The 72,089-nt window shown below is 38.4% G+C and overlaps 3 protein-coding genes across 3 annotated transcripts in view; 2 read left to right on the forward strand and 1 right to left on the reverse strand.

Moving 5' to 3' along the window:
- The first annotated feature begins 3,602 nt into the window (after window positions 1-3,602).
- On the forward strand, window positions 3,603-53,864 carry LOC106882314 (uncharacterized). The gene is made up of 5 exons (XM_014932947.3): window positions 3,603-4,854; window positions 30,676-32,655; window positions 35,939-36,107; window positions 52,439-52,549; window positions 53,397-53,864. Exons 1-5 carry the CDS (start codon window positions 4,806-4,808, stop codon window positions 53,719-53,721), a joined length of 2,634 nt encoding a protein of 877 aa, XP_014788433.1. The 5' UTR covers window positions 3,603-4,805; the 3' UTR covers window positions 53,722-53,864.
- Window positions 53,865-62,431: 8,567 nt separating this feature from the next.
- LOC106870245 (uncharacterized) overlaps window positions 62,432-72,089 on the forward strand; it is a 71,019-nt gene continuing 61,361 nt past the window's right edge. Inside the window, exon 1 of the mRNA XM_052966518.2 lies at window positions 62,432-62,599. The gene's annotated coding sequence lies outside the window, so the exon portion shown is untranslated. The remainder of the gene's footprint in view (window positions 62,600-72,089) is intronic.
- LOC149136518 (uncharacterized) lies at window positions 69,945-70,787 on the reverse strand. The gene has a single exon (XM_089348355.1). It carries the CDS (start codon window positions 70,785-70,787, stop codon window positions 69,945-69,947), a length of 843 nt encoding a protein of 280 aa, XP_089204481.1.

The raw sequence follows: 72,089 nt of genomic DNA on the forward strand, positions 1-72,089 counted from the left end.
GAGAGTGGTGGGTTGTTGTCATTAAATGACACAATTTTGTTCTGTGTTTTGGGGTCGGATTGGGAAATGGGTTTTAACAAGGTGATGGTGTGGGGAGTTTTTTCTTGTGTGTCTGTATTTGTTTTTGTTGTTTTCTTTATTTGGGGTGGAGAGTCTGGGACTGTGGCTTTTTCCTTTTTGGGGATTTTACAGTGGTAAATTCCATCTCTTCGCCTTCTGTGTTTTGTATTATTTCTTGTTTTACTTGTCTTGTTTGTTCGGTTTCTTCCGCAACTTTTGTTGGCTTTGCCGTTTGCTTTTCTTTCTCCTCTGCGTTTGCTGGCTTTTCTCCGCTGGCTAGAGATGGTAGTCACTAGCTCTTGCTCACAGTATATACTTTTACAGCGACACACAGTGGCTGATCTCGTTGAGAGAAAAACTACTAGTTTTAAATCTCTGAGCGAGAAATATGTAGTAACAGTACTGTACAGTCAAGTCTATTTGCCAACGCAACGTAGCAGTCCTACATAGGATGATGTTACTACTTTTTAATCCAAGGAAAACATCTTTTCCAGCTGTCTACCGACACACAATCTCTGTCCGTATACTGTGAGCAAGGGAGTTTACCGCTTCCTTTCTAGCCGTGGTGATACCTGTAGACCAATGGTTTCTGGATAATTTCCCTTTGTCAGTACAGGACAACCGCCGGTTAGAGATAGCAGTCATTCGCCCTTGTTCACAGTATGTACTTTTAAAACGACACAACCGCTGGTCTCGTAAGTACTAGTTTTAAATCTCTGAGTGAGAAAGCCGTAGCGGTTAGAAAGGGAGCAGTGGACTCCCTTGCTCACAGTGTACGGACGCGGATCATGTATCGGTAGCCAGCTGGAAAAGATGTTTACCTGGGGCTAAAAAGTAGTAACATCGTCCTATGTAGGACTGTCACGTTGCGTTGGCAAATAGACTTTACAGTACGGTACTGTTACTACATATTTCTCGCTCAGAAATTTAAAACTAGTAGTTTCTCTCTCTCTCTCTCTCTCTCTCTCTCTCAGTCTCTCTCTCTCTCTCTCTCTCAATATATATACATATATATATGTGTGTGTGTTTGTGTGTATATGTATACATACATACATACACACACACACACACACACACATATATATATATATATACACATACATGCATATATATATATATATATATATATATATATATATATATATATATATATATACACATACACATATATATGTACAGACATAGAAGAAACACGCGCGCACACTCACACACACAGACACACACACATACAGACATACACACACACACACACACACACACACACACACACACACACACACACACGAAGATCGGCTGAAAAGTTCATAGGCTGTCCAAGATACTCTCACGGAATGTGACCAAATGAGGCTTATTTTTCAATATAGTTCCCCTTGCGGTTCACACACTTCTTTCATCGGTGTTGCAGTGCTTGGATTTCATTGATGAAGAAGCTTTCACCCTGTTGGTCATAAAAGTCAATAGAAGATATGTTGTCTTCATTACTGCAATTCTGGTTCCCAGCAAAGTGTTTTTTTTTCATGTTGGGCAACAAGTGATAGATGGAGCCACATCAGGAAATAGGGACGATGATCAACCAGTTCAAAGCCACTGGTACACACAACAGCCACTGGAACAAAGAACTTATATGCTGGAGCATTGTCCTGATAAAGCAAGAGCCCTTTCGTCATTTTTCCTGGGTGTATAGTCTTGATAGCCCTTCATAACTGCGTTAGCAAGTTGGCCCTTTTCACGATAGTCATTAAACACAAGGCCCTTTGCATCCCAAAAAGCCTAAAGTCATCACCTTCACTACAGATGAAACTACCTTGACCTTCTTTGGAGCAAGTGAGGAGGGGTGTTTCCACTACATCAATTGTCTCATTTTCTCTGGCTCAAAGTAATGAAGCCTAACACTCATCCTGGCTTAAGAAACGTTCAAGGAAACCAGCTGGATCTGTCTGAAACAGTGTTAGATTTCCCCATGATATGGTCAGCCTGGTGCGCTTTTGATCAGGTATCAGAAAATGTGGCGCCCACCAAGCAGAAACCTTTGTCATACCAGTTCACTGTGCAGAATATTCTCAACTCTCTCTCGGGATATGCTAATTGCAGTGGCTGTTTGATTTATGCTCAATATTTTCCTCGAAAGTGGCAATTTCAGGATGTCCATACCTTGAGTCATCTTCAAGACACTCCGATCTCCTCTTCAAATTCAGCTGTCCATTTTTGCACTGATGATAAAGCTGGAGCATCAACCCCTAATGCAGCAACGATGTCAGTATGAATGTCCTTGCTGGGTAAAGCTTTTTACTGCAGGTGCTGGACAGTATGATGCCAAATTTTGTCCATTTTCAAGAGAAGTTGCTACTAGTAACTTTTGAAGTCTTCTTTGAAAATCAGATGTTAGTTTGCCTGAAAAGAAACAATGCAGTTGTTAATAAGAGGATCTGAAATTAATGTATGCAAGATTTCACTGCTCTAGCTTCACTCCTTCATAGTCATCCTACAAACTTTTCAGCTCATCCTCGTATGTGTGTGTGTGTGTGTGTGTGTGTGTGTGTGTGTGTGCGTCTATAAATAGAAGTAATCTTACACGGCTTGTGCCAAATTTTAACTTAATCTCTTTATGAGACATCGACAGCATCGAATGGAAGATTCTAATGCAGCACAAGAAAGTAATAGACATGCCGTATTCATGGTTCCAGCCGCCGAGATCCTTTGTATTTACGGTCGGAAAAGAGCTAGAGACCTTTGGTGAGTACACCATCCGTAGTCAAAAAGAAGGAACATTCTTAGCAACAGTAGGCCACAGGACGTCATCAACAACAATTTCAACAGGTCGATGTGGACCATCGCCGAGTAGCTCAAAGTGGTCAACTAACAGATTTTTATGCTCCAGTAAAACTGCGACGTGTTGATGACAGTCTATATCCGGCAAGACCCAAGAGAACCGTGTGATTCAGTCAATGCGCTTGCTGAACAAGCTCAGCCATTTCGTCATGCTCTGATTCAACTGTGAGACCTTCCACTTGGAACAGGAAGGGCAGCAAGTGGCTTGTCGAAGACTCCACATTGATAACCACGAATATATACACAAAATTTCTCACATTTCTCATGATCCTGGTGGTCGTGAGCAACGAGGGCTGCTGTCGTGAGCGTGACCCACCTGATTGTGGTATGCAGTTGCTTCTGTGACTGCATCGGAGACCATCCCCGAAGCCAGCTTCCCCTGACTGGCCTGTTTCTTCACGTGCATCTAGCTGAACGTCTGTACGCGTGTGCCATTTTTCTAGGACTAAGTTTTTTCCTCTTTGATGTTTTTGTTTTCATTTGTGTTTTGTTTTGTTGTCGATCCTCATACATACATGCATACATACATACATACATACATACATACATACATACATACATACATACATACATGCGTACGTACGTACGTATGTATGTGTATATATATGTGTATGAAAGCATATATGTAAGAATGTGTGTGTGTGTGTGTGTGTGTGTGTGTGTGTGTGTGTGTGTGTGTGTGTGTGTGTGTGTGAATGATCGAAATAAATTTTAAGAACTAAGGGTGCGCCAATCTCGGTGAGTTGCTGGAAATGTATTTCAAGAAAGAGTTCCTGTTGTTAAATTAAGTCGTGAATAACAAAATTGCAATGTCAAATATAGTAGATTTGATTCACTATTTCCTCTTGCATTTTCTTTATTCCTTTCCATTTTTGTTTTAAAGTTTAAATTAAATGTATGAGAAAAATATCAAAGCTGGAATGAAATGAAGGAGCAACAAGAGAAGGGAAGATAAGAAAAGGAAAGCTGGAGAAAAAACGGTACCGCCACTATAATCAGCAGCAGCAGTATGAGCAGATGCAGAGGAATTGGATGGCAATGGCAGAAGTTGGGGTGGAAGCAGAGTACTAGCAATAGACGTGGAACTACTATAGCCCCCACCAAGTTTCATTAGTTCATTCTTGCCATACCATTTCTCGTTTATATAATTAAATTACTTTATTTCAAGAATTGAATGCCACAACGATAGGGCACAGGAAAAGGAATGCAAGTAACCATTCAAGCAAAAGACCGAGGTACCCATTCTGTCCTGCACATCGTTAAAACACACACACACACACACACACACACAGAGTCAATACTTACCATAAACATACACAGGCAAACATACATGTAAAGAGGGTTCACAAACACATAGAAATAGATGCCTGCATCACATATGCTCACATATACATTTAATCGTGGTCCCAAGTCATGTAAATACACATTTATATAAACATAAAAATACATATGTTGACATCTAAATACATACACACCATCAGTTCACATCTCACTCTATTCCCATACAGTTGTCAATGACACAGATAGAAACCCAGAGCTCTACAATCTAACACATAACATACAAATACAACACTCTTTACATTGATACATCCAGATATACATAGACTGAGGCCTTCATCTTTCAGTCCATTGATGCAGATTTTATACACCTATGCATTATCCACACCCATAAACATGTACAGGCATACAGTCATTAGTATACATACATAAACATAAATATCACTTCCATTAACTTACAAACTATATAAAGAAACATATTTGCACAGACTCGTACCTCAACCAAATCTGGATATATTTACTAAGTGTCTGTTAGTGCACTGTGATTCAGATTAAGAGTGCATTATCGTAGATGCCGCATGCAATAGTTATAAGAAATTTATCCATCTGACCAAAAAGCCTCAATACAGAAGTAGAGCATGAACTGGTCAGCGCTTCTTTCCTTGATAGTGACCATCTCTTTTCACTGTAAGTATAAAATTGCTCTTTCAACTCCCACTCTACCATTATTATTATTATTGAATCGTTAGAGTGTCGGGCAAAATGCATAACAGTATTTTTTCCGGTTCTTTACGTTCAGATTTCAAATTCTACCGAAATCATCTTTGTCTTTCATCCCTCTGAGGTCGATAAAATTAATTTCAGTTGAACACTGGGGGTCGATACCATCGACTCACACCTCCCCCAAAATTGCTGCCCTTGTAGCAAAATCTGAAACTATTGTTATAAACTATTGCTTAACGGCATTTCGTCCGTTTTTACGTTCTGAGTTCAAATTCCGGCGAGGTCGACTTTGCCTTTCATCCTTTCGAGGTCGATGAAATAAGTACTAGTTATACAATGGAACAGTTGTAATTAACTAGTCCTCCCGCCCAAATTTCAAGTCTTGTGCCTATAGTAAAAAGGATTATTATTATTATTATTTTATGTTTGACTTTTGTTTTGCATTTGTACAAGTTGGATCCAAGTCTCACCCAGAGACCTCAAGAGACAACAAGCTAGAAGTTCATGTAGGTGTTATGCCTAGGGTACCATATATTTGGATTTGTACATAGTGTTGTTCTAGAGAATGTTTAAGAAACCATAAGAAAATTGTGTGTTTGTTTTAAAATTTGAGATCACATAGACAGTATTTTACGTAGGATATGGGCAGTTCCCATGAGCACTATCTTTTGAACTTCAGCCATTTTGGGATTTCCTGTATTATTATTATTATTATTATTATTATTATTATTATTATTATTATTATTATTATTCCACAAAGGTCGACTTTACCTTTCATCTTTTCGAGGTAGCTAAATAAGTACCAATTGAGTACTGGGTCAATGTAATCGACATTCCCCCTCCCCCAAATTTCAGGCCTTGTGCCTATAGTAGAAAGGATTGTTGTTGTTGTTGTTGTTGTTGTTGTTGTTGTTGTCGTCGTCGTCGTCGTCGTTGTTGTTATTATTAAGAAGGCCAGCTGACAGAATCGTTAGTACGCCAAGCAAAATGCTTAATGGCATTTCGTCCGTCCTTACGTTCTGAGTTCAAATTCCGCCGAGGTAGACTTTGTCTTTAATCCTTTCAGGATCGCTTAAATAAGTACCAGTTACGTATTGAGGTCGATATAATCGATTTACCCCTCCCCACCAAATTTCGGGCCTTGCGCCTATAGTAGAAAGGATTGTTATTTTTGTTGTTGTTATTGCTGTTATAGTTATTCTAGCAGAATCGTTAGCACGTCAGGCAAAATGCTTAGCGGCATTTCGTTCGCCTGCACGTTCCAAGTTCAAATTCCGCTGAGGTCGACTTTATCTTTCATCCTTTGGGGGTCGATAAAATAAGTACTAGTTGAATGTTAGGGTCGATGTTCAACTCACTCCCTTCCCCGAACTTACTGGCCTTGCGCCCAAATTTTTATTATTATTATTATTATTATTATCATTATTATTATTATTATTATTATTCAAACAGCGAGCTGACAGAATCGTTAGCATGCCGGGCAAAATGCTTAGTGGCATTACGTTCTGAGTTCAAATTACACCGAGGCCGACTTTGCTTTTCATCCTTTTGTGGTTCATGAAATAAGTACCAGTTGAGCACTGGGTCGATATAATCGATCACCCCACCTCAAAAAAAAAAAAATTAATAAATAAATAAACCCTTCAAGCCTTGTGCCTATCGCCGAAAGCATTGTTATTATTATTTTAGACGGCAAGCTGACAGAACTGTTAGCACGCCAGGCAAAATGTTTAACAGCATTTCGCCCGTCTTTACGTTCTGAGTTCAAATTTCACCGACGTCGATTTTGCCTTTTATTTTTTCTGCGTCGATAAAATAGTACCAGCTGAGTACTGGAGTGGATGTAATCTACTTACCTCTCCCCCGAAATCACTGGCTTTGAAATTATTATTAAGGCAATGTGCTGGCAGAATCGTTCGTACGCTGGAGAAAATGCTTAGCGGCATTTCGTCCGTCTCAACATTCTAAGTTCAATTTCCGCCGAGGTCGATTTCGCTTTTCAGTTTTCGGGGTCGATAAAATAAGTACACGTTAAGTACTGGGGTCTCTATAATCAACTTCTTCCGTCTCTCAAAAACTGTTGGCCTTGTGCCAAAATTTTAAACCATATAATTATTATTATTTCGTTATTACCATTACTGCTGATTTTGCTGATAATGATTCTAGTTTTCCTCTTTCTTAATCTCTGGGCAACCATAAAAAAAAACAATTGTGTTGCTATTGATGGTGCTATTTACCCCAAGGTCAGTCTTGTTTGCATATCAAGGACTATAACGTCTCATGTGGTCTTCATTTAAAACAATAACATGTGATTTGAAGGAAATTTGACTGCTATTTCTTGTAGCACAAGGAACCTAGTAGAAGTTCCTTCGTTAGCTCATCTCGAACTGCTGACTATTATTGTTAAAAATAGTAATAATGAGAATGATGTTAATGACTTTATATAAGTGATTCCACAATTTTCTTCTACATTATTGTTGATGTAATATTATTTTAAATTTTACCGTCAATAGCGAAAATTGGAACGATATATAGGATGCTGGCGTTATTCTTACAGTTTAATTTTAATTCAATTCTTATTGTGAGGATAAAAAATGTTAGCGAGGACATGGCCATAAATTGCTGATTTAGTTGATAAATAGGAGACATCTGCATATGTTTCATTGACTGACATAAAGTGCAGCGTGAAAATTTCTTTAAGGCGAGGAATAAATATATCAGCTGAGATCATGAGAACTAATAATGCTACACACATCTTTGCCATTTGCGTCGCTGTTTATAAAAATATGTCAGCAAGCTTCTGCACATATTGCCAGGAGAAAATCATTGCAGCATATTCACAGAAGAATTTAAAATTACCTTTATTTTGGGCAATAACGATATACTCATTGACAATTATTATTATGAAAGAGAAATTGTATCGCCCCTCTTCGAATTTGAAAAACATAAATTGTTATTGAATATTACATTTTCCATTTTGATTTGATCTTGTAATGATTTTAAAAATTACAATAAGGTATTTTGTTTTTCTATGCTCTATCTTGCTAATATGTATACATGCCTCAAACATGATTGAATACAAACATATTTATATACATAAAAACGTGCATTCATACATACATGCACGCATACATAGTTAGTTAAAGTCCCACAACCACTACTGAGCGCTATTGAATACCTGAACAACACTTGGTACACCACTTTTCTCTTTAGGAGTGGTAAAGAGTAAATCGAGTCGGTTAGTATTCATTACTAAAGAGGCGTCTTCAAGGTGATAGCTTGTCGATGTTACTCTTCGTGGTCTCATTAAACTCACTATCATACCTGCTCACAAAATATTGTGGCCAAAGAAATGGATCCAGAAGTATCTCTCATCTTTTCTTCGTCGTCGACCTGAAACTGTATGGGTTAAATATCAACCATGTAAAAAAAGCAGTCGGACCTCATTTCCCAACTTTTTACAGACATTGGAAATGAAATTTGGTGAGTCCAAATATGCATTTTTTTAATCATAAAACGTGGAAAAGTTGCGCACTCCCCTGATAACCTGAAAACGAACGGCTTGACAATACAAACCTTATAGTCAAGTAACGATTATAGGTATCTTAGACAAGATGAGAATGTCAGATACGATGGACCCATAAATAAGGAGAGGGCCGGGAATAAATAATCCAGGAGTGTAAAGAGAATATGGTTTCGACTTACAATAAGCATTTTGCTCGCAACACCTTTGCAGTGCCTGTCCTCGCGCCTACGTTTGGCCTTCTGACTTGGTCACTACAAGGACTCAATGAGATAGATGTTCGAACTCTCAAGCTTCTCGGTTTGACTTCCATGAAGATGTAGACAGGCTATACTTACCACGCAAGGATGGTGGCCGTGTCTCAAATCTGTATTGATGTCATATGAAGCACATATTGTAACACTGGAGCAGTATCTGAAGCAGAGGAGAGAGACCAGTCGCTATATTGCCCATGTTTGTGATCATGAAATCATTAACATAATTAGGATGACTAATGAACTCGAGAAGAGATATAAAATAAGAGCTCATACAGAACTCTCCCCAAGGAGCATTGGTGAAATCTATCAAGAGAACAAAATAATTTAAAATGAACCAGTTCACTGAGAAGTGTAATCATGTACATTGTTTTGTCTTAGTATAAAAAGATGGGCTACAGCAAATATTCTGCTTAATACCACAGATTTGCTTGTCAGTTGTTTGACCTTAACCAGTTGAGCATGTCCCTTGGTGGCCGACGATATGTGCATCTCTGATCATGAGCAGAAGTAGTGGGGGAGAATCATAGCCATGTGTTGAGAGGAATTCTTTGGGGTTTGAATAATTCACATTTGGAAACATGGGTGTTTTGCTCAACATCCTTAAACAAACCATGGGTATTTGACATAAAAACAAAACAAAAAAAAAACACAGAAGGAAGTGATCATATCAAAAACTTGGCATGGGGTACCGATAAGTTTATGACATCCCACTTAGAAGGCCATCTCCATGCAATTCAAGCACAAGAAATCTTCACCAAGTACCTACAGCATAAAAGACAGAAAACGTTGAGAGATAACAAATATAGGCTGTGCAAAACCGCGACTGAAGACATCATCTGGTTGGATCCAATGGGAGTATCCTTGATCAATTCTGTGAAGTGGATTGAATTCTACACGTACGATGTTGACTTACCTGCTAATGGACTGATTATATCCACAAGGAAGCGGCTCAGTGGATGACATGCTGAACCTCTGCAGCTCACTATAGGTCTTAATGGAATACCATCCTTGTGAATCTTAGGCAGACAGTACATGTGTAGTAGTTTATTATAGTGTTGAGTCAGCTGCCTGTACTTCATTGGTATAAAGTGGTCCTTGTTCTTAATCATGATCTGTGACAACTTCCTCTCTGTTTTCAGAGTTGGGTCTGAAAGGTGCTCGAAAATAAGAGGTGTTACCTTAGTTCACTGGTAGTGAACAGCTGACACTGTAGTACATCTCCAGCGTTAGAAGCTGTGCAAAGGCAACAACAACAACAACAACAATAATAATAATGATAATAATAATAATAATAATAATATAATAATAATAATAAATAATAATAATAATAATAAATGATGTCCGATGCTGTACCAGGCAGTGGCTCTCATGGTTTCTGATCTTAACTGATTGGAAGTGTAATCATGTACATTGTTTTGTCTTAGTATAAAAAGATGGGCTACAGCAAATATTCTGCTTAATACCACAGATTTGCTTGTCAGTTGTTTGACCTTAACCAGTTGAGCATGTCCCTTGGTGGCCGACGATATGTGCATCTCTGATCATGAGCAGAAGTAGTGGGGGAGAATCATAGCCATGTGTTGAGAGGAATTCTTTGGGGTTTGAATAATTCACATTTGGAAACATGGGTGTTTTGCTCAACATCCTTAAACAAACCTTATTCAGGGACCTTTTGAGCAGGATGGGCTACTCGACCTGAAGAAAATTCTAACTGGGCCCAACCTACAAGGTCATGCGCTGTTTATCTTGATATGAGATCACCATGTCGCGTACATATGGTTGTGATGCATGTACCTGATGTACCCTTATCAGACGGGTAGTCATGATGGGTATAATGGGTTTCGTATATTTTACCCGTGTCACTTTGATGGCATGCACTGCTCTCTCACTCAATAATAATAATAATAATAATAATAACAACAATAACAATAACAACAACATCGAAAAATACCTTAGGAATGAGAACCCAGATTCGAAATTTCCCCAAGACACCTGATGAAGGCTGGAGAGTATATCAACCGAAACGTTGTATTAACAACAAGAAGAGGACAAATATCCGTCAAATGTACATAAGGTACATAATTCCTCATCTCTCAAATATAGAACTGTATTATCTAAAATGGTGACCCGACGCAGCACACTACAATTCCTTCTAAAACGGTGAACCTCGGACGAATTCTGACCAGTGAATACGTATTCCTTTTTTCGCCTCCGCGACCAGACCGCCATTCATCATATAGGAGCATACCACCGATGTCTCTCGTCGCCATATTGTCTTCTTCATCAGAAAATTTTGGCACCATTTTCAAGCAGGAAACTGCAAATCATTTTTCCTTGTATTGTAACTGGATTTACAACTTGGTCCTTTGAAGACACAGTGTCCTAGGGGAGTATTCCTCTTGCTTGTGAAAATAAAAGAAAAACAATTATCTAGAATATTCTCTAGAATTCACAAGGACAACAAATGTTTCCTATGTGTCATGTATGAGTTTCTTTCTATCAACCACCCGGATTATCCATGTGTTAGCCATGTTTTGTTCTTAATCCGTTAGCAAGGACTTCTACTTTCATCTTCTGCCACTGAAAAAAAAATTCCTAGTTCGCTGCTCGTCGTGTCCTCTTCCTACTAGAGTATTTGACTGCTATTTTTAACGGCGTTTCTTTCAACTAGCTTGTTCTTCGTGACGTTCCGTTCTTATTATCCTCTAAACATGAGTCCCTTTCCTTTGCCTCGATGCACTTCTTCGTCTTCCTTTCAAGCTTGTATTTCTTCTGAACCGGACGATATGCAATCCACCGCAATCTTGCGGGCCATTGAAGAACTGACCCGTTATGTCGCACGCATGTGCAGGAACCATTCGTTTTCATGGAATCATACTGAAGGGAGAACCGGACGTCGCTGCTTCTCGCTCGGACGTGCGCCTCTTGCTTCAATTTGCTGGTATTACAGGAAGACGCATCACCATCAGCTATTGCCGTAGTTTTAGAGTTATCTGTCAACAGCCGAAGACAGCCATTAGCCTTCTCTCACCAGCTGAAAAATGCCGAATTGAGATACAGTATGTTTGGTAAAGAACGCTTAGCAATTTACCTGGCAGTGAAGCATTTCTCTTATCTTCTCGAAGGTAGAGATTTCACGATTTTCACCGACCACAAACCGCTAACGTTCGCTCTCTTTGCCAAAACGGACCGGTACTCGCCCAGCGAAACAAGGCATTTGGACTACATATCACAGTTCACTAGTGACATTCGTCACATCGCTGGCATTGACAACATCCCCGCCGACGCCTTATCTCGCCTGCCTGTCGGTGCATTGTCGTCTCCTGTTACGATTGATTTGGTTGCTACGGCTACTGACCAACCCTCCTTAGACTCTCTGGACGTCTCTTCGCCACAGTTTTCCTGCTGCAAGTTTGAATACCTGCCTCTGCCTTTTTTTCTGAAGGAACCATTCTCTGCGATGTTTCTACTGAGTCATTACGACCCCTTGTTCTTGAAAATCACCGTCGTGCTGTTTGGAAGCACTGCATTCACTGTCACACCCCGGCATTGCGACCACAGTAAAACTCATCTCGGCCCGCTTTTTCTGGCCGAATATGCGCCGGTCTATTACTGTTTGGTCACGTGCCTGTCTACAATGTCAGCGTTCCAAGATGCATCGTCACGTAAATGACACCTTTAGACATATTGGCCACTTCGAACTTAATTGAACTCTGCTTTAAAGACTGGAACTTTTCTTTGCCTGCGCATTGTATTGCATTTCAGTTGATTGTTTTTTGGGTTTTTTTTCACTTTTCTTTGCATATCACTTCCTTATTCATGACTTTACCTATGTATGTACATATTTTTGAATATTGTGTATATTATATGTTAACTTGTTTCAATGTTCATATACGCATGCACCATTTTCTAGGATCTTGCTTTCTCATTGCTCCTGCATGCTAGCACCTCCTGCCTCTGCAAGCGACCCACCGTTCTTGCTAGCTTGCAACACTAGCCTCTGCAAGTGACCTACTGCTTTTGCAGACTAACAACACTTTTCTTCTACTACAAGCGACTCACTGCCCTTGCAGGCAAAGTTCTGGCACTACTCATGTCCCAGCAACCAACATTGCATCTCAAGCAGTTTGACTTTTGCATCTCAAGCAGTTTGACTTTTGCATCCTGTGATTTCCAGTTTCCTGGACAGTTGTTATCACGTTTGCATGTCAGATGTTCTGTGTCTCAGACTATTTACATTTCTTAACTTTGCCTCGCCAGTGACTGTTCTGGAGAACAGACTTATGTTGTTACAGACACCGCATTCACATTTTCTCTCTTTCTTTATCATTGTACATATATACTTTTCTCTATTTGACTGGACACCTTTCTTTGCTGAACCTTTTCCTTGTACATACTTGCATCGTATTTTTTCCGATTTCAATTGTTCATACAACTGTTTTGCCATGGTTAGTTCTTCTGCGCCCTCCTAGTGCACACCTATTCCGCCTACACTACTCTTAATCGACCGCTACCGGTATAAGGAGGGCTCTGTAGTCGCAGTTACCTCCTTTGATAGCAGGTTGAAACAAGCTGGACAATAGAGGGTATTACGTGACATTAAGGTTCAGAGACTCATCTCTTCCTCTTTCTGCCTTGGGACGCGAGACTGTGATGACGTAATCTCTCACACGACACGCCAGCTAGCAGATAGGAGGTAACGCACAGGAAAAGACCATGGCCTCTACGCATCAAACCATTTTCATTTATCATTCAGCTTGTATATATACGTGTGGTCAGATTAAAGGTATTTAAAGTCATAGCCTTGTTTTATATATTCTTTATATCGGGTTTCCTGTCAAATGAGATTACAGCCTTCTGAGTAGAGTCACTCTATCGATTCTTTCAGCCGGAAAAAAATCCCGCCAATAGGTTTTTCTAGGGAGCCATCTAGTTTTTCAATGGCCCTGTTTTTTGTTTCGGTCTTAGGGACGATTCCGAATTTTGAGGAATTTGCGTGAGTAAAGCAGAGTGTTTCATTTCATTTTCCTGTTATACGTCAGGTTCTGGCCAGGTTCCTGTGATAGGTATTTCACAACGCACCAGATTGGCTAATCGTATTGCTTTCTCTCTTCGTCTTCCCCGGTGTCTGTAGGTATACGCAACTTGTACTATAGATGTCATTATTTTGAACTGAACACTGTCGATACAAATATAATTTTTCTTTAAATACTAGTCCAATAAAAGTTGTATAGAAGAAATCTGAAGTGACGTAGAGTTCTTTAAATGCATACAAAGTTTTATATTTGTTTTCACTTAAAGATTAAAGAAATTTATTTGAAAAAAAGAAAAAGAAAACCTAATCGCTTTATAAATACATGCGGATATAACGCATGGTTAGAGACAGAACAATTTCGACCTTGTTCTAAATTAAATATTTACACGAGAAATGGTTGCAGAAATTTTTACCAGAGACAGTTGGTATGTGGGTAAGGATGGAGGCAATTTTTGCAATAGAGAATATATTTTCTACATTGAGAGGGACCGAAAGGCTCGAATGAAATTTCCGCCACAATACATACAAAATTAATATTTGATATATATATATATATATATATATATATATATATATATATATATATATATATATATATATATATATATATATATATATATATATATATATATATATATATGTATGTATGTATGTATTATTAAAGCTACAAAATAATCACAGAACTGTTACTCTGAGTTTCACGTAAGAATTGGTCAACAAAATTGTCAACGACAGCACCATAAAGGAAGTGTACAGTAAAGAAGAAAATAAATTCTCGGATACGGGATAAAACCAACGACGACGTCGAATATATATATATATATGTAGTGGCTTCATGCAGGATTCGTGGATTAGATCCTCGATAGCCAAATGTCACCTAACAGTTCAACAGTACTTTTCTCATGGTAAAGCAATAGTTTTTTTGTGTGACAGCAGTTACCTTTACCATGTGCCTTCACTAAGCAGAATAATGCCTTGCCACTTGACCCTTCTAACCTCTTCTAGGCCACCAAAAGTTAGAATTGAGATAACAGGTACCACCAACGAAATCTATTGTTCTCAATAATATGTCTATCTTTCTAACTAGTTTTGGATAGATATAAATACCAGAATTTGGCAAGGAAAAATTAGTTAGTGAACGGACATCTAGAGTCATGGTCACAAGCAAGCAGCCACTAAAGACAAAGGACCAGAGGGAAAAAGAAGGTTACAACCAGACAACTATGAGACACAACCTTCCTCGACTCTATAACTTTCACTAGCTCACTTTCTTTTCTCTGTAATATTAGCATATCTCTGTCTATATACTGCTACAAGATCGTGTACACACATATACAAGCCGAAATTAACTTTCTTTACCTTGCATGTTTTACACTAACCTATCCATCGTGGTATGGCATTTATTAAAGTAACGATAAATAAATATTTCTTTACAACTTCGATCACTGTTCTTCGTTCATCTTACAACCATTACACTGGCAACCCACACCTTAACAAAAGCCGTTACATTGGTGACCCGACTAAGAACACTCATTCCTTCTCGTAAAACCACGGTGTCTACCATTGGTAACCCCGACTAGAAAGAACTACTTCCTACTGATGCAACAACGAATGCTATTATTGTTACATTGGTCACCCGTCTAGAAAGAATTACTTCCTTTTGATGCTACATGCCGCTGAATTTTGTTGACTTCGAACTAAAGAACTACAGTGTTCATATCAACAATCGCTAAACCTAAGGAAAAGAACGACAATCTTCGTCACTACCAAGATGCGCCCTCGTTCCACTTGTTACAGTACGCGCAACAAAAAGCATTATACCGCGATGCAAACTGTGATTAACTTCACTACAATGCAATCCTGCTGACGCAGAAAGAATTCGCTGACCATGGAACCCAATTTAACTGGAAGAAAATACGAAAGCCCGGACATGCAACCTTTTTGGCACACATGCTTTTCGTCTGCATTATCTACGAACTTTTTCATATATATAAGACTCTCATATCGACTTTCAACAGCTCTTTTTCGTTGCATGCACATCTTTTTTTCACTTTCAGCAATAGACTGTTAACAAGGGCACTATTTCCAGCTAAGTTTTCCACCTTTTGTTTACTAATTTCTGTACAATTCATTTCTTTTGCTGCACCACACAACGTTCATACATGCACCTGCATGCTTATACTGTCACATTCTTGCACCACACCATGCTTCTCTTGCTTGTTTTCCATGCACCCTGCGCCTTCTTAGACACAACACGTCTCTGTAAGACCCTAGGTCTCTGTCTATATACTGCTACAAGATCGTATACACACATATACAGGCCGAAATTAACTTTTTTTTTTACCTTGCATGCTTTACGAACTGTGTTATACTATTACACTAACCTACCCTTCGAGGTATGGCTTATATTAAAGTAACGGTAAATAAATATTTCTTTACTACTTCGATCACCGTTCTTCGTTCATCTTGCACATCTGCAGCAACAACCGTTACACTGGTGACCACTGATTCCACTTCAACCATTACCGTTACATTGGTGACCCTCGACTGCAACGAACTGCATTTCCGTTACACACATACACGCACATATATTCTTTTATTTGTTTCAATCATTTGACAGCGGCCATGCTGAAGCACCACCTTTAGTCGAACAAATCTACCCAGGGACTTAATCTTTGTAAGCCTAGTACTTATTTTATCGGTCTCTTTTGCGGAACCGCTAAGTTACGAGGACCTAAACACACTAACATGGGTTGTCAGGTGATTGTGGGGGAACAGGCACAGACACACAAACAAATACGCAGACACACGCACATGCACACACATACATACACACGCGATCACGCACACACACACACATATATACGACGGGCTTCTTTCAGTTTGCGTCTACCAAATCCACTCACAAGGCTTTGGTCGGCCCCAAGGTTACACTTGCCCGAGGTGCCACGCAGTGAGACTGAATCCGGAACCATGTGGTTGGTAAGCAAGCTACTTACCACACAGCCACTCCTGCACCTATAATATATATATTAGGTTGTTCCAAAAATAATGGCCGCTCTGAGTGTTATTTTGAAATGCAATTTTATCAGCATTTTAATTATATTTTAGGTGAATTTCAAAATACTTAATTGATGTATGCTCCTTAATAATTTTCTACTTGTTTCAGACAGAAAACATTCTTGAAGCATAGGCGCCTTTAATTATGAACATGACAAAAAAGAACCTTCGCTTACTTTTCTTGCGTCAATTCAAGCTTGGGCACAATGTCTTCCAAACTGCTGCTCAAACATCAAACTGATGCCGAATATCGACAGAGCATGGGGAGAGGGGTCCACAAGTGATCGCAAAGTACGAATGTGGTTTTAGAAATTCCGTAGTGTTGATGAGAGCCTTGAAGATGAAGAAGGTAGAGGACGGTCTGTGCAGTCTTGACAATAAACAATTGAAAGCAATTGTTGAACAAAACCCACGTCAAAGAAATGTCTCAGGCGCTTGGTGTTGGTATTACAACGGTCACACGCAATCTGTAGAAAATTGGTAGGGTGAAAAAGCTCGATAAATACTACATGAGCTCAATGAAAATCAAAATGTTCGGCGTTTTGAAGTATGTTCGATGCTCTTTCTGCGAAAAAACCAATGCTCGTTTTCTTGACCGAATAGTCACTTGTGACGATAAGTGTATCCTTTATGATAACCATAAACAATCAGGTCAATGGCATGATCGTGATGAGTCCCCCAAACATTTCCCAAAGCCAAAGTTGCATCAGCAAAAGACTATGGTGATTGTCTGGTGGTCTGCAATTGGTGTTGTCCATTACAGCTTTCTGGAAGCCAATCAGAGCATTTCAGCAGAGGTTTACTGCAATCAACTCGCTGAAATGCATGCTCACTTGCATAAAATGAGACCTGCATTGGTGAATCAGCGTGGCCCAATTCTGTCCCACGATAATGCAAAGCCACATGTTGCAAGAATGGTGCTTCAGAAACTCACAGACTTGGGATACGAGACTTTACCGCATCCTCCATATTCTCTTGATCTTTCACCCACTGACTACCATTTTTTAAAGCATTTAAACACGCTTGTAAGTTATAAAACTTTCAGGTCCAAAACCAGAGATGGAATCAGCTTTGAAAGATTTCTTAGCATCAAAGCTAATAAGTTTTTATCAACGAAGCATAAATAATCACGTTGATCGATAGCAGAGATGCATAGACGTTCACGGCTCATACTTTGACAAATCAAAACATTTCTATTGTTAATTTTCCAGAGTAAAATTGTTTTTCTGAAATTGACCATTATTTTAGGAACAACCTAATATACACATATGATAATATATATGTAAGGGACGACCGTGCGAACTCAAAAAGGAGAAATGGTGACGAATGGAAAAACAGAGGACTCCTTTTATTTAAACGCGTCACACGGTCGAACACAAAATAATATATCAGGTGATGATATATATAATATGTTATGCGACGATAACATAGATGACCAGTAATGAAAGACCACAACCGTATTAGATGAATAACAGAGATATTTATTGTAGCGTTAAAGATGTATGTCTGTGTGTGAGTGTGAATGCGACATATAAGAACATTATCAAAGACAGGCCGTCATACAAAGAAAAGTGTGTATGTGAGTGATACATGTGTGTATGAGTGTTTACAGCAGATAGAAAGAGAGTCAATAACACGTGAGCAATTATATACCAGTTCTTGTGTACACTATAGGAAAAGTTCTGTATGTGAAAGTGAGTTGGCTGAGTGTGGCAGTGCTGATCACTAGTTGTGATGTCGTGGCATCGATGCCGGGCCGTGTTTCTTGTTATACAGATGTTCGTCGCTGGCTGAGAATTTCTTGTCTGTTTAAGAACTCTTGTCTGTTTATTTACCGTGGTGAAGCTGAGTCACCTAACAGAATCGAAGAGAGAGATGTGCCGTGGTAGTTTGGTGTGGTGTACATAGTAAGTCGTGTTGACGCTGGTGGAGATTGATGCTCGGTAGTAGTAATCGTAGAATCGTGTTGGTCATGACGATGATGCTGGATAGTAGTCGTAGACTCTTGTTGCTGATGTGGCGACAGCGGTGGTCATCGTTGGCTGGACGAAGCTGTTGAAGTGGTCGCTGGAACTGCTGCTGCTGTCGTGTGGTACACGGAACAGTTCTCAAAGAGAAACTGGACCGAGACAAATTTGTGGGGTATGAGTTGATCTATATATAGCGTTAAGAGGGCTCCAAATGCCTTCAGAATTTTACTCTATCACGTGACCTTATTAGGGGCCGTGATTGGTCAGTTTGCGTTCTGGCGGGAAAGGTTCGAAGAAGTTGCCGATTCGAATAATAATCAGTCACGTGATGACAAGGAATGGGTTCTCTACTACGCTCGCATTTATTTATATTTAAATGAGAAGATTGTATGTAATGGCGATAGTAGTTTGTATCTAGTGACGATAGGTAGTTTCACTACATATATATAAACACATATCGTTCAAGTCGTGAGTGAGAATTTCTGACTGCCACTAGAAGTCGAGCGCTATTTCGATTCTTTGACAGCAGTTTTAATCTGTGAGAAGCCGTTCAGCATCACCGAGGATTCCCCCACCGTTTAACTTATTAGTCACTACATTATCAGTCGTTCTATTCAACTAAGATTTATGTAATTTGAATTTAGAAATACTATAGGCCTACATGGATTTCTTGGTTCTTAGCATAAAGTGGTATGTGCAACTGCCAGACAATATATTTCAAGCTTACCATCCATTGTTTTTTTGGAACAGGTTGATGAAGGCTTGTCTGTAGAACGTGAAATTCCTGGACCAGGAGTCAACTTTCCGGTCTCTCTCAGGTGAATGTTCATTCTTCAGTTTTTCAATTATTAAAATGTCTTTGCTGATACTTTAGGTTTCAGATGAGCGGTTTGCTACGTAATATCACGTTTATATGTTTGTTCACATCCACCCCACCCAATCCAGAAGGATTCCAGGTTATTCTGGAGGGGAGTGTTTGAAACTTTAATGGTATGGCTTTCATGCAACCACACTCTACTTGAGTGCACAATCCAAATTTATGGTTAACAGTTCTTTGATAATAATAAATTGTCGTGTGTGTGGTGAATAACACATGACGATTATTATCGGTCGGTAGATATCAGCATGCACCAGCAAATAATTTGTTCGCTGAAGTCATAAAAAAAGAGCAATAATGTTTTGTTAGATTCATTAGTCCGGCTGGCGAGACCGACGCCGTTAACGTTTCTTTTGAATAGTTTTAAATCAACGGCTGCAAGAAAGGAATTTCAAGGGGGCGACGTTCTGGGTATGGAGGACAGGGTGCTGTAATTAATTAGTGAGTGGACTGAAGAGTGGATACAATGTGGGTGACGAGAGAAAAGGAAATGAGTGAATTGGGAGTGTCTAAGAGGCGGTGTCACGAGATCGGCCAACTCTGAGAAGAATCATTTGTAGTCATGGTGGTAAAAGCTGAGAGAGAGAGAGAGAGAGAGAGAGAGAGAGAGAGAGAGAGAGAGAGAAAGAGAGAGAGAAAGAGAGAGAGAGAGAGAGAGAGAGAGAGAGAGAGAGAGAGCATACATCCCTAATGTAGATGAGAGGTTGGAGCGTGTTGATGAGCAGCTTCTTACTAATCAGTTCACTGGCTTTTCTGTAGATATCTGTTTGTATAGATGCAGCAATGTTCCAAATGTTCGACTGCGGGTCTAATCTGGGTTTGTAGAGGGCAGTGGCGGATCGTAGATAAAATTAATGGGAGTGCTGCTTCAGAAAAGTTTTAGCCGTTGTTTTAATATTGTGTAAAATGAAACAAACATATAAACAGAAAATTTATACATAGACTTGATCAGTTCGCGTTTTAGCCAATGCCGGATAGTGTGTTTAATTTGTTCACTGAACACCGCCGCGAATTCCCCCTTGGTTTTCAAAAATCCCCTCTTAATCACAAAATAAGGTGGGGGAAATGTGCCCTATCTTTCAAATCCTGGCAGCAACACTGAAGCTGGAAGCAGGATAATAATTTAATTTTACACTTTATCACATTCAAGAATATAAACACGTTTTTAAGCCCAACAAACGCGGAATCAAAAAGAAATACTACCTTTTACCGGAACACCGGGGTCGGCACTGTCGTTCACGCAGTACTCTCTCTCCCAAGCGTGAAGCTTCCTATCTCGGAGATGTGAGTATGCGCACAACAGCCAAACACCGCATCGCTGGAACTGTGAAGCGCACAGTTCTATACAAGGAATTTTGTATTATTTTCATAAATTAGGGGATAGCTACTGACATTAAGCTTGATGATTATATAATGTACGAGTATAAAGTAAGAATTAAAGAAAAAAAGGACTCATTATATTGAATGTAATCGATAATATCGAGGGGAAACAGGAGATGCTGCAGTTCCACGGTTCCTATACACGAGCCGCCACTGGTAGAGGGTTAGCAGTTTCTTGAAGCTGAAGTATTTCCTGGCTCTAACCAGTCTTGTATTGCTTTGTATGCTACGTTGATTATGTACTTTTGTTAGGAATGGCCGAGCATTTAAGGTGATCGTGCGCTTCTAGTTACATGTTGTTCAGTGTTGGAGAAAGTCGTTATTAATGGTTACATCCATCACTTTTGAGTTATTGAAAGGGAATATTATAAGGCGGTAGTTGGCGAGGCCAGAGAAGTTGCCTTTCTTGAGAATGGAACTCTCTATAGAGTGTTTCCAAGGGTGTGATATATCTCAGGAAAAAGAGTGGGAGAGAGAGGGAGATTAAAAAGTTTGGTGAGGATATTGGATAAATTTAGGACACAATATAAGTATTAGAAGAAATACTGAGCTAGAAAAGGACATGCGGAGTCCCGACCAGTCAGCTGAACTATAGGATTAGCGAAGTGGGGGTGTGGTAGTCGTGATAAAGCAATGGTTGTACGAGGTGATGACGAAGAGGCAGTGATGGTTTGGTAGAAGTTGGATTTGAAGATGACAAGGAGATCAGGAGTGTTTGAAGTCTCGATGGTGGATGTATGTAGACGATGCGACTGGTCAATATTAAGAGTTGGCAGCTGTGAAAGATTCGACTTCTGCTCCAGCTGCACCAGTGTATGATGTGTGTAAGAATCAAGAAGAGTTGTAAACATCGGTGTCACAGACAACGATGTCTTCGGACAGGAGTGAAGTGAGATAAATGTCTTCGATGCAGGAAAGATATGTTCGAGGAGCTGGTGGTGGTTGGAAGAATTCAGAGTCATAGAGCAGCAGATGTATTTGGAGGACTGGGGAAGGAGACTTTAAAAAGTTAGAGTAATTGAAAGTCGTTGCTGATATCTACATGTGAGAGATGGGTGGCAAAATAAGAGCGAGGTTTAAGAGCGAGGTTTAAGAGTGTAACCTACACAGTAGAAATATACTATAGTTAAAGAGTGAAAGATCTCCGAAAGGAATTGGAGAGTGGTTTGTGTGTTTGTAAAAGGCGATGTATGGGATTTAAGTTGGATTAGACATCACGAAGGAGAACTGGAATGAGAATTATTCTGCGGGTTTAGTTTTAGTTTTCGGATCTCTTTTATCACAATTTATGATCTCTTTTATTTGAGACAGTTGAACAGTTTCTCAGTTTCATGAGAGAAAACTTCATCAAGTCGGACTAAAATTGATCAAAAGGTACTTCCTTTCTTGACTGTCTTTGACAACAACTGGCCCATTCCAAAAAATGGTCGCTTTGTTTGTTCTCTGAGATCTCTTCTAGTATTTCATAATGGTTTATTCTCCACTGCATTAAAGCCTCACTTGCGTGCATATACATGTATTCTTGAGTTAATCGGAGACAATGTAATAAACTGTTTCTTCTGTAAGGTACGACCGTGCGAACTCAAAAAGGAGAAATGGTGACGAATGGAAAAACAGAGGACTCCTTTTATTTAAACGTGTCACACGGTCGAACACAAAATATATATATCAGATATGATGATATACAAGATATGTTATACGACGATAACATAGATGACCAGTAATGAAAGACCACAACCGTATAAGATGAATAACAGAGATATTTATTGTAGCGTTAAAGATGTATGTCTGTGTGTGAGTGTGAATGCGACATATAAGAACATAATCAAAGACAGGCCGTCATACAAAGAAAAGTATGTATGTGAGTGATACATGTAAGTGTATGTGAAATATTACAGCAGAGAAAGAGTCAATAACACGTGAGCAATTATACCAGTTCTTGGGTACACAATAATATGAATCTGTATGTGAAGTGAGTTGGCTGAGTGTGGCAGAGTTGATCACTAGTTGTGATGTCGTGACATCCATGCCGGACCGTGATTCTTGTTATACAGATGTTCGTCGTTTGGCAGAGCTGATCACTAGTTGTGTTTTGGCTTCGATGGGACAGACGTTTATCGCAGGCTGAGATCTCTTGTCTGTTTATTATCGTGGTGAAGCTAAGTCACCTAACAGAATCGAAGAGAGAGATGTGTGCCGCGGAGGTTTGGTTTGGTGTACATAGTAAGTTGTGTTGACGCTGGTGGTGTAGAGGCTGCTTGGTAGTAATCGTGTTGGTCATGACGATGATGCTGGATAGTAGTCGTAGACTCTTGTTGCTGATGTGGCGACGGCGGTGGTCATCGTGGCTGGACGAAGCTGCTGAAGTGGTCGCTGGCTGCTGTTGCTGTCGTGTGGTACACGGAACAGTCTCTAAAAGAAACTGGACCGAGACAAATTTGTTGGGTATGAGTTGATCTATTTAAGGCGAATTATTGGCTCCCGAATGCTTCAGTTTAATACTCTATCACGTGACCTTATTAGGGGCTGTGATTGGTCAGTTTGCGTTCTGGCGGGAACGGTTCGAAGAAGTTGCCGATTCGAATAATAATCAGTCACGTGATGACAAGGAATGGGTTCTCTACTACGCTCGCATTTATTTATATTTAAATGAGAAGATTGTATGTAATGGCGATAGTAGTATTGTATCTAATGGCGATAGGTAGTTTTGTATCTAGTGACGATAGGTAGTTTCACTACACTTCTCAACCTTCATATATTCTACAGTTACAACAACCTTAGGAAATATTTTATTAAATGCTTTTGAATTTGAACCTTGTACTACAATCAGATATCCTTTAATCTCAGAGTCCTGAGCTTCATAACTAGTGCCGTGATTTTTCTTTATCTATTTCCACCCCGTTCATTTTTTTTTTTAGCATTTCCTATACAAATGCTATTCTTGCCATCGTTTTAGAATAACAGTCTATAACCCAATTTTGAATTTAGTTTTCAGCCCTTCCACAATCTCTATTGTTTATTTTTCCCTCTCACAATAGTCTGTCATTTCAGTCAGTTTTGTATTTCGTTAACTTTCTTGAAAGCAGAATAGTTTTTTGTTTATTTATTTATTTATTTATTTATTTTAGTAGCTATTTGTATTAGTTGGTTTCAGTTTTTAACAAAATGCTTTTATATTCTTACTACAGATATTTTATAATAATTTCTAGTCGTAAAGGCTCTGCCCACTGTATTCGTTGTAAATGTAATCTTTTTATGTCAGATTTTGGGTGGTACATTCTAAATGCAGTCAGTATTAAGGATAGCGGAAGGCGGCGAGCTGGCAGAATCGTTAGCCCGCCGGACGAAATGCTTTGCGGTATTTCGTCTGCCGCTACGTTCTGAGTTCAAATTCGGCCGAGGTGGACTTTTCCTTTCATCTTTTCGGGGTTGATTAAATAAGTACCAGTTACGCGCTGGGGTCGATATAATCGACTTAATCCGTTTCTCTGTCCTTGTTTGTGCCCTCTGTGTGTGTGTGTGTGTGTAGCCCCTTGTGGGCAGTAAAGAAATAAAAATCGTTAGCACGCCGGAGAAAATTATTAGCGGAATTTCTTCCGGCTTTCCGCTCTGAATTCAAATTCCGCGTGGTTAGCCTTATCGTTTATCTTTTGGTGGACGATGAATTAAGTACCAGTTGAGCACTGGGTCGATGTAATCAACTAGCCCTTCCCCCTAAATTTTCATGCTTTGTGCCTGTAGTAAAGAGGATTTTTAAGGATGGTGGATTGTTAGAATATCACAGAAAAATATACTTTGCAGTATTTGTTTCGGAACAACATGTCCTGAGTTCAAATCCAGCCCAAGTCAACTTTACCTTTAATCCCTTGAAGTTGATAAAACAAAGTACTCGTCAATCATCGTGATGAGTGAAATACCGCTAATGATTCTTCCAGCTCACCACCTTAAAAAGAATAATAAGATAAAAAGAAAAATAACAATAGGCACATCACCAACAAACTTAGCAGCTTCCTTACTGAGATTGGTGTCACAAAAGAGTTGCTTTAATTTAGAAATCTGCTCTGTTAGGAACAGCAAGTATTGTAAGAAAGGTCCTCAATATCTAGGGAAACTGGCTGTGACCCAGTATCAAGGACACTGAATCCAAATGTAAAACATTCGTGCACACCATGAATAATAATAATAATAGTAATAATAATGATAATAATAATTACTACTGCTACTACTACTATTACTACTAAGGTGGCGAGCTGGCAGAATCGTTAGCACACTGGATTCAGCAGTATTTCGCCCATCGCTACGTTCTGAGTTCAAATTCTGTTGAGGTCAACTTTGCCTTTCATCCTTTCAGGGTTGATAAAATAAGTACCAGTTGAACTCTGGTGTCGATGTAATCGACTCATCTCCTCCCCCAAAATTGCTGCCCTTGTGGCAAAATTTGAAACCATTATTACTACTACTACTACTACTAAGGCAACGAGCTGGCAGAATCGTTAGCATGCCAGGCAAAATGCATAGTGGTATTTCATCTATCTTTACATTCTAAGCACAAATTCCACCAGGGCCAACTTTACCTTTCATCCTTTCAAGGTCAATAAATTAAGTACCAGTGAAACAATAGGATCGATGTAATCAACAAACCCTGTCCCCCAAAATTTCAGACCTTGTGCCTTTAGTTGAAAGGATTATTATTATTATTATTTTATGTTTGACTTTTGTTTTGCATTTGTACAAGTTGGATCCAAGTCTCACCCAGAGACCTCAAGAGACAACAAGTTAGAAGTTCATGTATTGTAAGAAAAGGTCCTCGATATCTAAGGAAATTGGCTGTGACCCGGTATCAAGGACACAGAGGTCATGCTTCACTACCTCATCCCATGCCTTCCTGGGTCTCTCACTTCCACAGGTTCCTTCCACTGTTAGGGAGTGACACATTTTAGTACTGGTTTCAATCATTGCGACTTTTTCAACTTAGAATTAAGCATGAAAAACAATTAAATTGTGGAAAAATGAAATGAAATGTTTTTTTTTTAAATATATTTCCATAGTTTTCAAATGCAAGGAACATTTTCCGTTTTTCTGCCTGTCTCTGTCTTTTCTTTTTACTCTTGTAAAGGCAGAAAAAAGGAAAATGTTCCTTGCATTTGAAAACTATGGAAATATATTTTTAAAAAAAACATTTCATTCAATTTTTCCACAATTTAATTGTTTTTCATGCTTTACTTTAAGTTGAAAAAGTTGCAATGAGTGAAACTGGTACTAAAATGTTCTTCATGATAAAATCATTTTAGTATTTTCTACCTTGTCTTATTTTCCTTGTATGTGTGTATGTATGTATATATATATATATATATATATATATATATATATATATATATATACATGTATGTATATATATATATATATATGTATATATTTATATATACATACACACATATATAGCAACTAAAACGACAGAAATACATCAAGGACCACAGCATAACAGACAACAGCAGCAACAACAGTAATGGAGACAACAATTATATCAAAAGAAAAATACTACAAACCTCCTAAAAACATGCCCGCTCCTTGACTCACATCACACAGACATGTCGTGTAGTAAAGGTGACGGGAGAACACTAAATGGCAAACAATAACAAATGAAAAAAAGAAAAAGAAAAATATGCCAACCAAAAAACTAAGAGATGCGAACAAATAAGGGAGGTGCCTTTAAGCAACAATATACTAATACCACACCCAATAGCAGCTACACCAGCACTATCAACACCATCATCTCCATTACCATTGTTATCTCAAACGCCATCATCACAAGCACAAGAACAACACCACCACACCAACAGCAAGAATACATCTTCCAGCACTAAGAATAAAAAGAATAAACACAAACAATAAAAATCTAAGCGACCAGCAATGCAAAAACAAGCATCACACACAATAAATGCAGCACATTAACAAATGGCATTCCAGCACACATAAAAAATCATTCTAGTATTGCAACAATATTAAAAAAATAAATACCCTAAAGAAATGAGAAACTCCAGGGGAAATATAAGCAAAAAAAGAAACAATATAAAGAGCTGCTTGTGGAAACACTCATAGCTAGATGGAAGGAAAAGGGACTAGTCTCTCTACCGAAATAAAATGATTTTTTTTTTTTTTTTTCATTTTCATTTTCTTTTGTCAAATATAGCTATTCTCAGAACAGAAAGTGTGACTGCATGTGGTCTGGGGTCACCTTGGAAGCAGAGCCACCTGCTCAACGACCTCAGGTCACTAAATATAGATGTGGTGACCATCAGCAAGATCAGAGTTTCTAATCCACAAGCCTTCAAACTCAATTTCATTGGAAATGAAATTTGCTTATCACAAATCAACCGGGATTGGGAGGCATAGCTGTTGTGTTATTTCAGAAAAGTTTGAATCTCACAATATGGATCATCTTCCTTGGACCCAGAAGGTAAGTTGGTGATCCTAGATGTCAGCAGTAGTGATTGAGGTGCCTTAAGACTAGTATTTACTTATGCTCCAACAAGGGCAGAAAAACTGGATTTCTTCAGGCATCCAAAGATTTTTCTGAGAACATCCCACTCTTTAGTGCTAGTGAGCAACTAGAACGCCATCTTGGGTGCAGGTCTGAATTGTGTGAAGCTAACTGATAAGTACAAAATTTCGTTCATAACTTGGTGTGTTAATCTGGGCTTCTTTCCTGACAAATTTGTGATCTGGCAATGGAGATTTTTTTTTTATGAATGATTCTTCTCTCTCTTCTAGAGCTCTTCTATTTTTCTTTTCCCCATGTATGCATGGTTTCAAATTCTTGTACAAAAGCCTTGCGAAACAGAACAGATGTTTCTGATTGTCTGACAGATACTGACTGAATTTCCTGAATGTGCCAGTGTGGACTTAGACGAACCACATCGGGTTCTCCAGGTTGTATCTAGATTGAGTATTCTGAAAGGGTAGAATACCTCCATCACATAATACTGCCTGACTGTCCTGTGTGCCCAGTTCACATCTGACCTGATCAGAGCACCTGTTATTCCACTTTTTGTGGAAAGGATGCATTCCACTGGCCAGTGCTCCATTATTTGCTGAGTGGATGACTGAGAAAGCTGTGACTGATAATGCATAGATATGAGCTGAGGCTATGACATCTCCAGTAATTCTTTCCTCTGCGCCAATGCAGTTTCCACCCTGTTTATACACTAGCCAAGCACAGATATATCTCAACTGCTTCAAACCAACAACAAGGCTTCTACACTCATCAAACTCTTCAATCTTTTACTCCCTACAGGAAAATATCTTGACATTTGGAAGCATGCTTCTGTGTGTCCCATTCCAAAGAAAGGCAACCACTCCAATCCAGCACCATTGCTTTCATGTCTAACATTTCCAAGATAAGGGGGTATAGATTAACAATAACATTCTTTATACATTATTTACATTTGACGGATATTCGTCCTCATCTTGTTTGCTGTTAACAGGTCACTGCCTGAAATCGAACTCGGAATCTTGGGATTAGTAGCCCATGGGCATATGGCGTAGTGGTTAAGAGCATGGGTTACTAACCTCAAGATTCCGAGTTCGATTCCAGGCAGTGACTTGAATAATAATAATAATGATAATAATAATAATAATAATAATAATAATAATGATAATAATAACAATAATAACAACAACAACAACAATAACACTGAAAAATACCTTAGGAATGAGAACCCAGGTTCGAAATTTCCCCAAGACACCTGATGAAGGCTGGAGGATATTTCAGCTGAAACATTGTGTTAACAACAAACAAGATGAGGAGAAATATCCATCAAATGTAAATAGTGTAAATAATGTAAATAATATATAATATTATAATATATATATATATATATATATATATATATATATGTATATATGTATATATATATATATATATATATATATATATATATATATATATATATATATATATATATATATATACATATATATATATATATATATATATATACATATATATATATATATATATATATATATATACATATATATATATATATATATATATATATATATATATATATATATATATATATATATATATATATATATATATATATATATATATATATATATATATATATATATATATATATATATATATATATATATATATATGAGTGGGTGTATGGTAAGAAGGCTGCTTCCCAACCACATGGTTCCAGGTTCAGTCCTACTGTGTGGCACCTTGAGCAAGTGTCTTCTATTATAGCCTCAAGCCAAACCAAAGCCTTGCGAGTAGATTTGGTAGACTGAAACTGAAAGAAGACCATTGTGTACATATATATATATATATATATATATATATATATATATATATATATATATATATCCAAGGAATCTAATGCTCTTAGCTTAGTTTTTTCTTGGGGCTGGCCAGATTGGAGCAATCTCGTGTATAACCAGCCAAAATTGCAAAGATAACTTGACTGGGGAAAGAACTCGACTGAGGAAAGAAAACTGCAAATGAGCCATACTTGTTTTCTTTGTATTGTCTATCTGGATGTTTTGTTGTCCCTTTATTGTATCACCTAACTGTCTGGATGTTGTGCGTTCTTGTCCCATTTTGTATTTTTATATATATAAATATATATATATATATATATATATATATATATATATATAATAATATTAGGGACAAAATCCAAAATTACAGGTAAAAACTCAATTAAAATCAATTTATAAAAAATCAAAATTAAATTGAGCTTTATAGATAAAATATATATAAAATATATAGTTTTAGGGAAAATAACCAAGTTTCAAGAACTCATCGATAAAAATCCACTATCACATATAGAAAAATTAACAATTAAAAGCACAATAAATGAGTATAATATAAAACAAAGTAAATATCATAAGATAAAGATAAAGATAATATCTTATGATATTTACTTTGTTTTATATTATACTCATTTATTGTGCTTTTAATTATTGATTTTTTTATATGTGATAGTGGATTTTCATCGATGAGTTCTTGAAACTTGGTTATTTTCCCTAAAACTATATATTTTATATATATATATATATATATATATATATATATATATATATATGTATGTATGTATGTATTTGTGTGTCTGTGTCACCCAACCATCACTTGACAGTCAATGTTGGTGAGTTTATGACCCCCATAACTTAGAGGTTCAGCAAAAGAGACTGATGTATGTATTTATGTATCATGATGATAGTTTTTAAAATTCTTAACTACTTTGATCTTAGCTAAAATGCCAAGAAGCTGTCCTTAGGCTAAGAAGAAAGTGTACTTTTTAAATTCTTAGAATTCATTTGAGTGTCCATAACGGAAAAATTGGTGCCACACTTTACAATAGCCTTAAGACTCACTATAGCATAAAGAGGATAATGCAGATAAGTTCTCATTTTTGTTCACTCATGTTGTTAGGCTACTATATTCTCTTATTGTTGGCAATATTGATGTTGTTGTCTTTGTTAGTGTTATCATTGTGTGACCCATTTTTAGAAAAATGGATGAGTTTGATTGTTTAATAGTGATATATTACTGTTTCATTTTCAATCTGAATAAATGAATGACTCAGATTGGAGATATGAAAATTATATGAAAATAACAATACTCATACATCAGACATGCTTTAATTTTATCCTTTTTCTTTCTCAAGATGCATCATGTGAAATTGAAAGAACACCAACTGAAGGCAAACAGTATGATAAAGTACGAAGTTCTGATGCATACTGGCAGTCATGGTTAAGTCCTGAAGGAGTTGTCTGGTATCCAGGTCATGTTGACTATCGTAAAAATGAAAAAGTTGATAGTCGCTACATTGATGAAACAGTTGAGCCTGATGGTTCCCATCCCAACTCTCGTAGATACTATACAATTGAAAAAGAACCCCAATTTTTGAGTGAATATAAGCAACAGAATGCAGCACAAACTGGTTTGCAGAAATCAGATAAAAGTCAATACGAACTTCCACATTATGGTTATGAAACAGACAGAGAATATTTGGGAGTTGAAAACCAACAAAACACTAATTTTGGACAAAATCAGTATTATCCTGTTCTGAATCGAGACCCATCTGGTCAAATACATTATGGTGACTATTTTCTCAATGGACAACGTGTGCCAAAGCATCCAGACTCTGATCTTCAAACACATTTTGGTCACTTTGATCGTACAGAAAGAGATAAAGTTATTCCTAATCACAATGGAGATATACAATACGTTCCTGGACCTCCAAGTAGGTTAAACCAAGATAGCTACTATGAAATGAATCATAATGGTGCAGCTATGGTGGAACAGGAAGAACGTTATCATCTTCCAGATTTACGTTACCCTCATTCTCAGCTGCCAGCTTATGACACTGAGAATGGTTATCATGGTTCTCACCACCAGGTTCCACCTGGAGAAGGTTATTTGCCATATGGACAAGATTATTACTATGAAAACCGTCAGCACTATAACACAAAAGATGGTGAAGGTTCTATACAGGAAACTCCAAATGGTCAGTATCCATCTGAAATTGAAAAACACATAGGTAACCAACCAGATAATTTCTATGGACATTTCATACATGCCGGAGAAGATGGTCTTCCAGCTCCGAATAAAGAAGTTAATCATTCAACAATGGAAGGAGAACAAGAAATCTCACCAATTGAAGTTACTGGAAACAGACCAGTGAGTACTTCCCAGCCAGACAAGAATTTGAAACCATACAGACATGGGGAAAAGGAAAATAGAAGAGCTCCAGAAGGGAGAGAAAAGAGTCATTCATCAAAAAAATCTCCATTGCCAGATCACCAATTTGTCAGGAAAGAAGCACAGACTAATACACCAAGCTATGAACGAAATGGACGTACTGAAAGCTTGTCCAAACGACAGCAACTCAAAGTAACAAAAAAACTTAATATTTTTCCACCAACTCAGCAAGTCATAACCTCCCAAGGCAAGTATCCAAATTCTAGGCATATAAAAAACAAATTTAGAAACAGGGATAGAAGCAAGGAAACTGCTGCAAAGGAAAGACTAGTGACTGTCCCAACAGTTGATATAAAGTTCAAAATGTTTCAACCTGATGTTAGTAACAAAGAAGAAATACAACACATTCACAATGAAACTCATGACCATAACAGCAGAAATAGTGGGCATAACAGTAGGTTTCAACATAATGAACAGCAGAACCTTCATCACCACCGAAATAATACACAGCAACAAACAAACAGCCATCTAATTTACTCAACAAGAGATAATATTACCAATCACCATCATGGTAGAAGGAGAAAAACAACCAATCAAAATACAGATAATTCCCACAGTATTACTCAAAAACGTAAAGGGCATCAATCAAATTTTAAAAGGCCTTCTATTCGGCAACATACCAGGCCGTCACTGCAAAAGGAGGATAGTACATCTGTTCAACAAGCAACTGGTGATAGGACAGCTACTTTTCACCTTGGAATGACTAATAGCAATTCCAAGACTGGCAGTCACATTAACCAACATTATGATCATAGAAACCAACATTTAACAGATGCTAACCATAGACAGTTATCAAACCCAAATCTTTTTGTTGGAACTTATGATAGATATGCTCCTTTTGAAAGCTCAAGTGAATTTAGTGCTTTAAAGGATAGGAAACAAAGTAAGTGTGTTTTTTTCTAATTGTTTTACTTTACATTTTCTTTTTTCAGGTCTTTCATTTTCTCATTTGCTCTTAAATAATCCACAATGACTAAACATTGACAGACACATATGATGTGCACATACATGCACACACTCATTCTCACTTCCAGTGTAAAGACAAACAGATAGACAGATGGATAAGTCAGTAGGTATGCATTTTAAAGTTTAGTATCCTTATTTCATTGTTTCAGTAATAAATGTGGTGTTATGACTACATTGTTTTAAATGAATGAATAAATAAGTAAAAGTTACTCGAGGATACAAATATGTGAACTCAAGGAGTTTTGGAGACAAAATTCATGGAAAAGAAGTCTCAAGAAAGTTGATCACAATTGAGCGAGATTGTTGCCAGTGCTGCCGAACTGGCTCCCATGCAGGTGGCACGTAAAATACACAATTTTGAGTGTGGCTGTTGCCAGTACCGCCTGACTGGCCTTCGTGCTGGTGGCATGTAAAAGCACCCACTACACTCTCGGAGTGGTTGGCATTAGGAAGGGCATCCAGCTGTAGAAACTCTGCCAAATCAGATTGGAGCCTGGTGTAGCCATCTGGTTCACCAGTCCTCAGTCAAATCGTCCAACCCATGCTAGCATGGAAAGCGGACGTTAAACAACGATGATGATGATGATGAAGTGATACATTTACTATATTATGCAGTTATCAGAAGAATTTTAAATTTTCAGTAAGTTTGTCAAAACACACAGACACAGCCACTTCACAAAAGTCTTTGTTAACATTTACTGAATGAAATTTGTTTTCTTGTTTTTCTTTTTTTTTTTTTCTTTTCTCTGAATTGCAGAACCAGAGAGAAACAAGGTTGGGGGAGGTAAGGTGAGGAGGATGGATGGCAAAATTCTATAAGAGTGAATATATGTGAATACTAATAGAGGTGGTGAGAGTAAAGTCAGAAGAATTAAGTGTGGAGTGTAACGGTAGGGCAATGGGCAAAAGAATAACTGCAGAAAAAACATAACATGCACTCACAGGAGGAGGAAGTAAACATGGTGTAAGGAAAATAATGGATGAACTTTATGGAGTGATTAGAATTAAAAGAAAAAACAAAATTTTAAAGATGTCAGGCAAGTGTAATGGAATAACATGGAGGGTGGGGGAAGCAGAGAGTTGAAATAATGAAAATAAAGCAGTGAACAATGTGCATTAACTGCAATGTGTAGCAGCATAGTTTATATAGTATATATAGTATATGTAGTGTATACACACTGTGGAGGCGCAATGGCCCAGTGGTTAGGGATGGCCCAGTGGTTAGGGCAGCGGACTCGCGGTCATAGGATCGTGGTTTCGATTCCCAGACCGGGCGTTGTGAGTGTTTATTGAGCAAAAACACCTAAAGCTCCACGAGGCTCTGGCAGGGGATGGTGGCGAACCCTGCTGTACTCTTCCACCACAACTTTCTCTCACTCTTACTTCCTGTTTCTGTTGTACCTGTAATTCAAAGGGTCAGCCTTGTCACATTGTGTCACGCTGAATATCCCCGAGAGCTACGTTAAGGGTACACGTGTCTGTGGAGTGCTCAGCCACTTGCACGTTAATTTCATGAGCAGGCTGTTCCGTTGATCGGATCAACTGGAACCCTCAACATCATAAGCGACGGAGTGCCAACAACAACAGTGTATACACAGTCAATATGTTCAATAAGTGCACAAACTGTACAAAACAATAAGGCAGAACAGTAAGCTTGTATACACAAACACCAGTGTAAAATAATTTTTAAATAGGACAGTAACTTAGTACATTGTGACTCACAGTGTATAAAGTATTGTGTAGAGCACTTGCAAAAAGCAACACATCATGATTATGACCTAGTGGTATATGTAAAGCATGGCTGATAAGAAGTTTGCTTCCCAATCACATGGTTCTGTGTTGAATCCCACCGTGTGGCACCTTGGGCAAGTGTTTTCTACTATAGCCTTGCGTCAACCAAAGCCTTGTGAGTGGATTTGATAGATGGAAACTGAAAGATGCCTGTCATGTGTGCGTGTGTGTGTGTGTTTGCGTGTGTGTGTGTGTGTGTGTGTGTGTGACTTTGTATGAGTTCCCCCACTGTTTGGCAACCAGTGCTGGTGTGTCTATGTCCCCTGTAACTTAGCAGTTCAGCAAAACAGACCAATAGAATAAATACCAGCACTTTAAAAAAAGGGGTTAATTCATTCAACTAAAATCCTCCAAAGCAGTTCCCCAGCATGGTTGCAGTTTATTGACTGGAAAAAGTAAAAGATAAAAGAAGAGTAAAAGATGTTTTATATGACACATTCTATCAGTGTCTGAAGTTTGAAAGTGTTTAGTTACAAAAAATTAATTTCTCGATGTGCCGTTCAAAGGGTAAAGATCTGGGGAAATCTTTAATGAACACCCCTTGTGCATGCACACACACACACAATACAATACAATGTAAACACAAACATATTTATATATATATATATATGTGTCACATTACATTTCAAAATGTATTGCAAATTTTGAGTTATTTGAAAGTGAACATTAGATCTATCGAAAACCATTTTAAACCACTGTTCAATTCTAAATCTCCACATTCGCACAACTTTTACACTTTACAGCATATTATCAGAGGTAACAATAGCAGACATTTTCTGCTCGTTATGTGTTATGTGTTAATGAGCTTTCATAAACTTTTTAATTTTTTTCTTGATAATATATTTGGTTAAAATGTAGTTAGAATCTCTCAATGAAAGTTATACATCATGTACAATTTTTCTTCAATTCTCAAACTAAGATGAATAAAAATGGTTGATATTTATCTCCAACCTCTGAAGCTCTAGATTTATAGGAAACAAATACTTCTCTACAAGGAATAAATCTTATTTTAAGTAAGAGAATAAATAATTATCTCATCACAACTTCAACAAGTACAGTGAGATCTTTGCTTTGCTGAAGTGGTTATAAGATAGAAACATGTATGGAAATGCAGCCCTGAAAAATCTGGAAATGATATTAAGCATGAATTTTATTTTCCCTCAATGCATAATTATGTTTCATGCTTCTTTTTACATGGTACAATACAAATTACAGCATCATTAGAAATAGACAATAGGAATTTCCCTGCTTATCAATAAAATAGAAATATTTGCAGGTTAAGTTTCCAGGAAAATTTGCCAATTGAAATAATAGATGCTTCTTAATTTGTTCTTCCAATTCTTGTTATTCCTTTATGATATATTTTATGATAATATAGCAGACATTCTTAAAATTTTCTTTTGCAAAAGCCCGTCGCAAGCAACATATTCCTCATAGGAGCTTTGATAATCATCATGGACATACCTCTAGAAGAAAGCAGACTAATAACCGGGAGCCAGGCAAGTCAGTACCTGGTATTGCTCAACGGAATACTTGTCCTTCTGTATCTCAGTGCCGCTGCTGTCGATGGAGTACTCAGTAAGTAGTCAAAATGGCTTTTCATAGTATTTCTTCAGAAAATATCTATTAAGCAGGCTCTTCATTTTGGATTTGTTCATTTCGCTATTGCCAAAAGTTCTATCTAAATTCTGATACTGTCTTTGTTGTTGGTGTTAAAAATCGTTAATATGATATGACACTTCTGTTGTGCTTGTTATTACTGTGAGTTCAAGTGTAAGAAAATGTGTGGCATTGTTGTTATGTCTGTCATGAATACTGCATTTATCCAATCCTTAGCCACCAACAAGACAACTGTACTCCTATCACTTACATGTTGACTAGGAGATTGGTGTTTTCCTCCCTCACATTCAATTCCGTGATTCAGCTACACCATCATCCATGACTGTCACTTTCTGAAATCAGGCTCCATAGCTATTCTTTTCTTTCCTGAGCTTTCACTCTTCCTTAGCTCTTTTATGAGGTTAACTGGTTTCTTAGACAGTTGTCTGCAATGCAGCTTGCTGAGTTTATGCTTCACCTAAACATTCCATTTTGGGGGCGTTTTTTTTTTTGTGGGTGGATACCCTTCCTATCACTAACTACTTTATAGACTGTACCAGATGTATAATATTTTCAATTGGCATCATTAGAAAAGTTGTCAAATGAGAGGAAAGTAGAGTGCCCTCCATTTTGTGTCAAATTTTATTTAGAATTACTACCCTTTCAACTTTCTACAATATTTAAATTATTTATCTTATTTACATTATTTACATTTGATGGATATTTGTCCTCATCTTGTTTGTTGTTAACATGTTTCAGCTGATATACCCTCCAGCCTTCACCAGGTCTTGGGGAAATTTCAAACCTGGGTTCTCATTTCTAAGGTATTTTTCAATGTTGTAATTATTATTATTATTATCATTATTATTATTATTATTATTATTATTATTATTATTAAGGTCACTGCTGGAATCAAACTCGGAATCTTGGGGTTAGTAGCTAGTACTCTTAACCACTATGCTATATTGCCTGTCGGCATATAATAATAACATCAAAAAATACCTTAGGAATGCGAACCCAGGTTCGAAATTTCCCCAAGACACCTGATGAAGGCTTGAGGGTATATCAGCCGAAACGCTGTGTTAACAACAAACAAGATGCAGACAAATATCCGTCAAATGTAAATAATGTAAATAAGGTAAATGTGCCACCCTCTTGATTCAGGGTAGCGCTACCTCCTCCAGGCACCTGATGTAAGCTTCTGTGTTGAGTCTGAGGCCATGTGGGAAGATGAATGGAGGCATAACCTTGCCATCACTAGTGGTCACACTTTAGCAAGTATAGATGTGTTTTGGTTGTCTAGCTTGGCAATGTACTGATGAGGAACCATGCCATCAAGGAACATTGACATTAAACGATGATAATAATGATGATGATGATGATGATATAAGCTATATAAACAGGGAAACAAGCAGGACACTAATCTCATCTGGTAAATAGCCCTGTTCAGTATGTAGGGAAGGTGTAGGTAGGAATTCTAATGGGTAGTTCCATAAATAATATGGTTTTTATACCTCTTTTATTTTTCAAAGTTAAGATAAACAAAGTTCTTTTTTAATCTAAAATATAATCTCCTTCATTTTCTACAATGCTCTTCCACCTATCTAGTAGGCTTGCAAGGCTCCTTTTCCAAAATTTCTTTATCTATGTTGAAAAAAACTCCTCCAGTACTGGTCTAACCTTGTCTACAGAATTCATATTTGTCTTGAAGACTGCAGAATAAATGATAATCAGATGGGGCAATGTCTAGCGAATATGGTGGGTGGAGCATCATTTCCCATTCAAACTGCTCCAGCCTTTGGAATGTCATCCTACTGTATGTGGCCGAGCATTGTCCTGATGGAAGAACACCTTTCGTCTTGAAACCAAAGATGGTCATTTTTCTTCTAGCGCTGACTTAAGCTGTTCACAGTAGACCTCCTTTGTTATTGTTTGGTTTGGGCTTAAAAGTTCAAAGTGGACTAAACCTTTCATATCCCATCCAAAAAAATAGCAACACCTTATGTGGGTGAAGAGCTTCTTTAGCCTGGGGTGCCAGTGTTTCTCCTTTCCCTACCCACTATCTTTGACACTTAACATTTTTATAGAGAACCCACTTCTCATCACCAGTCACTATTCGGTGACCTGAACAGCAATGAGGGTTAATTTAGAAAAAGCCATAGGGTGGCGAGCTGGCAGAATCATCAGTACACCAGGCAAAATGCTCTGCAGCATTTCATCTGCCGTTACATTCTGAGTTCAAATTCCTCCAATGTCAACTTTGCCTTTCATCCTTTCGGGGTCAATTAAATAAGTACCAGCTACACACTGGGGTCAATGTAATTGACTTAATCCCTTTTTCTGTCCCCTCTATGTTTAGCCTATTGTGGGCAATAAAGAAATAAATATATGATGTACACAGTGCAAGTTATGAACGCAGTAGAGGTGTGGTGGAATTACAAAAAGCTTAAAAGAGAAAGTAGTTATTGGGAAGGAGCAGTAAACACTGAGGGGACACAGGAAAGAGATTTTCTCAAAAGTTCAGGAGGTTCCCAAGAGATAGCAGATAACTTCTGCAACCTAATAAGCAGTGGCGGAGAACAGATGAAAGTATAGTTGCTAGAATAAAAACAGGATGGTGATAGTTCAGAGAATAATTAACTTTGTTGGCAACAAATGGTCTCTCACTTAGAGTGAAAAGCAGTAGTATATGAAAAACAATGGGTCCCCGGAATGTAGACATACATAGACTACTGGAGCATACTAGCAACATCAGTTCACATGAACAACAAAGTGTAAATGTACTGAGAAAAAAATTAGGCATAAGAGGAATCAAATGAAAAGAAGACTGCATTGGTTTGGTCACGTAATGTGAATGGATGACGTCAGTGCTTAAAGTGGATGGAATTTATGAAAAAGGGAGATTCATGAAAACATGAGATGAAGTAGTGAAGGTTGGTTTCAAGTGGTTTAGCCTCACAAAGGAGATGACAAAGGACTGAAATGATTGACAATTCACTTTGTTCCAGAAGACAAAAGTGAGGTTTTAAAAGCAAGATTGTACCTATACACGCTGGGCCCTGTCCCTGTACCAAATCTTCCCCATCACCTATCCCTCCTATCATTTTTCTATGTTCACTACTCAGCATCTGTGCCCATTTGAATACAGAATAGGTAATTATTTTTTTCTCCCTTTTGCACTATCACTTACCTCCTTCTTCCCCATGGTGTCACTTCCTCTTAACCTCCATCCCTCATTCTCAATATCATCCTTCCCCACCTCGCCACACTATTTTTCATTGATCCTACTGCCACCACTTTCTGTGCCTTTAGTTATCTTTCCCTCTCCTCTGAGCGACATCATAGGTCTGCCATACCTTCTTCAACACCCCTCATATCTGCTATAACTATCAACACTCTGGCACTGTACACCTCCACCTTCCCCACTCTCACACCCTACACATCACCTACTTACGTTCTCATTTATCTACTTTATGATATTACTGCTCTCCTCCCTTGCTGTGCAATCACATGTCACCCTCCTGAGCCACCTCAAAACCTCCATACTAATATTTTCTATCAACCGCATATCAACACTTACTTGTTCACTCACCACTACCCCATATCTAACCATCTGCCACTTTCCTCTCACACTCTTATGTAATTATCCACCTTCTCCTTTCTCCTTATCTTCTTTTACTTTGAGTGTTCACTCTGGCATCTCATCACCACCATCTTTACCTTCTTTCCAGCTACTGTAACCCACCTTTACATAACTGGAGGTAGTCATGTACCTCCTCCATAGCAAGACACCTGTGCTTGTTTCTCAATCATACTTTAGTTTTTCAATACATGGCATAAAGCCAGCTCTCCCTCTCTTAAATACATTCCCAGTCAGTTGAAGGGACTTTTTTACTTTTCTTTTTTTTCTCTTGCAAGTTATTAGGCAACCTCACCAGTACCAGTATCATGTAAAAGATACCCCACATACACTGTAAAGGGGTTTGCATTAGGAAGGGCATCAAGCTGTAGAAACCAAGCCAAAACAGAAAGGAGCCTGGTATAGCTCTCTGGCTTACCAGTTCCACTCAAACTACTTGACCCATATCAGCATGGAAAACAGACACTAAATGATGATGATGATGATGATGATGATGAATACGACGACGACGACGATGATGATGATATATACATATATATACATATATATATATATATATATATATATATATATATATATATATATATATATATAGGCATGCATATGCACACACACACACACAGTAAAATACAAACACGAAAAACAAGATCTAATGATGAAAGTGCAAGAGATGACACTCAAACAAGAATGGAAAGAGTGGAGGGTATTTTGTTTCTGGCAGTCCTTTTTGGGAAACAAGAGGAAAGATCAGAAGAAAACGGGGAAGGGGTAGAAGAGAAGAAAAAAGCATGTAGGATTCAATTTACTTGTTTGACCTCTGAGAGGAAGTAGAGAGCATGATTGTTATTTTAATACAAAAGACTGATATTGGAGAACATTAAACTGGGGTGTGTGTACATGTGCATGTGTGTGTGAGTGCACTTGTGTACATGTATGTGTATGCATGTGTGTGTGTGTATGTTTGTGTGTATGTGTATGAGTGTGTAACTATGGTATTAGTCGGATGTGTTTGAGAAAAATCTGTTTTAAGCAGATTGTGTACATATGGTAGGAGTGGTCAATGGAACTGAGCACTGCATGTGTATGCATATGAGAGTGTCAGGCTTGTATAGGAGGATGTAAGTGTGTGTGTGTGTGTGTGTAAGTGTGTGTGTGTGCGCACGTGCACGTGCATGCATGTGCATTTGCTATCATCGGCAGATCATTAGGTTGCTAATCCAGCAAGGTTGCTCAGCTCTGATATAAGACTTTTCTAAAATCACCAAACCAAAGAAGCATATAGAAACCAAGTATTAACTCAAACAGCTAACACTGTGTATCAAATATGAAAAACTGCCAAACAAATAATCTGTGACACAGCTGCAGACTTCACTTTTGAAAATCAGGAAAATTGTGAAAACAGTTGAGCAAATGTAAATAAATTTCTGTAAATTGCATTTCCAACTTCTTTTCTTCATATGTGAGTGTGTATATATATATATAAAGACCACCATAGGTCATGAATGACCATGGGATTGCACCTAGAAAGTTCTCTTCTGAGGTACAAGTCTGGGTAAGATTGTTTTTTAATGGAAAACCAGCAGTTACCCATGTATACCAGCCTCCCCTCTCCATGCCACTGATGTTATCTAAGGGAAAGGCAAAGGCTGACACAGCTTGTCACCAGTGACGTTGCAACTCGTTTCTACAGCTGAGTGAACTGGAGTAATGGAAATAGTTAGCACTGCCCCTTTTAGGGCTCATATCTCCTGATCCAAAGCCACCTCTGCAGTTTCTACAGCCAACCTGATGGTCTTCTGCCTACTTAGAGGGACTAGCCTGCAAGCCTCTGCATCCATCCTCAATGGGATCACACCTTGCCTGCCACATATGGCTTTGGCACAGCTCCACCAGCTCAGCATATTTCCTTCTCTCATTTGCTTCCTTGATGCAGACATCCCAGGGAATGGAGAGTTTTAACAGAACCACCTGCTTGGATATTTCTGAGATCAGCATAATATGTGAACTTTGTGATATTGAAACAATAGTTTTGGGGAAATTCTGCTTCTTTCAGTTCAACTTTTAGCTCCGTTTTCTGCTGTTGCATGAAGGCTAAAAAAGTAGACCTAACAGCTGGCACCTTCTTCACACCAGCCCTGACAAAGGCAATAAACTTCTTTGTAAGGTGGAATTGCTTGCAATGGCTAGTCTCACATCAGATGGTGTCTGCTAAGAACTTCCAAACCTGATCATGCCTCCAGCAATAGCATCCCTCTCTCAGAGCTTTTGAACAGCTACTAAGGATGTGCTCCAGAGTTCCTTTCCTCAGACACCAAGTGCTCCAGACACTCTCATACCATTGCAATATCTCTTTTCTAAACTGAGGTATTGATGTAGTGATTCCTCAGAAGATAGTTTCCCAAGTGACTAGCAACGATACTGTAGAATACCTTCCCCTCAACACTGAATAACAAAATTATTCCTAACTGACTGATAGACCATTACTCTTTCTATGGAATCCACACCCTTCTGCATACCTCCACAGTTGAGTCAACCTTGCCTCTTTTCCAGATCACTCTCAGGACCTTCCATAACATGTGAAGTACCCTTGGGAATTACTTACCTTGTAAGATACTCCACTCAGCCCTGAAAGCATGCTCTTTTGGACCATATTGCAACTGAACTCCTTCCTATCAAATTCTATGGTTGGTGCACATGGGTTAATGAAGGGCCAGCAGCGTCTTAGGTCTTGGTCCCTGGAATCAGAACTGAAGGTGGCTCTGAAGTGAATGCTGAACTAACCTTTGGACCAGGTGAATTGACTACTATGTTTCTTCTCCAGCAGTTGTTTTGTAAACTTTCATCTGTTAGCTAAAATGCTAATTCACTTCTTGACTTTCTCTTTCTGCTGTCTCCTCTGCCCCATTAGCCCTCCTCAATGTTACAAGCTTCCAGCACAATATATTCTACATGTTCACTAGAGCTCTCCTGTACTCCTCCCTCACCTCTTTGAACTGTCATCTCAAGGTCTTAAGCTCCTTCCTGAGTTAGTGGATTTTGTTAGCTCTCATCATCATCATCATTATCATTTAACGTCCGCTTTCCATGCTAGCATGGGTTGCATGATTTGACTGGAGACTGGCGAACCAGATGGCTACACCAGACTCCAATCTGATTTGGGAGAGTTTCTACAGCTGGATCAGATTGGAGTCTGGTGTGGCCATCTGGTTCGTCAGTCCCCAGCTCTGTTACTCATAATATAGGGAGACTTCATATTTTTTTCTCTCTTCCTGTCCAAGTCTCTAAGCTGCTAGACTGGTTATAGTAGTCATTGTCTGAAGGCAATGAATGGCATCCCTCTTGGTTATTGCTTCCAAGATGTGGTTAACATCCATATAAAACTGGTACCATTCCTTGTTAGCTTCAGGCCATTTTACCTGAAAATGCTCTGTTACTCTGCTTGGATTAGGGGCATGTGACGCCTGACGGTTCTGGGAAATATCAGTTGACAGTGGCTCTGGGTCGCTGTGGTGCAGGCACCATCTGTACACATTTGATCTGACCTGGTGGATCTTCAGGCATCACATACACATATATATGCACACACATACATGCAAGCGCATACATACGCAAAAAAATGCACATGTACCTCCACACACAACCCCTCGTTCACACACACACACACGCACATACACATGTACGCACATGCAAACACACACAGCATATACATACACACACACACGCACATACACATGTACGCACATGCAAACACACACAGCATATACATACACACACACACATACCTCAAACTACAAGTTAAACACCTTTCTACTAACCATTCTCCTATGCACATGTGAAGGGAGACACACAAAAGACAGTTACTCCTACCAAAAATTCTTACTATAAATTCTTCCTACAACATTAAGCAACACAAAGTCCCCTCACACACACACATATAAACAGCCAAAGCCACACACACACAGAGACCTGCATGCATGCACATACCCACAAATACACACACATATCTCCTTCTCTTGCACTCTCCTGTCTTAGAAAGAACTTTTTATTCGCCCATTCCCTTCCAGTCATTTCAAAATGTAACCATGTGTGTATCATTGGCAATTTTCTTCCTCTGTCTTCTCTTCCCTTTGACTTGCCTCTATTTCTGAAGAAGAGCTTTGCTCAAAACATTAAATCCTCTTTCCTTCCTTTATTGAGTGTCTGATAATACAGTACTTGTACCATGCCCTCGCGTTATTGTTTGTTCTTGTTTGTTCTTCTTTGTTTGGATTCACTATATATATATATATATATATATATATATATAAAACGTCCGCTTGAGTCTGGCGCCTTAGACCGCTCGGCCATCCTGACAGCTCTATATATATATATAAAGAAAAAACAAATAAAATCAGTGACAGTTAAAAATCTGCTTAGAATTAATTACTAGCCTGTATGGTCTGGCTAAGTCAACATGTTTTTTGTATTCTTCTTTTCTACTTGGAGAGTTTAGATGTAGTTATAAAAATATGTCCTGTTTAGATGTAATTTTATTAAATTTTTATATCTTTGTGCAGCTGAGGATTGTTCACATTGCTTAATTAAATGGAGTCGCATGAAATGATCATACTGCATTAATTTTGGATATGCAACAAGGATATCCAAAGTTAATGCAGTATGATCATTTCATGCGACTCCATTTAATTAAGCAATGTGAACAATCCTCAGCTGCACAAAGATATAGAAATTTAATGAAATTACATTTAAACAGAAGGACATATTTTTATAACTACATTTAAACTCTCCAAGTAGGAAAGAAGAATGCAAAAAACCATTTTGACTTAGCCAGACCATATAGGGTAGTAAATAATTCTAAGCAGATTTTTAACTGTCACTGATTCTATTTGTATTTTTGTTTCTGATTTATGGACCATCTTATCAGACCTAGTGATTCAAAGCTTAAGAGGACACTGGCATTTTCTTTGTAGGGTAAGGGGTAAACAGTATAGACAGTAAACATGGATAATATAGTTATAAAATCTCTTAGGGTTTGGTGACAAACTACTGTAGGTGGGGGGGGGGCGTTCACTACTAGCAGACCAGTTTATAATGGAGCAGGGGAAGTATTATCATAAGACACCTTGGTCAAAACATATATAAAATAAAGTTGCTATATTGTATACATATACAGTAAATGGTTATTCATAGTTTTCATTAATCAGAATAATATATCAGTATTAAAGTTGTAGTGTATTGTCAACTTAATGTGACAATCCCAAGAAGGGAACACACTACTGCCGTTTAGCCCTAGGAAGCTGGACTGCTTCCTGTCGGCCTTGAAACAATTACTGTGTCCTTAAGTTTGCGAGGGGAAGACAAGCTCCTCCACCCAGCCTAGCCAGCATTCAGGGACATGTTTCTGAGTCTTTGCTCGTCATCAGCCTGAAGTAGCTTACCAATTCTCTTTATTACGATAATAAAATATCATACATAGATGGGACAATACAGGACACTACAAACATTTAAGAATTGTCATTTAGTGAGTCTTTTTAGCTTTTTTTTTTAAAAATATACGTTTAAAAATATATATATTTAAAAATTTTTCTACAAAACTTTGAATATTTTCAATGGTTTACACCTAATTCCAGGGTACACCAGTCTACACCTTTGTATTTTTTTCAGGAAAGTTTTAAGTAGGGCCGCTCACTCGCAACTTCCTTCCTACTTCCTTCCATCTTTCCTCATATACTCTTCTAGACAGGTGTCTTCTCTCCAGCCCTATCTTGCTTTTCAGGTGGTACCTGAAATAGTATAGCATTCCAGGGCCGGAGATGAAGGTTCTTGTCTTCATACCTTGCATTCGAGTTCTCCATGCACACTCTTTCATAACTGCGACTGTACATAGGAAACAAGCCTCACCTTCCTTAGGTAGTCCGGCGGGCGGTGCATTCTTAATCACAGACTCAGCCGATAGCTGTACTCTTCCTAGGTGCGACAGCACGTGTTCGACGTAAATTGTCATCTCCGAAAGATGGGTGCACTGAACAAGAGCGTGCAGGATGGTTTCCTTCTCCTGCCCGCATCTTGGACATTCGGGTGGCACTGAAATCCCGTGCCTGGACAATTTCTCGTGGACAGGTAAAGCATTCCTGAAACACTGCCAATTCAGGGATCTTTGGTAATTATCCAAATACCCCGCCCTGAAAGTGTTCCGAAACAGGTTGGATAGCTGGTTCTCATCGAGCCCCAGTGTCTCTCCTAGCACGTCGTCACTTTTAAACTCTACCAACCCTTTGTAAAACGCAGAGGTGGTATTCCCGCTGCCGGCCTTACCCGCCTTGTGGATTAGCTCAAGTGCCTGCCGGCATTCCTTTTGCCATTCAGTCGATTTCTGTCTTTTAATTAAACCGGGTTTAAATCCCTCTAGAGAGGCTGGTCGTGGAAAGAATTCCTCGGCGAGCAAATTCCACACCTGACCACCGTCCAGGTAAGACCAGAGATGCCTTAGTCTCAGTGCATATTTGCACATCAACAACCACGGCATCCCTAGGCCACCCTTTAACGGTTCCTGACAGCACACGGAGCGCCTCACAAGCGGCTTTCCCCTCCACAAAAAGCGGAAGAGAATCCGGACCAGCTTGTTTAGCCACAAATCAGGGCAGGGGACGACGGTGAGGCGGTAGGTGATAACTGACGCAATAAACGTCTGCACCACCTCCGCCCTTCCTTTCAGGGACAGCGCCCTTCCAGACCAAGTCCGGGATAGCGCTTCTACCCTGTTCGTCACCTCGCTCCAATTTTTCTCCGTCTGGGAGTCCGGACCAAACCAAACTCCGAGCAACTTAACAGGGCCATCCGTCCAGTGTCCAACAACACTGGACGTTATCGGCTTGCTGCTCCAGGTGCCGAGCCGCAAACCTACAGACTTGTCCATGTTAACTTTTGCCCCTGCCACCGTCTCGTATCTTCTGATTGCCTCTGCTACGCGAGGTAGCTGAGTCATCTTGGATACGGTGATGGTGATGTCATCCGCATACGCCGAAACACCTTTACCACATCCGATTTCATTAGTGGTGCTTCCCAACTTCTCCAACCTCCGCAGCAATGGCTCGAGAGACAGAACATACAGAAGCGGAGACAGGGGGCACCCTTGACGGACTGAACGCCTGATCTCAAACGGCTCCGACAGGTAACCGTTCACCTGAACCGTGGATTTGATGCCACCATAAATGGCCTTGATCCAACCGCGGAAATCCGGGCCTAGCCCAGCCGCCTCAAGGACTGCCGCCAGGTACCGATGATCAACCCTATCGAAGGCCTTACTTTGGTCTAAATGGACCAATGCCCCACCTTTACCGGAAACTTTCCCCACCCTGTCTAAGGTGTAGCGTAAGAGATGAAGATTGTCCTGGATCGACCTGCCAGGAATGGCACATGTTTGCGCCCCCCCGACAAGCTTATCCGCGACAGCCGTCAACCTTTTTGCTAGCACCTTGGCCAAAATCTTTAACTCTACATTCAGTAGAGTTATGGGCCTGAAATTACTGATATGGTCCCCCTTGCTCGGGTCTTTTCTGACCAGCGTTACCACTCCCCGACTCACAGAGCAGGGAATTCTCCCATTCTGTTGCCAGTTCGTGTACACGCCAGCCAGCAAGTGTCCGAACAAGTCCGGCATTGTACTATAAAACTCGTAGGGCAGACCATCCAGTCCCGGCGACCTGTCCCGCGCGCTCTCTGCCAGTACCTCTTTGACCTCCGCAGCTGTGATCGGCCCTTCACAACGCCCCACTTCGCTTGCTGAGAGTCGCGGTCCGTCAGCCAGGACATCCCTTAAGGGCTCCCCATGGTCCAACGTCTCGTTCGTCCCAAACAACCGTGCGAAATGCTGATGAAAGGCCTTCTGCATCTCCTCCTGTCCTTCGATCCGGCGCCCCTGTTCGTCAATTAAAGACTGCACAGAAGCATTTCTGCCTCTCCGACTCTCCACATGACGGGCCCATCCGGCAACATTTAATACCTTCTCTGCCTGAAGTAGCTTACCAGCTGGTTAAAGAAGCCTGTTTAGCTCTCGCAAACTTATATAATCATAGTGAAGTTTATTCACTGATCAGCAAAATTAGAAATATAATATTTCTAAATCTCTCAGAGAGATTTAAGCAGTAGTGGAGCGATAAAGTTGTAGTGTATTGTCAACTTAATGTGACAATCCCAAGAAGGGAACACACTACTGTCGTTTAGCCCTAGGAAGCTGGACCGCTTCCTGTTGGCCTTGACACAATTACTGTGTCCTTAAGTTTGCGAGGGGAAGGCAAGCTCCTCCATAAGCTAAGTTTGAAATACTTGAGATACCAATATTTGCTTCCCTCACTATCAGAACTAGAGGAAAAGTTTCAGGTGTGGAAGCAAGGTCTAGAATTGAAGGGCCTTAGGGTTAACCTAGCCAAAACCAAAGTCTTAGTAATTAGGAAGGTAGACAAACCACAAACCCTTCAGGTAGATGGCCCTGCTCAACCTGTAGAAAAGGCGTAGGTAGAAACTCCATAAGATAGTACCCAGTGTAAGCTATGGACACATAAGAGGTGCAGCAATATCGAAGAAAGTCTAATTGGGAAGATAGTTATTGTGTGTGGAAAATGCTCAGGAGCAATAAACACTGAAAATGTGCAGAAAAGAGCTCCTGTCACATGCCAGGGGGAAAAACTAGAAGTAGTTGATAGCTTTCATTACCTAGGTGACCAAGTCAGTAGCGAGGGTGGATGCTCTGAGGGTATAGCTGCGAAAATAAGAATAGCCTAGGAGAGCCCCTACCTCTGCTGGTGACAAAGGGCCTCTCGCTCAGAGTAAAAGGTAGACTGTATGACGCATGTGCGTGAACAGCCATGCTACATGACAGTGAAACATGGACCATGAAAATGAAGCTAGTATGTTCCACTGGATGTGTAATATCAGTGTGCATACACGACAGTGTAAGTGCTCTAAGAGAAAAGTTGGACATAAGAAGCATCAGATGTGGTGTGCAAAAGAGACGACTGCATTGATATGGTCATGTGGTGAGAATGGATGAGGAAATCTGTGTGAAAAAGTGTCACACCCTAGCAGTAGAGGGAATATGTGGAAGAAGTAGACCCAGGAATGACCCTGGGATGAGGTGATGACGCACGATCTTCAAACATTGAGCCTCACCGAGGCGATAACAAGTGACTGAGACCTTTGGAGATATGCTGTGCTTGAGAAGACCTGGCAAGCCAAGTGAGACCATAATCTTAGCCTATGTCAGTGCAGCATAACTGACCCATTTAAGAGTACCCTTCAATCATTGGGCAATAAACTGCGCTTGCGAAGACCTGTTGAGTCAAGTGAAATCATTGTCGTGGCTGATGACAGTACCACCTGATTCAGAACCATGCTGGTGGGACGTAAAAAGCACCATTTGAGCATGGTCGATGCCAGTACCGCCTAACTGGCTCCCATGCCGGTAACACATAAAAGGCACCATTCAAGCGTGGTCGATGCCAGTTCCAGCTGACTGATTTCATGCTGGTGGCATGTAAAAAGCACCCACTACACTCTCAGAATGGTTGGCATTAAGAAGGGCATCCAGCTGTAGAAATTTTGCCAGATCAGATTGGAGCCTGGTGCAGCCTTCTGGCTTGTCAGCCCTCAGTCAAACCATCCAACCCATGCCAGCATGCAAAGCAGACGTTAAACGACGATGATGTTGTGGTTTGGCTGCAAATCAGCACACCTGTGAACAAATCAATGAAATTTTGCTGACTTTTTCTAAAATTCATTACTGTTGTTATTAATTTTATTTTAATTATGTAGATTTGTTATCTTAATTAGAAAGCAATAAAATAATTAAAAAGAAAGGAAAATGCATACATCTATGTTTGTTTGTGTATATGGGGATGACGGGGTGCATGTGAATGCATGTATCTATGACTTGTGACTGAAAATATTAATCTATATCCATATTTTGCACTATCCACCTCTACATATGAGACAAGGATGAAATGAGGGATGCAAATGAAGTTGCAAATTTGCAAAGATTTTGTGAATGTAAATGAATAAATAATGTTCAACCGTATACAAATGGTGACTAGTATAGATGTATATAAGCATTCAGCACATATGCATAGTGAAAAATGTATAAAAGCATGAAATAACATTTATGTGGCAGTTTGCGTTTTTAACCAATACTCTGATGCAAAACAATATAACTTGTATAGAGATTATGCATGCATCCATACATGTATGTGTGTGTGTGTGTCTACGTATTTGTCTGCCTGTGCATCTGAATTTCATATGTACAAATGGGGAATCCTGAAAAGTTCTACAAATTTTCACTGTACCACTAATCTACAGTGTTTGGAAAATGCCACTCAGTTTACTTTGTTTTTTTCATAGAGAGCCTCAGCTTTTATGCAAATCTTTTATGTAGCCTGTCACACACGTATGATAATAGGTACAAATGAAATATAAGAGATTGTAAGTTTCTCATTCTCCATAAATGTTCTTCTCCCAAATTTTTGATGAGGCATTCACATCTGCTAAGCAACTGCAATATTTCATCCATGGAATGTCCATTTAAGATGTATAATGTTAAAAAACACTGTATACCTAAAAAATCATGCAAAACAAATCAGCCTGTAGATGAATGATAACAGTAGATATCAATATTTCACTTTATTTCTGCTCAGCATCATATATCCAAGTCAACCTTTTTATTGGTATGTTCCACCAGCATTCTTTCTTTTTAAAGTATGAACATATTCTGGTTCTAGTTCTGGTGTCCTCCAGAAAAATCATTCCTGCAGACAGTATTGTTGATAGTTTAATGCCAATGTTATATCTCATGGGGAGGTAGTATCTTGTGGACATTTTTGACAGCTGATTTTTATGTAAGTGATACCTTCCGTATCACTTTGGTACAATTGATATTTTCATCACAATGAGAAACTTTAAAGGCATCTATACTTCTTCTACTGATTAGATATTTAGTTGCTATTTCTTGTTCCTGGACAGCAAGATTATAGCTTTTTAGGTGAGGTGTGATGTATCTGACACAGGTTTTCTCAGGCTTGTGAGATACAGCCATGCATAATTTTTTGCAAGTATAATGAGTATTTCTCTCCCAAGTTTCTTTCTGTTTAAGTTGATCAATCCAGCTACCTTTGGTTCACATGAATAAGCTGTACTCAGCAGTAATATTCCTCTTAAACATGGGTGTTCTATTAGAACAAACTTTACTGCAGTAGTTGCCATGAGAGAAGCTCTCACATGGACTTTTTGGTGCAAAATACATTTGTGTTTATATCACTAGTGTATTTTGAGATAAATCTCCACCACCTCCAGTGCTGAGACCACCAGATCACATGATTTTGACCTTGCAATATTAGTGAGCATTTTGCACTAGAAAGCCAATAAAGTTTCTTTCATAGCAACTATCACAGTAAAGTTTGTTCTAACAGAACATCCATGTTTTTAAATGGGATAAATATTACCTCTTGGTATTAATACTGCCTCTGTCATTAATATATATTTTTTAACAAACTAACAGGGTAATTGTTACACCAGTTCCTGCTCTGGCACAGTCACTTTATATATGACTGATGGGAAAATGAATCACTGATGTCTCTCACAGTCGATTGTACATTATTGAAATGACCAAACAAATTTGAAATCACATGATCTGGTGATCATGGAGCTGGATGTAGCAGGAATTTATCTCCCTATTAGTGATATAAACAAGAGTGCATTTTGCACCAAAAAGTCAATGGGTGAGTTTCTCTCATGGCAACTATCACAGTAAAGTTTGTTCTAACAGAACATCCATGTTTAAATGGGGATACTACCTCTTGGTATTAATACTGCTTTTGTTGCTAACATATATATAGTTGTACTCAGTGTATCTATTCACTTCTATACTTAATACTTATGGTGTCATAATTTTTGCTATACACATGAAAATACAATGAGAATTTCCATGATGGAATGAAAGTATGTGTCAGCATAGGTGGTAAATTCTCCAGAGTCACTCATTATTTCCACATCTGTCCAAAAGAGAGCAAGTCCCTAGTAGTGAAATGTGATATTTGGACACAGCTGACTGGACAGTCAGCCTGTTTTGGCAACAGTACATTTTAACACTGAAGTAAACATAAACATGGATACATGCACACATGCACAGAAGTATATATATCCAATCAGAATGAGTGAGAGAGAGAGAAAGAGGGTGATATTGCAATTTATTAATTGAACTTAATTGACATACACACTTTCCCTCATCTCATGCACATTGAGAAATTTGCTCATACACATAAACAGAGAAGGAGAGAGGAGGAGAGAGAATGAGAGAAATATTGAAATGTCTAATAATAAATAAATCAGCATCGAATCACTGACACCATAGCAGTTGTGGCCAAAATGTTTCATAGCCCACTAGCAGAACTCAAAAGGTACATCCTTGCTGCTCATGTTTAAGAGAACAATCAAGCGATGACAGCATTGCTCAAAATTATGTTTGCCTGTCTTGTATGCAAGTATGTATGTGTTCATATGTATGTACGTTTGCACATATGTATGTATGTACGTACATATCAGTTCAAGTTATAGAAAAAGATAGCTGATAAATGTACAATGAAAATCACACTAGAATTATTCTTGTCATTTTATTTTCGTTTGTTAGACAAACAGAGAGAACGGTGAAATGTCTTCAGCCAAAATATAAGCAAGTTGAAGTTGAAGTGTGCATTGAAGAAAACAATGGAGTATGTGTTCGTACAGGAAAACAGCAAACGTAAGAAAATATTTTATTGTACTCCTTTGGCAGGTCTTTTAATTGTAAACATTTTCATTATAGTATATTTTACTAGTTATAATTGGAAATTTACAATTATAGATTTAAAAAACGATCTTGAAAGAAAGATTGACTTTTACAAATCTTAATTGTTCATCTCACTAAGTTATGGCTTTAAGCAGTTTATATTCTAATTTGTTTATTCTTTGAAATGGTGGCTCTATGCATGTGTGGGGAAATAGTAATTTGAATGTTTGTAGAATTGGTTCAGAGTTGTAGCACAGCAGGACCTTGAAATATCAAGTGAAATGCCAGTAATATATACCTTGCTGTTATAATGGCACATAGCTTCCGCTGCCTCAATTCATCACTTCTTTGTGTGTCATATCTACAGGTGTCAACAATCAGAGACCACCTGTCCCCTACACAATTTAGCCAATTTGTGTGTGTTTTTCTGCAGCCAGCAAGTAAAACCATTGAGTGTCATCTCCACCACCACATACTCTCAGGAACCATATTTCTAGTTTAATATCATTGAAAAAAAATAACTCAGCAACAAAAAGATTTGACACCTGGCTGACAGTAAACTCCAGTACTCCTCTTGTCCCACATCCTTTAGAGCTAGGTGATGAATACAAGACTTTTTATTAAAGCACAATGCTCAAATTAACTTCTCCTATATATTATGCCCATTATTGCTTCATTAATTATCAAATGTTCATTATGTGATAGACTTATCCATATACAGGCTCCTTTGCATGTAAATGTGAATATATTTAAGATATTTAAAGCTTTTTGCAATTGTTTCCTTTATGATTTATTTATTCATTTTCCATTTTTCAAATAGACTGGAACCAAATGGATCTGAAATAAGGATGTGCTCAAAAGTTCAGTTGAGGCGCTCCTGCCATGTGTGTTGCCCAAGTCATTACCCAGTGGGTAACAAAACAACTTGTACAGGAATACTTGATGGAATTGACAAAACTGGTCTGAGGATTAGTATTTCTGCAGATGAAGGACAAATTGAATATGCTAGATTACCCAAAAATTACCAACCGCGTAGACGTCACAACACACAGCATAATGGTAGAGACCGATCAAGGAATGGAGTCCGTACAAGACATCAATCCAGGCGGAGAGTAGTTCGAAGGCCACGTAGTGTGGCTGTTTGACCTGATCCTCAAACAATAATATCCTTATATAATGAGGTTGCTGCCAGAGGTGATCTAATAACGGAACATTATCAGAAAGAATTTGTAATGAAATCTAATTCATATGAATACTTGATGAATAAACTTGTAATTCATCCCTCATATGACCAAACTACAGGAAAACCCATGAGCATCATAATCAGTACACTTAATTGCTTGACACTAAACTGAAAAGGATTGTCACTTGGTTCTAGAAATATATATGTGTGTGTGTATATATGTATTCATGTATATGTGTGTGTGTGCATATATGTATGTCCATATACATATGCATACATACCTATAAATATATGTGTGTGTATACACACACATATATGTATGTATGTATGTATGTATGTATATATATATATACATATATTTATACATATATATATATCTATATACATATATATATTCATACGTACATATACATACATACATATATATATATATATATATATATATATATATATATATATATATATATATATATATATATATATATATATATATACACACATACATACATATACATACATATATATACACATACATACTTACATATACACATGCACACACACACACACATGTATATGTATATATATATATATATATATATATATATATATATATATATATATTTTTATATATATGTATATATACATGTATATATATATATATATATATATATATATATATATATATATATATATATATACATATATATATGCTTATGTACATCATAGCACACATTTGATCTGCTTCATTCATTTAATGTGGCTAACTCTGCACTACGAATACATAATATACATGTATATATAAAGACTCTATACATGAAAAAAGTAAAAATATGAGCACCCTTCAAATGATCATATTATCTTATCTTCCATTTTTTTTTTTTGTATTATTTTATTTTAGTCTTCTTCCATGTGTGTATTCAGATGTACAATTATGTCTATGTGCTATGAGTGTATCAGTATGTGTTAATACAAGAGTTGTTTTAACACACACACATGCACACGTGTATGTATGTGTGTGCATGCATGTGTGCATGTATATATATATATATGGGAGAATTTATGAAAAAAACAACTAACGAAGACAGGTGGTGTAAACAACAAATGGATGTATTAGTTTAACGCACAGGAATAGAGAAAGTCTTTGACGTTTCAAGCTACGCTCTTCAACTGAAAGGAACACAGAAAGAAATAAGGAGAGAAACAAGGAAAAAAAATATATAAATGTAGTGGTCAGCGATCTATATATATATATATATAACTTACTTGAAACAGGAATTTTTAGAAAACCTATATGGTACTACCAAAATACTAGTTTTGAAATTCTTTAGTAATCTTATAATTTGGTAAGTCTTTCTGTTATAGAAACAACTTTAACACAGAAAATTTAACTTTCATGAAGTCAGTATAAACTCTACATATAAGGTTACTACACAAAAAGGAATATGTTATGACAAGAAAATGGAAAACGAAAAACAAAACAAATATAGTAGCATTACAGGTGATAATGAATGAATCTGATATTGTTTAAACAAGTGGAAGTGTCTACTTTCTTTAAAAGACATCATTTATAGAATTTTTTAGTTAAGATCTGAACAAACAATAAAGCACAACATCAACAGAAATTTGTCAATGAAAGAGATTTATAGATTCAAAATATGAAACCAAAAACATTAGAAACAGGCACAAGCATGGCTGTGTGATAAAAAATGTATTTTCCAGCTACGAAGGTCTGGGTTCAGTTCCACTGCATGGCACTTTGGGCAAGTGTCTTCTACTATAGCCTCAGGCCAACCAAAGCCTCGTGGGTGGATTTGGCAGATGGAAATTGAAAACAACCTGCTGTATATCATATATATATATATATGTATATATAATAAAGTATATATATATATATATATATATATATATTATATATATATATATACTTTATTAATAAAGCTACAAAGACATCACAAAAACTGTTACTCAGAGTTTCATGTTCCCATTCATCAGACAGATTTGGTTCTCAACCAAAACTGTCCGAAGAATGAGACAGTATTCCACCTTGTTTCACATTTATGTGGTAACTGTGTGTGTGTGTTTGTCCTCCACCACTGCTTGACAACTGGTGTTAATGTGTTTAAGTCCTCATTACTTAGTAGTTCAGCAAAAGAAACTGATAGAATAAGTACCTAGTTGAAAAAGAAAATATGTACAGGGGTTAATTTATTCAAGCAAAAATTTTCAAGGTAGTGCCCCAGCATGGCCATAATCTAGTGATAGAAACTAGTAGAGGATAAAAGATAGTAAACTCTGCTTTAAGATAAATAGTGTTGCCTTTGTGTACATAAATGATTCATTTAAATTCTTTGTCATGGACAATATCATTTTATCTTCCTTGTCTACTGATAAACGTCCTGTATGTATATATATATATATATATATATAGCTCCAGCATCACTGCATATACCATTCAATGTTAATAAACAAAGATAGTAATTTAACTAAGGGCTAGTCATTGTTGAAATAATTGTTACATATAATCATTGCAAATAATGTTGTCAACCAAACTGAAACAAGAGACATAGTGTAAAATGATAACTGGTATCTTAAAAGTCAAATAGATACAGCATTATTTAAATAAGTGGTGATTGTACTAATAGTTTCAACAGGAATTATTTTTATTTAGAAAGATCTAAATTTACTGTTACTTTATACAATGACATGGTTTTCGCTGAAGTATCTCGGGATTTCTATGTAATGTGGTTTGGGATTAATTTTCTTTTTTTTTTCTCAGTCTGATGAAGTATATCCATTCAAAAGAATAGTGATTAAGTGTGTTAACCACTTGTTTTTTTTTTTTTTAATAAACTATTGTCATAGTATCAGTCACTCTCTGACAGGTTTATAGTTGAGCCTGAAGCAGTGGAGACCTCCAGCGTTCTTGGCCCCTGGACTATATCCTTGCCCACCACTTTGGGACAGAGATGACTATCTATAAATGGAAGCCCTGTAAGTCAGAGTGGCTGTTCCAGTGCTTCTCTCTTACCATCCTCTGCAGTAACCCCTTTTCCATTTAGTCTGCTGGGGCCATGGGGTAGTCAGAATTATAGGTTAACAAGGTGACATCCACAAAATTTTCCCATGGTTCTTAGGATGAAAAGATCAGGAAGGAGGCAAGCAGTATGCTGTTTGTATATGTATGTATATGTTTAGCCTCAGCTGACAGAAGTGATTACAAGTCAATGTCTCAAGGCTATTATGTGTAAATTATTTCATATACAAATTGAAGTTACCAAAATTGTATCATTTTAATAAAAGAGAAATTTTGAGATAATGCATCTATAATTCAATAATCTCCAAAATTTTATATTGATATTACTGAAGTTTTATATATCTTTTATAGCTTTAACAACTGATTTGCAAATGTTTACCATTTTAGTATATGTCATAAGATAGAATAATCTGTGGAATACCAATAATACACTACTAGCAGGACCCGTGAATATTTCATGGAATTAATGGTAAACTTATTGGGTTATTTCTGAAAACTTTATCCAAAAAGCCTGAAAGCATAACCTGTGTTGTGTTTGTATGGAAAGATAGTTGCTCATCTGTTACTCAAAGTGAAAGAAATTGGAATACAATGATTACTTGATGCACTTTATATATACACTTTATATACTTTATGCACAATTTTATCGACTTAATACACAGCACTCATAAAATAAAATATTCACTCTTATTTTTCCATTTTCACCCATAAACAAAAAAAAATATCCTGAACATATGATACAACCTTTAATTAAATTGCATATATCTGCTTCGTAAATAAGCATAAATATTTCACGGAATTGCACTTATGTGCATACATTAAGTGATAGGTGATATAAAAAACTTAGTTCAATTAAAAAAAAATACACTTCTCACTACCCAGTCACTACCATCACCCTCTCCACCACCACCATCATCGTCATCTCCCTCTCTCCTCTCTTTCCCCCTTCTCTGTGCCTTTGACCTTGCCATCAGAACATCACCCCTCTGCTAAAGTTATATTTTTAACTCTCCTCCTCTACCTTCAACTGACTTTGTTAACCATGTCATAAATATTATGTTCCCCCTACTTCATGTCATAGATGCTTCTCTCTTCCTCTTTTTCTTTCAACCTCTTTCTGTCTCACTCTTCACTTTATCCTCTTTTTCTCTGTCCTTTTTCTTTCTCCTCTCTTTCACTTCAACTAATCATGTGAAAGCATTACAATTACATTCCCTTTACTTCATGTCATGGACACTTCTCTCTCCCTCTTTTTCTCTCTCCTCCTTTTCTTTCTCCCTCTTTTCCTCTTATCATGTGAAAGCATTACCAAAGGGCTAAGTCACGCAACGACAAGCAGAATTATTATATGATGATGTTTTATCACTTATAAATACACAGTCTCCCACGACTCTATCACTGCAAACTCATCACATTTCATCCAAGTTTCTCACATCTACTCATGCATTTTATCACCCCATACACTCCACAATACTCCACTGCATTCACAAGACAGCCTCACTATCTATCATGCACTAACAGATACCATTTCATTCTAGCTGAACTTGTGTCTTTAACCTTTTAATATTTAATACAACCATATCTGGCCTAAATCCAACCTCTCACATCTACCCTATAATGTCATTCTAAAAGTATACAAACATTCCATAGAAATTTTGAAGCTACAAAATAATGCATGGTTTATTCTACTCAGTGCTTATGAATAGAAGCGGTGTCAGTCATTGGGGAGTTGGGCCATATACCTCCTTAACATAAGAGTACAAACCTTTGGCATCATTTCTATCAGCTGCTTCTTGTGCCCCTTTTGCTCTATCATTCCACCATTCCTGTTTCATTTTCCTTAGAGCAGTCTGCACTTTCCCTTTTAAGCTTTCTGCAAGTTTCGTTTGTGTTGGGGTTCAAGGACTGAGAAAGAAGTGTATTGCCTAAGTTTTGTTTTTCTAAAAGTAGATCATGAATTTCTGCTGATCTATCTGAGAATCAGTCACTGGACTTACATGATTTAAATCCCACTGACGAACTTATAACCTGAAATACTTTTGTTTTGAAATTTTCCCATTGATTGTTTCAGTCAAGATTGATACTTTCTATAGCATCATGGAATCTTGATAATTTAAAGTTTGCAACATTTAACTTTTTGAGTACCTTAGGACCAGAATGTCGATTTTTAGTCATTATTGAAGAATCTATTTTTCCACGCACTAGACGATGGTCAGTCCAGCTCTCTGCTCCTCTCATAGCCCGAACACTAAAAACATCTTTCAAATCATGTTTTCTAATCAGAATATAACCTGAGATACCAGTGCTTAGATCTTAGGTGCATCCAGGTGGTTTTATATTTATTTTTCTGCTTAAGCAGAGTGTTGGTAACAACCAGATTATCTCAGTACAAAGCATCAAAAGATCTATGCCATTTTTATTACATTTCCAATCCCATGTCAACCTTAAACAGGCCATGAAACGTAATTCTTTGCAACTCTTGCATTGAAATATCCCAATATGACCAGCTTGTCAGAAATTGGTACTCTCCTCAATAACTGTGCTAGATCATCATAAAACTGTCCTACTGTTTCATCAGAATGGGACATTGTTGGTGATAAATACTGACAACGGTAAGAAACCTACCTTTTGTCAGTTTAATACGGTATGACATGATCCGTTCAGATATATCACTTGGAAGCTCTGCAATGGAGGATACTAATGTATTCTTGAGAGCAAACCCAACACCAGATTCTCTATGCTGACTCTCAGGTAGGCCACTCCAAAAGATAATATATCCATAAGTAGGTTCATTTACTTGACCCTCACCAGAGAGACAAGTTTCAGAGAGCGCAACTATATTAAAGGAATATTCCTTAAGCTCACAGTCATTAAGTGCAGTATGCTTTTCTGGCCTCTTGTTGAAATTATCATCAAGAAGTGCGCACACATTCCAACAGCCAAAATTAAAAGGATGTTTATTTTTACTTTTTCTTGAAGATTGTTTGACCACAGTGGCAGGATGATGATCGGGCTCAGCCTGTGATACACAGGGACACCTGCCGAGCCAGACCTGTTCTCCTGATGTTCCCAAGCCTTTTTTGATATTTACTGAATCTGTTTGAGACATTTTAGAGTAAGTTACAAGTGCATTTTTAGGTTTCTGCCAACCAACCAATTGAATGATTTTACTAAGATTTGGTGTACATGAAGTACCTGTGCAGATGAATAATTTCCAGTGGGTGTAGTTTGCACTGCACTACCCCCACCTATTGGTCCAAGAAGACTTTCGCCAGTGTGACATGAAAATTGACAAACCAGGAACTTCCAAGACCTCAGGTTTTATTTCGGAGATTTCCTTCTAGGTAGATTACCAAGAGCAACTTGACATATATATATGTTTCTTATCCTTATTTTTCCAACATTTGCTCAGAAGCCCAGAGGTGCTAATATTACTCAGTATAGAAGTTACCTACAGAAAGTAGACTGAATTATGAAAATATAAATGGAGCGCTAAACACATCAGCAGCAGTCATACATCTACTGGTAGATGTAATTTCTACTGTAAATATATAAGTGTGTGCATGTGTGTGGAGAGAGAGAGAGAGAGAGAGAGATCATGCATCCATGCATATAGATTATGTATACATATATCATCATCATCATCATCATCATCATCCACAAATAGGGTTTCAGTGATGTGCTTTTCCACCATCTTAGTTTGGCAGAGAGCTGACAGAGATGTCTTAACGATATTTGGTCTAGGTCTTCCACTGGGTGGTGTAGGACCTCTGTGCTAGAAGTTTTCCAGAAGGAGTAGTATCTCTGGTGGGCATGCTAGCGGCACTCCCTAGGGGTCCCTGCCCACCTGTGACTTTAAGCAGCTGTAGCATGCAAGCACACATGCACACACACACACACACACACACACACACACACATATATATATATTACATAAAGATAGCTGTGGCCGGTCTATGGGGTTACCCTGAGTTTCATGTCCATAATGTGCTTAGCTTTATGGCATATCATGAAGCTGAGGTGATATCTGCCACAGGCACCACCACTATAGCACCGAAAACAGCTCCAACAGCAATGACAATGACTATAGCAGCACCAACAGTGCTACAAATGATGTCTCCTACACCAGTATTAACAATGTGATGAGACTCAAAGTTTGAAGATCATGCTTCACCACCTCGTCCCATGTTTTCCTAGGTCTACCCCTACGACAGGTTCCCTCCATTATTAGAGATCAGCATTTCTTTACACAGCTGTCCTCATCCATATGCATCACATGACCATACCATATATATATATGTATATATATACATATATATATATATATATATATATATATATATATATATATATATATATATATATATATAAGTGATGGCACATGGCCTAGTGCTTAGTGTGCTGCACTCACAATCACTAGACTGTAAGTTCGATTCCCAGATCAGGCGGCATGTTGTGTTCTTGAGCAAAACGCTTCATTTCACATTGCTCCATCTCAGCCTTTTAATCATCATCATCATCATCATCATCATCATCATCGTTTAATGTGTCCACTTTCCATGCTGGCATGGGTTGGACGATTTGACTGAGGACTGGTGAAACCAGATGGCTACACCAGGCTCCAATCTGATTTGGCAGAGTTTCTACAGCTGGATGCCCTTCCTAATGCCAACCACTCAGAGAGTGTAGTGGGTGCTTTTACGTGCCACCAGCACGTAGGCCAGTCAGGAGGTACTGGCAACGACCATGCTCAAATGGTGTATTTTACATGCCACCTGCACAGAAGCTAGACCAGCGGTACTGGCAACGAACTCGCTTGAATGTCTTTTCACGTGTCAGGAAGGTGACGTTGGTAACGGTCATGCTCAAATGGTGCTATTTACGTGCCATTGGCACTAAAGACAAACAGCTGGTGCTCTGGCAACGATCACGCTCAGACGGTGCTCTTAGTGATTTACTGGTACTGGTGCCATCACGATTTCGCTTTTAATCACGGGGGAATAATTGCCTGCTTGCTTAACTAGTGAGGTGGCATTATTCAATGGCTAAAATGATGCAAAGCCCGTTGTGATTGTCTGGTTGATCACATGATCACAGTCACATGATGTATATGTAGAGGTCAACTTTGCCTTTCATCCTTTCAGGATCAATAAAACAAGTACAAGTTGAGTACTGGCATCGATGCAATCAACTTAGCCCGTTAACTGAGGGCATATGTGAGTAAATAAGTTTAGTGGTGACGAGTGAATTAGTGAGTAAGTAAATGATGATGATTGAGTAATGGAATAAGTGAGTAAGGAGTGAGGGGAGAAGAGAATAAGAGAGAGTGAGTAAGTGGTGAGTGAGGTATAGTGAATAAGGGAATGAGTGAATAAGGGAGATAGTGAGTGAATGAGTATCTCTACCCTCACAGGATAGAAATCACTTCAACATCTTCACTGATAACGTTTATTGTGTAACACATTTTGTTTGCCTTTGCTATTTCACTGGATTGTTCAAATTTGTATTAATCTCTTGTGATCTGATATGACACAGTAGTTTTAGTACTATATCAAGCAGAGCAAAATAAGGTCAGTTTGTATAGATTGTCAATGCTTGTTGTATACCTCAAAGTAAAGGTAGTATAGGTGTGGCAGGCGACAGTCAGTCAGGTGACTTCCTCCAAGCAGGAAAGCATTTTTTTTTGCAGTTACATATTCCATTGATTACTTAAAAACTGAAGAAATATTTTGACTTCACAAATTATTGTTAACCAGACAAAGTAAAGAAAATTATTGAAGTAGTCGGAATATAATTTTGTCATCAGGTGAGCAAATAATGATATCAATAATTCCATTATGTATTTATGTTGGTGGTTTTGGGAAAAATGTTAATGCTAGCTTCAAATTACCTAAGCAACCATGTATACATACACACACACAGACATATATATATATATATATATATATATATATATATATATATATATATATATATACATATGTGTTTATATATATACATACATGTATACGTGTGTATATATATATATGCATATATACACACTCATATGTACGTAGGTATTTATGTGTGTGTGTGTGTGTGTGTGTTAACCTCTCCCACCCGCCTAATTGTCAATGAGCTGTAAGCAATTTTTCATAGTTTTGTACTGACAGACTGTGACAGTCTGACTTCCTTTCAATACTTTTGTTATTATTCTGCGTAGCAAACTTATGTTCATCCAGTTTCTGAGTCTATGATACTGGGTCTTCCATCTGTTCTACTAAATTTTTTTTTCCACAAGATTTACTTGTAAAATCATGATATTTCATAGTGACAAGGAAATATGGTACATACAGACATACATAGGGAGAGAAAGAGACAGAGAATGAAAGAGAGAGAGAGAGAGAGAGAGATAGCAATGACCAGCACCAATAATGGCCACATTCTATCAATATATATATACATATATATATATATATATATATATATATATACATATATATATGTGTATATATATATGTATATATATATGTATATAAATATATATATATATATATATATATATATATATATATATATATATATATGTATGTATATATATATATATATATATATATATATATATATATATATATATATTTACTTGGAGAATGGAGCAACAAATACAAGAAAAAGCATTTTCGTTGGACTAGATAGCCGTTGTTTTATTATGTGGAGCTTGTGAAATGAGTCAGTGTGGAGATTTAGGTTATGTAATGAGTCATTTTGTATACATACATACATATATACATATACTAAATTAATAACTATATAGATAGTTATAATAAAGGGTGCGGATTGACCACACAAAAAAAAATATTTATTTTTTTATCTGCCTGATTACAACTTGTGCTAATGGAATATTGAGGTGGTTTTTAGAGCCATTTGGCATCTATTTCTAGCGTCTTGGTGTGGTCAATCAGCACCCTTTAATATAATTATCTATATAATTATAAATTTAGTATAAAATGTTGCATGGTTTTTATTTCATGCTGGTAATTTGATAAAAATCATTAAAGTGATTTTATCCCTAATTATATATACATATAAAGGCAGTGCTCCAGCATGGCTACAGTCAAACGACTGAAACAAGTAAAAGAATAATAAAAGAAAATGCATAGACATACACACACACACACACACACACACACACACACACACACATATATATATATATATATATATATATATATATATATAATATTCGCAGGAAATCAATATTTAATATTTAAATTTTGAAAGATATATATCCAATATGACATGGTAATATAATAAATTTAAGATATAAATATAAATATATATAAAAATATGAATGTAGATAAAGATACATGTGAATATAAATGCATATAAAAATTTATGCGTAATTGAGCATGAATATTATAGTCTAAAATTTTAAAAAGTCTAAAATTTAAAAAAATTAAACATCTGACGATCGTTTCACGGATATTATTGTAATCACAATGTAATCAAAAGATCAGCATATTATCAATAATTCCGCTCTTCGGAGATGAATGGATTTATAATCTGTGTTAAGAACGAATGGTATATGTAATATTAATTAAAATATTAAAAAAATTAAAAATATTAAAATTATTAAAGTGTATACTGTCATTTAAAGAAATTGTAAAATTAATCCTCCTGTAATTTGGAAAATTCATTTTTTTATCCTTTGTTGAAATTTTAATCTTTTGATTACATTGTGATTACAATAATATCCACGAAACGATCGTCAGATGTTTAATTTTTTTAAATTTTAGACTTTATAATATTCATGCTCAATTACGCATAAATTTTTATATGCATTTATATTCACATGTATCTTTATCTATATTCATATTTTTATATATATTTATATTTATATCTTAAATTTATTATATTACCATGTCATATTGGATATATATCTTTCAAAATTTAAATATTAAATATTGATTTCCTGCGAATATTATTGATAATTTTATGAATTTATCAATAATATAAAAACACATATATATATATATATTTATTTGCTCAAAATAATAGAGCAAATATTCTATTACATATTCTTTTAGAATATTCCTTATAAAAGTTATATACATATATACATATACATATATATATACACACAGACACATATATACATATACATATATATACATACATACATACACACACATACATACATACATACATACATACATGCATATATACATACAAACATATATATTTATATATATATATATATATATATATATATATATATATATATATATATATATATATGTAACGGTTATAGGATTGCACGATGAAGATCATTTTTTTATAAGAAAATATTTATTTATGCCGTTACATTCTAGGTTGCCATACCACGACGGGTAGGCCAGTGTAATAGTATATAAAACATGCAAGGTTGAGAATGTAGGCCTGTATCTGTATGTTCCTTCTTTTATAGCAGTAATTGTATAGAGGGAGAGATGGTAGGGTTATAATGTTGGCGCCGTTGTCTGACAGTGGCTGACAGTAAAGTTATTTCTCCCTCTGCCAAGTTGTAGCTGATCAGCCAGGCATCTTTCTCCATGAGACGTCAAGTGACCACTGGTCACTAGAAAGTGAAAAGAGGAAGTTTTCTTGGAGTGTCCTGTTTATATAGCCATGAAGCAGGGCAGTGAGTGCAAAGGATTTAGCTTGTTTACCTCAATTCTAGATGGAGCAGAAGAGGTCAGAAAAGGGTCAAGTGGTGGAGACCGCTTCGGCCTAGCTATTCAAATATGGGTAAAGTGGATCGAATCCACTTCACGCCTGCCAGGTTCCTATATCACTCTCCTCGCCAGTAAGCTTCCTGGGAGGGAAGCGAACGAAGAAAGGAAACAAAGAAATGTATGATAAATGCCCGGGAATGATTGAGGAGAAATTTTGCATATCAGGAGAGAGGATCGTTGAAGTGTATACGGGACAGTGTCGCTTTGCGTGCTAAAATGTGTGCAGTCAGTGACTGGGCAGTACCACAAATGGGCGCGTGTGTGCGCGTGAGGGCGTATACAGGAGTGCAGTGGCACGTATCAAAATTGAGCTCAGGGGAGCGAGTGGGTGCATTCTCAATCCCTGGTATGAAAGATCTTCCTGCAGAGTTGCAGTGTGTGAAATGCGTCTGGTGCTGTTGTCGTGGTTAATTGCTGAGTTAGCTGGGACGATAGTGTAAGCATGCTGAAGTGATGCGCGAGACAGATCATTTTCTCTGTTAATTACGTGACCAAACAAGGGTCTAACGGAGGGAAATTATGTCTAAACATAAGCGCAGAGCATGTGATCATCCGACGTGCTTTAAGTCAGGAGAAGAATTGAGCGGACGCAGACGTGTTGCAAAACAAGAGGGTAGATGTGCATAACAGGTGCATGTGCATGAGTGCAGTAGGGCTTGCAAGGCTGAGGCTAATGCTAGTGCATTGATTAAAAAATACAGTGTACAGTATTGGATATGCCAGTGATTAATGCAGTAAGGCTGAGGTTGAGGCTGCCGGCCGGTGCATGAGGTATAAGCCTCGATCATGCAGGAGAAAAGTGTGGCATGCTGGCGCGTTGTAAGAGACAAACAACTTTCTCTATGTATACGTGACAAGCCGAGGGTCTTACAGAAATGAGTTGTGTCTACAAGGGCGCATTGAGCATGGAAAACAGGCGAGATAGGCATGTGTGGTGCATGAATGTGACAGAGTTAGCATTCTTGTGTGTTTATGGACCATGTGTGCAGATGCGTGTGCCAGGCCAGGCACTGAGGAAAAGGTGCATGCGGGTGTGTGTGCAACAATACAAGCATTTCAAAGCAAACGAGAAGAAAAAGAATATGGATCAAATTGAGAAGGCATGCAGACAAAAAATTCAGGTTATGAATAAATGTTCTGTTCACGATGAAAATGTTCAGTTCATGAATAAAATGTTCAGTTGAAAGAAAAAAAGAATATAAATAAATTTTGTAGCAGTTCGTGTGGAAATTAAGGCATTGGTGCCTGTAAATCATTCACCTGGAATCTTTTTGAAATAGCAAACTTGTATGTATTTTGCTGGCCAGCGGACTCTTCGTCCGCTTCTTGTTCGAGGGTGCTGTGAGGACGCTGAAGTACTTGCAGGAGGTGTTGACGAAACTGTGTCGGTTTGGTTTGGAGTGGACGATGCTGCGGAGAATTCGGGTTCGACGATAGCTTTCTTAAGTCGATCAATACTAATAGTATTTGGCTTGCCATTTCTGTCAACGAGGAAGTATTTTTCCTTTCTCTGTAGTACTCTGTAGGGTCCAGAATACGGTGGACGGATTTGCGATGGTATTCCATCGTTCCGGATAAAAACGTGCGTCCATTGGTTAATGTCTGAGGGAACATAAGTGTCGGTTTTCTGCGAACGGGGTGCGTTAGGTGAGAGATGGAACATATGTGCGCGTAGACGATGTACATACAATGTAGGATCAGGAATATCCCTTGGAGGAACTGGAGCAATCATTTGCCCAGGCAGGGCCAGAGTGGTGCCGTAAACTAACTCAGCCGGAGAGTGACCGATGTCATCCTTAATAGATATACGGATACCGAGCAGAATAAGAGGAAGGAATTCCATCCAGTTGGTTATATCTGGACATGCACGTATGGCTGCTTTTAATTGCCTGTGGAATCTCTCTATCATGCCGTTTGCCGCTGGGTGATACGCTGTTGTGCGGCAGTGCTTGGAACCGATCAGGCACGTGAGTTCACTGAAAAGGCGCGAATCGAATTGCCGTCCTCTGTCTGTCGTGATGGTCGCGGGGACACCAAAGCGCGATACCCAGTGTGATATCAACGCTTTAGCGACGGTTTCCGCTGAAATATCGGACAGAGGGAAAACCTCGGGCCATCGAGAAAAGCGGTCGATGCAGGTTAAGAGGTGCGTATAGTTTTGAGAGGGTGGTAGAGGTCCGACTATATCCAAGTGGATGTGTTGAAAACGTGCGTCCGGTGTTGTGAAAGTGCCGAGAGGTGATTTTACATGTCGCTGTATTTTCGCCTTTTGGCAGGCAGCGCAACTCTCAACCCAAGCGCGAATGTCCTTGTTAACGTTCGTCCACACAAAACGAGTTCTTATTATCTTCTGTGTGGCACGAATGCCGGGGTGCGATAGGCAGTGAAGGGCAGTGAAAACACTTCGTCGGTGTTGTTCGGGGACGTAAGGACGTTCATGGCCAGTGGATGTATCACACCATATATGAGAGGTAGAAGAAGATAATGGTAACAGCTGGAATTTGAGGGGCGACGAATTCCGTAGCCTACTAAGCTCTTCGTCGTTTTCCTGATCTGCCGCGATCAGCTCGAGATCGATTTTCTCCGGGGCGTGCAGAGCGTTAAGGTGGACGCGTGAAAGCGCGTCTGCTGCTGTGTTGTTAGCTCCTTTGATATGTCGAATATCTGTGGAATATTGGGCGATGAAGTCGAGGTGACGGACTTCTCTAGGAGAATGGCAGTCGGGTTTCTTCCTGAATGCATATACCAGCGGCTTATGGTCCGTGTAAATGCTGAAAACGGATCCTTCAAACATATGGCGGAAGTATTTTACGGACAGATACGCAGCCAGTAGCTCACGTCCAAAAGTACTATATTTCATCTGCGCAGGTTGAAGTCGCTTGGAGAAAAACGATAATGGTTGCCACATACCATTAACAAACTGCTGAAGGACACCTCCGACTCCGGACATGGACGCGTCAACTAGTAAACTGAGTGGGGCACCTGGTTTGGGGTAGACTAGCATCATGGCCCTGGTTAGCATATCTTTTAGTTTATTAAAAGAGGCCAGTTCTTCGTCGCTTAACGTTATGGCCTGTCTCTTCTTTGTTTTGTTGCGCAGTACATCGGTAAGTGGCTGAGCCACCTCGGCGCAGTGTGGTAGGAAACGCCGGTAGAAGTTAATCAGACCCAAATATTCGCGTAGTTTCCGAAGTGAAGTAGGAATGGGGAAATTGACTATCGCCTCCACCTTGTTGGATAAGGGCCGGATTCCGTCCTTGTCAATGGTATGGCCGAGGAAAGATAGAGACGAGACACCAAAAATACACTTACTTGTGTTGATTACGATGCCGTAGTCATGTAACCGCTGAAATACTTGCTCTAAATGTTTTTCATGTTCGGCTTCGGATTTACTAGCTACCAATATATCGTCGATGTATGCGTAAACGAAAGGTAAGTCCCTAGTTACAGTATCCATAAAGCGCTTGAATGTCTGCGCTGCGTTACGGAGACCGAAAGGCATCCGCAAAAACTCGAATAGTCCGAAAGGCGTGGAAATTGCCGTTTTAGGAACATCGGCGGGTTCGACGGGTATCTGATTATAGGCCCTCACTAGGTCGATTTTCGAAAAAATGTGTGCTTCGTTAAGCGAAGCAGAAAAATCCTGCAAGTACGGAATCGGATAATTATCGGCCACTGTAGCCTTGTTGAGGGCTCTGAAGTCTCCGCATGGACGCCAGCCGTTCGTCTCTTTCTTAGGCACCAAATATAGCGGGCTGGACCAACTGCTGCTGGATGGTCGAATTATCCCCAGATCTAACATATGTTGAAATTCTTCTTTAGCGACCCGCAGGCGGTCTGGAGGCAGTCTTCGCGGTCGCGAGGCAACAGGTGGTCCGGTGGTTTCAATATGGTGCGTAATCCCGTGCTTGACGTCCTTGTGTTTAAATAGTGGTCGGGTGATGTCCGGATATTTACGGAGGAGTGCTTCGAATCGGCTGGTCTTTTTCCGTAACATGACTGGACCTACTGTGGACATACGTGCGGTTATACCGCGTACAGTGAGGTCGGTCGTTGTATCAACGAGTCTACGTTTTTTGACGTCGACCAGGAGGCCGAAGTGGTGCAAAAAATCAGCACCTATGATAGGAGTGGGTAATTTTGCCACAACGAAAATCCACTGAAAAGCGCGACGAAGGCCTAAATTTAATGTGAGGGATTGCTCGCCAAAAGTTTGAATAGGGGATTGATTCACAGCCTGAAGAAAGGTTGGCGTTTGTTTCCTATGTCCCGAGGTTAGTGAGACGGGGATGATGCTAACTTCAGCTCCAGTGTCCACGAGAAAACGGGTACCTGTAGTATGGTCCATAATGAAGAAAAGGCGACTTTGTTTATCTGCGCCAGGAGCGACTGTCGCCCCTACAACCTGGCTTGCTCGTTTCCCGGGCCAGCAGGAGTATGTCTGTGGAAAGAACAGGGTTGATTGCAGGAAAACGCGTTTTTGCCGTATCTCCTGTGGTAATAGCAAAACCGAGGAAACCGCCGGTTGACGCTAGGGCTCCCCGAACGTCTTCTATGAAAGCGTCGGGGTTGGTTGTTCTTGTGCGGTGAGCGGCTGCGACATGTCAGCTCTTGCAATTGCGCTGAGAGTGTCTGTATCTGCGCTGCCTGTTGAGTCAGAAGTGCACGTACTTCCAGCATTTCCGACGAATCCGAAGAAGTAGCAAAAGGATTGGTGGAAGATATTGGCGCCATTGTCGAGAAGGGGTTGGCTGTCTCAGCGATTCGATCTGCTATCTCGTCCAGTTCATCGACAGAAGCCGATTCTTTCGTAGATGCCAGTATCACTTGTGTGTTGGCAGGCAGACGTTTCAGGAATATCTGTTTAAATATCCCGTCTGGCAAGGTCTGATCACCTAGCAGTTGTTTCATCCGTCGTAATAGTTGCGACGGAGTTTTATCTCCCAACTCTTCGGAAATTAAGAGTTGGTGTAGCCGCCGTTGCTCCGAGACGGAGGTCCTTTTGATTAGTTCGTTCTTAAAAGTGTCGTAAGACACGGAACCTGGTGGGGCCATAATCAAGTCCCTGACCTCCATCATTATTTCAGGAGAAAGGGCACCGATTAAATGCGTCAGTTTCGCTGCATCGCTTGTTATCCTATTCGCAGCAAACTGAGCCTCGCCGTGGGCGAACCACAGGGCCGGATCAAAAGACCAGAAGGATGGCAATTTTACAGAAATTGCGGCCTGAGGCAGTGCCATGTCTACAGACGAAGAGGTTGCAGGCGTGTCTTGCTCCGGAAAGTGCATATATTATGAAAATGAGTTGGTATTTTCTCTTGGTTTAACGACTGTAGATCTGAAGAATGAAGTTCTTTAGTTCGAATTCAGGAAAAAATGCAGAAGGTAGAAATTCTTTCGCTCGGAGATCACCATGTGTAACATTTCATGTTATTGTGAAGGCTGCGATTCTCTTGTTCGGGGTCACCACTTGTAACGGTTATAGGATTGCACGATGAAGATCATTTTTTTATAAGAAAATATTTATTTATGCCGTTACATTCTAGGTTGCCATACCACGACGGGTAGGCCAGTGTAATAGTATATAAAACATGCAAGGTTGAGAATGTAGGCCTGTATCTGTATGTTCCTTCTTTTATAGCAGTAATTGTATAGAGGGAGAGATGGTAGGGTTATAATGTTGGCGCCGTTGTCTGACAGTGGCTGACAGTAAAGTTATTTCTCCCTCTGCCAAGTTGTAGCTGATCAGCCAGGCATCTTTCTCCATGAGACGTCAAGTGACCACTGGTCACTAGAAAGTGAAAAGAGGAAGTTTTCTTGGAGTGTCCTGTTTATATAGCCATGAAGCAGGGCAGTGAGTGCAAAGGATTTAGCTTGTTTACCTCAATTCTAGATGGAGCAGAAGAGGTCAGAAAAGGGTCAAGTGGTGGAGACCGCTTCGGCCTAGCTATTCAAATATGGGTAAAGTGGATCGAATCCACTTCACGCCTGCCAGGTTCCTATATATATATATATATATATATATATATATATATATATATATATATATATATATATATATATATATATATATATAGTTAATTTGAGGAAGTTAAGTCCTCACTGGGGATAATATAATCCAATGTATTCCACTAGTTCAATCTGTATCATATAATAGTAAAGTCATTTGTATATGTGTAGAATTATAAAAAAATTTTATATTAAGGGAAAAACAAGAAGAAAATCCGTATCTTTAAAAGGCAAGATGTGTGTGTGTGTGTGTACGTGAATATAATTTATGCTCCTCCACAAGTTAGCACGCATGTCGCTCCAATTGTAGGAGGACATTCATCATGACCCTGTCTGCATTTTCGTCAACTTTTTCTCTCAGAGGCACCCGCATATAGCTGTGAAAATCGATTTTCAACCATAACTTTTAACAATTTTCAAGTCAGAGAAAAAGCTATTGTTTACAAACAGGAGTTAAGTCCCCTTCTAGCGACGCACACGTTTTTAAGACCATTGTTGTTTTTTTTTCCATCGAGGAAAAAAGTGTTTTGTTGA

The sequence above is a fragment of the Octopus bimaculoides genome, chromosome 3 (genome assembly GCF_046866305.1).
Source record: "Octopus bimaculoides isolate indiv1 chromosome 3, ASM4686630v1, whole genome shotgun sequence".
Taxonomy (NCBI): domain Eukaryota; kingdom Metazoa; phylum Mollusca; class Cephalopoda; order Octopoda; family Octopodidae; genus Octopus; species Octopus bimaculoides.

Excerpts from the sequence above, each read along its gene's own strand:
- LOC149136518 (XM_089348355.1), bottom strand. The coding sequence starts at position 70,787 with ATGGCACTGCCTCAGGCCGCAATTTCTGTAAAATTGCCATCCTTCTGG.
- LOC106882314 (XM_014932947.3), top strand. The coding sequence starts at position 4,806 with ATGAACTGGTCAGCGCTTCTTTCCTTGATAGTGACCATCTCTTTTCAC. Across the intron at positions 32,656-35,938 it reads TTTAAAGGATAGGAAACAAA|CCCGTCGCAAGCAACATATT; the intron begins GTAAGTGTGTTT and ends CTTTTGCAAAAG. Across the intron at positions 52,550-53,396 it reads CGTACAGGAAAACAGCAAAC|ACTGGAACCAAATGGATCTG; the intron begins GTAAGAAAATAT and ends TTTTTCAAATAG.